The 72,089-nt window shown below is 41.3% G+C and overlaps 3 protein-coding genes across 4 annotated transcripts in view; 1 reads left to right on the top strand and 2 right to left on the bottom strand.

Annotated features, from left to right (window-relative positions):
- LOC131721976 (zinc finger protein 583-like) overlaps positions 1-5,931 on the bottom strand; it is a 7,507-nt gene extending 1,576 nt beyond the window's left edge. Inside the window, exons 1-2 of the mRNA XM_059015428.1 lie at positions 5,844-5,931; positions 1-156 (exon numbers count right to left, since the gene is read on the bottom strand). The exon at positions 1-156 is cut by the window's left edge and continues 1,576 nt beyond it. Coding sequence (XP_058871411.1) covers positions 1-121 — 121 coding nt within the window. The 5' untranslated portion in view covers positions 122-156; positions 5,844-5,931. The remainder of the gene's footprint in view (positions 157-5,843) is intronic.
- A 10,575-nt stretch (positions 5,932-16,506) lies between these two features.
- On the top strand, positions 16,507-23,987 carry LOC117965880 (L-asparaginase-like). 2 transcript variants are annotated; one of them, XM_059015437.1, is made up of 7 exons: positions 16,507-16,563; positions 18,531-18,641; positions 20,407-20,502; positions 20,677-20,837; positions 22,138-22,221; positions 22,511-22,673; positions 23,317-23,987. In XM_059015437.1, exons 2-7 carry the CDS (start codon positions 18,537-18,539, stop codon positions 23,470-23,472), a joined length of 765 nt encoding a protein of 254 aa, XP_058871420.1. In that variant the 5' UTR covers positions 16,507-16,563; positions 18,531-18,536; the 3' UTR covers positions 23,473-23,987. The 2 variants fall into 2 exon arrangements, with proteins under 2 accessions (XP_058871420.1, XP_058871421.1); XM_059015438.1 differs by lacking the exon at positions 16,507-16,563 and adding an exon at positions 18,053-18,106 and having other exon boundaries at positions 23,317-23,833.
- A 7,631-nt stretch (positions 23,988-31,618) lies between these two features.
- Positions 31,619-52,373, bottom strand: LOC117404693 (zinc finger protein 624-like). Its single transcript, XM_059015433.1, has 3 exons — positions 52,325-52,373; positions 48,804-48,927; positions 31,619-40,478 (listed from the first exon to the last, which is right to left on the bottom strand). Exon 3 carries the CDS (start codon positions 40,441-40,443, stop codon positions 39,538-39,540), a length of 906 nt encoding a protein of 301 aa, XP_058871416.1. The 5' UTR covers positions 40,444-40,478; positions 48,804-48,927; positions 52,325-52,373; the 3' UTR covers positions 31,619-39,537.
- Positions 52,374-72,089: the final 19,716 nt, after the last annotated feature.

Below are 72,089 nucleotides of genomic sequence, written 5' to 3'. Positions count from 1 at the left end.
AGACAGGCTTCAGTTCAGTCTCTTCTTTAATGTGGACAAGCTCCAGTTCAGTCTGTTCTTCTTTAATGTGGACAGGCTCCAGTTCAGGCTTCTCTTCCTGTTTAATGTAAACAGAATCCATCTTTGTTCCTTGGCTTTCACAAAGATAAGGCAGTCCTGAAAACAGAAAATGAAATGAAGTATTACGATCTGTTCTCTATTGGTGTGTTTACACTTACAACTCAGACCTGAACTGGCTTAGGTTTGATCAGATTCAAAGATTCTTACCATTTGAGCCCCCGTTTACACTTGAGTACAGTCCTAGGCTGGCTTTGACCCTGTATGCGCACGCATACCCCCTGAACTGCAGTGCATGCCTAATGATGTCATATTAACACCCCTTGTGAGAAGACATTTCCCCCCCCCCCCAACAACACAGAGGCGGAAGTCTTTAAATCAACAACAAGCCTGTCATTTGTGTCACATGTGTGTTTCTACTTCAAGGTGGTCGTTTCGTGCCAATTAAGATTTAATTCCGTCATCAGAAATGGAGCGGAGCATATGGGACATTTAAAGAAGCAGGTGTTGTTGTCTACATTTACACATCTGACAACTCTTCTCAGGGTGTGGAGTTCATATTGCCTGGTTTTATGTTATATTTTGACAGTTGGACAAATCTTTTTTTTTTCCTCAATTTAGCTCTGGTGATCAAAAATTATTATTATTATTATTATTATTTATTTCTTAGCAGACGCCCTTATCCAGGGTGACTTACAATCGTAAGCAAATACATTTCAAGTGTTACAATACAAGTAATACAATAAGAGCAAGAAATACAATAACTTTTGTTCAAGCAAAGTATAAGTGTGACAAACCACAAGTGTGACAAAAAACACATGTTATGAATCAGATACTTTTTAAATAAGTTGCATATTGACGTACGGTCATTTTACTAACTTTTTCCTCTGTGTCTGTTACATGCAGGGTGCAGTGCTGTCCGTGTTACATGCAGGGTGTAGAGCTGTCCGTGTTACATGCAGGGTGTAGAGCTGTCTGTGTTACATGCAGGGTGTAGAGCTGTCTGTGTTACATGCAGGGTGTAGAGCTGTCTGTGTTACATGCAGGGTGTAGAGCTGTCTGTGTTACATGCAGGGTGTAGAGCTGTCTGTGTTACATGCAGGGTGTAGAGCTGTCTGCTACATGCAGGGTGTAGTGCTGCTTGTGTTTGATGGTTATAGAGATGGCAATGTTACGGAAGTCACTTACATTTAAGGCTGTGTCTGAAGGTTCGAAGGTTCGTTCGCTAGCCAGGGATTCGAAGATTGTTTTAAACCTTCGAAGGTTCATCAGACGGGTTCACGCACTGTACGTTTTTTTTTTCTTCCTATTAACAGCTGTTTGACAATGTGTGACTACTATAAATCACACATTAAATGTCACTCACATGCAAAATTCTATCTTTTGATTTGTATAATGCATATTACGTAAACAAAAGTATTAAAATCCGCTACCACATCGTTATACATTCCGTACAACTGGAGCAGGGTATAGTATCCAGAGCAGTGGGCTTGTACCTCTAGTGGCTGTAGTGCTTCAATAAAATATGTACTGAATGTCTAGTGTACAAGACAGTGCAAAAAAGTGCTGTGCTAGAATATATGTTTGAAACATACAAAATATACGATAACACAAATCATTTTAACTTCGAAAACTGAGCACCATCCGCCCCTCCCCGCTCCAGCTCGTGTTATCCAGAGCCAAACCTTTAATTTCTTCATTCACCATCTTGACAGCAAAGCGTTGTACAACGTAAGCTGTATTTAAAGAAATGTCTTGAAACCCCTCTGCTGTTTGGGGTTTTTTTGTTAAATGCCCAGACAGCCAAAAAAATAGTTCAATGCAAACTGTGCAAGCGACTCATATCATGGCGGTATAACCAATCTCTGGGGTCACTTGACAAGCGTAAGTTCATATTATTAGTAGTATTATTAACATTTTTAACTAAAGTAAAATTTGACTGTTAAATAAAGCTTTGTCCGCTGCAGTTGGTGCTGGTGCAATGCAAGCTTACTGTATAGATCGCAAGCAGGCTCAATTACGTGTAAATAAACACTGTATTTTTATTTAAATTATAAAAACATGATTACTGTTCTATATAACATATTTTTAAACTACATGTGAATGTTTTATTCCATTTATATGGATTACCTGTAAAATAATCCTATTTTTGACTATCTACTCTCCTCCCTCCCCTCTGTGACAGGATGCCTTCAGTGATGACGTCAGACCAGAAACACAGACCCAGGAAGTAGCGGGTGAGAGCTGAAACGCTATGGTGTTCAGCTTCTTTTATTAAATAATAAACAAAAACAAAAGATTTGAACAAAACAAACACCACAAACAAGGGGCACGTTGGCCAAACAAATAAACATTTGTTTTTAAATAACTCTCCTTGCTCGCTCTCCCGTACTCTCCTCTGTACACTCTCCACTTTAGCATGGACAGCTGGAGGCTTTTATATTCTGGCCGAGGGGTTAACAAGCAGCTCTGCTCACTCCACTGAAACCGCCCTCCTGTCTGTCACTAACTCACTAAACTCTGCTCAAGCTGCCTCTCTCTCCTCTGTCCTAATTCTCCTCGACCTCTCTGCTGCCTATGACACTGCGAACACTATTCTACTATCCTCTCTCGCTGACCTGGGAATCTCTGGCACTACTCTGGCCTGGTTCTCCTCCTACCTCTCCAACCGCACTTACCAGGTAACCTGGCGTGAAGCAACCTCCACACCTCGCCCTCTCTCAACAGGAGTCCCCCAAGGGTCAGTCTTGGGTACTCTCCTGTTCTCTCTCTACACCCACTCCCTGGGCCCCCTCATCGCATCCTATGGTTTCTCATACCATTTCTATGCTGATGATGCTCAGATTTTCCTCTCCTTCCCAACCTCTGACCACCATCCCCTCCCGTATCTCTACCTGTCTGTCTGCTATCTCCTCCTGGATGCATTCGCATCACCTCAAACTCAACCTCTCTAAATCTGACCTCCTTTTCTTTTCCTCCTCCTTCTCCTCCCCCTCCTCTGATCTCTCTATCGCCATTCCTCTGGAATCTACCACACTCTCTCCCTCCTCCTCAGCTAAGAACCTCAGAGTCACCCTGGACCCCTGCCTCTCTTATTCCCAGCACATCTCCACTCTGGCACGCACTTGCCGATTCTTTCTGAGCAACATATGAAGAATCCGACCCTTCCTCACCAACTACGCCACCCAGCTCCTGATCCAGGCACTGGTATTCTCCCACCTAGACTACTGCAACTCCCTCTTGGCTGGCCTCCCTGCGTCCGCCACCTGTCTGCTCCAGCTCATCCAGACCTCTGCTGCCCGCCTGGTGTTCTCTCTGCCTCGCTTCGCCCACGCAACTCCACTACTCCGCTCACTCCACTGGCTCCCGATCACCACTCGCATCCAGTTCAAGACTCTTGTACTAGCCTACAGATGCCTTGACCAGACTGCACCCAGCTACCTCCAGACCCTCATCTCTCCCTACACCCCCACTCGACCTCTCCGCTCCGCCTGCACTAGAAGACTGGCTCTACCTCCTCAACGCTCCCCTGCCTCCAGAGCCCGCTCCTTCTCCACCCTCGCCCGCAGTGGTGGAATGACCTTCCTACAGATGTCAAGACTGCCCAGTCCCTGACCACCTTCTGGCGCCTCCTCAAGACTCACATCTTCAGACAGCACCTGTAGAACTCCTCTTTTCCCTCTGGACACTTCATCACTCTTCCTTAATGCACTTTACTTGCTCTTATCTGCTCCCTATTTTACTGCATTTAATCCTGTACTTTAGAGTACTGTAATCTGTCACAAGTGTTATTTAATCTGTAGTATTTTGTATTTAATTATATCCTGATGTAACTATCACTGACACTTATCTGCTCTGTTATTGAATTGTATTTTGTCATATACTTGTAATTGCTAGAACCAAAGTCATTGTATTTTTTATCTTGCTCTTAATTGTATTATTACTTGTACTGTGATTCTTGAAATGTATTTTTGTTTACGACTGCAAGTCGCCCTGGATAAGGGCATCTGCTAAGAAATAAATAATAATAATAATGATAATAATAAAATATAAACAAGTAGCTATGGTGATGTCACCAATAAATTATGCAAATGAGTACCATCAAAGGTTCAAACCTTCCTTCAGTAATGTGTTCAGAACCTTCGAAGTTCAAAATGTACCCTTCATTGCAGCCCTACTTACATTAGAGTCCAATGGAAATGACACACACCGGATGTTAACCATGGCCCGGCGGCCCGGGGCCAGTAGAGATCGCAGTTTGGCTGGTAGTTATGAAGCACCACAGGCCCAACTAGGCCGGTAACATTTTTTAAGTGTACAGTGTACAGCATAGTGCATATGGCTTCCGTTTTATGAACGCAGGAAAATGGGTCAGTGTGCCAAAAAGCTGAAAAAAACAAATTTACAAACCCATTTTTAAAAACATAGTCACCCCCCTGATAACGGCGTAATCTGGCTTCATGATGACAGTGAAACAAATGTCAGTTTCCCAGACTTGCAGACAAAACAGCAGCTTTTTTGTTGGGAATTCAACATTTAGTTGTCCTCATATCCAGTCTCACAGTAATAGTTTGCAGGATAGCAAGTGTTTGTCTGCTGCTGTGACTGCAGCGAAAAAAGATGCACCGATGAATACCCAGAGACGCGCGTTGAAGCTGGACAACGGGACTGAACTGTCTAACGTTTTGATTTGGGGTACAATGTGTTCAGAAATGCCATTCACAATCTTTACAGGACTCGTCAGCAGTAAGATTGATGCTGACTTGGGAGAGGCTACAAACGACAACGATCTGAGAACAATTATTTTTATTAAGATTATTGTTTGAATAGTTATTATTAGGATCAGTACAAATCTGTTAAGCTTTTAGCGTTGCTGTTACCATGGTAACAGCTTGGTTGTGGGTTTGCTTGTAAAGCGAGTATCATTTGTACACATACAATTTCAAATCTTAAACAGTGTTTTCATTTTCTGACAAGCATGCCAATGTGTGCATGTTAAATGGCTGAAATAATACAACAGCATATATTGAAAGGCTTCGCTTAGCCACTTTTTATTTGAGACGTGGGCTCTCTTTGGTTACCATACACATTACTAAACATACGGAAATGAAAAACCATCATGAAAGAATATGCATGCGAGTTTTTTGTTCCGCTTTCGTTTGTGTTCACAACGCAATTTTCAAGTACACTCGGCTCGTTTATATGGCTGTTTACAATATCCTGCAAGGCATATTGAAAAATGAAAGCTATTGATGTATTGTTCTGGTTTTTACAGCATGTTTTACGCAATGCAGCACGGTTCTCCTGCTGTCGGCATTAAACAAAGTAACTTGAGAAAAGATTGAAAATATTTTACTATTTTGTGAGTTTTTTGTCGAGTTCGGCAAGATTTTGGTGTCTGACCAAAATTTCTGCCAGAACTTTCGCTTTTGATTGTGATTATTAAAACATTTTTAAAAGTATATTTTCACAAGCACTAGTAAAATGTACTTGATTGAGCACAGAAAATGTTTGGGAAAGATATTGTGGGGGGTCGGTGGGAATAAACACATAACTGATTTAATAAATACGAGACGTGGTTAAAAAGAAGCTACTAAATGCTGAACGCTGATATCTCCCTTAACAGGTGCGCATGTTCAAAGAGAGACGCGGACGGCATGAAAAGTAGTAAAGAAACACAAGTCATGTATTAAAACTTTTCGGGTTGTAATTAATATAGTCTAAATTGAGTGTAAAAGTTAGCGTTTGTAATTATTTTTAAGTTCATTGAATTGAAGTGGACTTACCTTAACTTTGGCAAACTTGGTTAAAAGTGTTTAGTTTGCATTGCAGCAGCGCGTCCTGAGCGGCGCCATGTTTGTGAGGGGCAGCAATGCTTAGAGGTCGCCATGTTAGTTGGAGGTACAGTTAAAGCCTTGGTTTTACCGTATTAAGGCTAAACCAAGGCGCAGAAAATTTTCAGATACCATATTCTATGTAATAGGTATTATCTGAGACTTCATCAATGGGAGGGAAGTCTTGTTGATTTTTAAATGAATAATTATATAATTGTAATAAGATTTGGATGGGTAATGTGATTTTTAGCCATTGTTATTTATATTGTTGTTATTTATTATTCATGTGTGAGACTTCAGAATGTCAGATTTTAAGATTTGAAAGTATACTTGAATATAACAGATTAGTCCTGGGCGGGGTTTACCAAGGCTCAGGTATATAAAAGACAGAGCTTGGCTCAGTAGAGGGGGAGAAGTTAACATAGAAGGATGTGTCAAAGCTGTGCTTGCTGTGGAAAGTGAACTGCTGATTGCTGAAGCCAGGTTATTTATTTCAAGCCGGTTTTGGATAAGATTTTGTTTATTGTATTTTATTTCTTTTTGCACAAGTTATTAACTGTTCAAGTGCTGCATTTTATCCACTGTTCTGGGTTAAGTGCAATAGTAATAAAGACATTTCCACTTTCATTTGTCTCTGAGTTCCTGCAAATTTACCATCAAACCCCGAGTCATCCTAACATGCATCCTAAATTGTTATAATAACGCGATGCAAAATGGAAAGTGAAATGCAAGTGCTTTGAATGAAGTGATTGAACTAACACAACGTCACTTCAGTTTAAAGGTACGTGTATTTGGGGGATCTTAAATAAATCAATGAAAATTATACAACATTTAAAAGTAACCCTTGCGTGTAGTATACACGTGCTTTCAGCACATTGCCACTAACACAGTCATTTTAATTAAATAAATGAGCAACACGATTATTTGGTCTTGTGATCTGTTTATATGGTCTCATGACAATGTGTTATGGTGCCCTTTAGTGATTCCAATTAATATTTAGCTTGTGCATGATAAGATATGGGATTACTTTGCAATCTCATCAAGCTTGCTACCAGTCACGTCCAGAATGGTCACATCCATGACGCTAATCTAGGCACTTACTATTAAGAAAGGGTCAACATTTTTATTCCATAACATACATTTTAAAAAGTTACCTTTTGCAGGGAAAGTTTGAACTAAAACTCTGGTGTTTTCAGTTTGGTCTACTGCCAAGGCTGCTGTGGCCACTGACTGTGTACGAGGTTTCTTCGATAAAAGCAGAGAAGCTGGAAACTTTTATCAGTTCATACATCAGGAAATGGTTCGGAGTTCCACGCTGCCTCAACAGAGTGGGACTTTATGGTAAAGGAATACTGCAGCTACCAGTCTCCGCTCTAACCGAGGAGTTTAAGTGCGCCAAGGTCCGACTGGAAATGACATTAGTAGAGACACGCGACAAATGCGTAAGGGAGGCAGCACCTGTGTTGAAAACTGGAAGAAAGTGGGTGGCAAAGAAAGCCATGGAAGATGCAAAGGCTGCCCTTTGAATCGGTGATATCATGGGGCAAGTTCAGCATGGAAGAGGGGGTCTTGGTCTCAGTTCAGCTCCTCCTATATGGCACAAGGCAGCCCCAGCTCAACGGAGGAAGCTGGTAGTCAACGAGGTGCAAAAGCAGGAGGAGAGGATGAGGTGCGCAAAGGCTGTTTCCCAGGCCAAGCAGGGAGAATGGATGAGATAGGAAAGTGTGGAACAGCGCAAGATCGGCTGGCAAGACCTATGGACAATGGGACAGAGCAGGATCAGTTTCCTCATCAGGTCAACATATGATGTTCTCCCATCACCACAGAACCTAAACCTCTGGGTAGGAGAGGATCCCTCATGTCCTTTGTGTTCATCACCTGCAACATTAACCCTTTGCGGTCCTATGTCGGACCTGGTCCGACATCGCAATTTTCCCTTTCCGGTCCAATGTCGGACCATGTCCGACATCATCAAAAAGATGGGTTTCTAGTCGTTTCTCCAGGAAAAGCCGAGAAAACCATTCAATGGCCGAGTGGGAGCGACAGGAGCCGAGACAAGCCGAAAAAAAAGGACGTATCTCATGAATAGTCATACTTGCCCCTGGCATCAGATAACGGCGGCCATAAGGAAACAAGCTGGCTGCTACTGCTTCAGCGCTCAGAGAATATCACGGACATTTGCAGAGCTTTTTTCAGATGTTATAGTAATAAAATAATGACTTGGATCGCATTATTGAGGCGTTTGGTGATAAAACGAGTGATCAGGAGATGATTTATCAGTATGTACGACTATTATTATTATTATTATTTATTTCTTAGCATATGTGAAAGCTATAGCGAATGAATGGGTGGGGCGGGGCTGGAGATGCCTAGTGAGTGCTTTGTTGATATGCAGGGCCTTTTAAACCCGTTTGACTGTGGAAAAAAATACTTTTAAACAGCGCGTCTAAAATTAACTGCGCGTGTGAAAATAAATTGGACCTGACGCGCCTGACACGCACTTAATAAATGGACTGCAAAAGGTTAAGGAACATTTTGACAGGATGTAAGGTGGCTCTTAGCCAAGGACGGTTTACTTGGCGCCATGACCAGGTGCTGCGATGTTTGGCCTTAGCATTGGAAGACAAGCGTAACATGACCAATAAGTTGCCACCAGTTCCATCAAAACATTACACAGACAAAAGACAACATTCCTCCACCCAGGAGAGCAACCACCAAGAAAAGGTGTTAAAACCAATCCTCGCCCAGGACAACTGGAAGCTGCTAGAGACTGGAAAATACTGGCAGATGTTGATCAACGGCTTATTTTTCCATCTGAGATTGACACCATTAACCTTTGACCAGATATTGTCTTGTGGTCTGGATCAGCACGCCTTGTTCACCTGGTGGAATTAACAGTGCCATGGGAGGATGCTGTAGATGAGGCGGATGAGAGGAAGAAACTGCGGTATGCTCAACTAGCCACTGAAGCGGAACAGCGAGGATGGAGATTCCAGGTTTACCCAGTGGAGGTGGGTTGTCGAGGATTTGTGGCACACTCTACAACCCGGTTTCTCAGAGACGTCGGATTCAGTGGCCAAGAGTTGCGTCGCACAGTGAAGACCTTATTTGAAGCAGCAGAGAGGAGCAGCAACTGGCTGTGGTTGAGACGGAAAGATTCTGGCTGGGGATCTCAAGCACAATAAAGAAAGAAACGCTGATGTACGGGTAAGTAAGCTGGGCTGAATTGAGTGGGAGACGGAGGGGGGTGATGCTGGGACACCAGAATCACCGTCGTGCCCTCTTGAGGTGTCATGGGCTAGTCGATGAAACACAGAGGATAGAAGGTGCCCACTTGAAGACCCCAGGGATGTACCCTACTTAGCTCAATCCAGACGGTTGTCATGCTGATGCACTGGGGAGACCACACTGTGGTTGATCCCCGGAGCCAGCATCGCAGTCGTTGTGTGTGCTGATGTGCCAGGGAGGAAAAATAAGCTGATCCCTGGAGCCAGCATTACACTTCAGCCATCAACACCAGGCAGAAGGATATCTACATCTTCATATGGAAGGAAACACAAATGGATGGAGACACAGATGGGTCACATTAGTTTACTGTAAAGCTACGTCTTAGTTGGTGCTTATCTTGTCGAGAGCCGAGTTCAAATCAGCATGAAGTTTTAACATTAACTCTCATGTAATGGAAATCATGAAAAAAAATATATAGTGTAGTATACAACTTTCATAAAAACTTTACCAAGAAAATGTTATGGATGTGACATTTGGTTTTATTTAAACACCATTATTTTGAATCACTGTAAAATATTTTCCAACTTGATATTACAATCCCAAATATGTCAAAATGTGACATATTTACAAATGTGTGACTAAAACATGTATCCTACCATTGATACCTAAAATGTATGGAAGGCAGACTTCTGAACATGTTGCTTTTAACAGTAACTTTAAATGCCTGTAAAGTAAAGAAAAGGCACAAACAGAACAATAATAATAATACAACCTACATTGATACACACCCTTTAGTACAAACACAGGAACATATGTTTGTGATAAATGCAACTTTTCTTTTTCATGGCCATGCCCCAATACTATTTTCACTTATTAAAAATAAGGTTAACTGTTTAGAATGTTACTATCATTATTGATTTGAGGCACCTCTGTGTGCAGAGCAATAACTTGCATAGTATTGATTTGAGGCACCTCTGTGTGCAGAGCAATAACTTGCATAGTATTGATTTGAGGCACCTCTGTGTGCAGAGCAATAACTTGCATAGTATTGATTTGAGGCACCTCTGTGTGCAGAGCAATAACTTGCATAGTATTGATTTGAGGACACCTCTGTGTGTAGAGCAATAACTTGCATAGTATTGATTTGAGGCACCTCTGTGTGTAGAGCAATAACTTGCACAGTATTGATTTGAGACACCTCTGTGTGCAGAGTAATAACTTGCATAGTATTGATTTGAGGCACCTCTGTGTGTACAGCAATAACTTGCATAGTATTGATTTGAGGCACCTCTGTGTGTAGAGCAATAACTTGCATAGTATTGATTTGAGGCACCTCTGTGTGCAGAGCAATAACTTGCATAGTATTGATTTGAGGCACCTCTGTGTGCAGAGCAATAACTTGCATAGTATTGATTTGAGACACCTCTGTGTGCAGAGCAATAACTTGCATAGTATTGTTGATTTAATTAACAATTGCAAATGAGTCATGGAAAAGAGATCTACTGAAAAATGAATTTAAAGCAAGTGAACAGCCCATTTTAATATGAGAAAATAATGGAGATTAATTGTATTGTAACGCGCATTCTTGTGCTAAAAAAGCTGAATGAAAAATGAAAACGAAATGTATACCCAGTCCACACCATGCCTTTAAACCGGTTTCTTTCGCGAAGCAATATTTAAAAAAAAAAAAAGTTCCACAGCACGGGTTGAAACCGAGGTCTCCCTCAGTGTTTTAAAATTATACCAGCAGAATAAAACTAGTAAAGGCAACAAAGATACACTTTATTTAAAGTATATTTAAAAATGATTTCAAAACACATTAAAAAGGAAAGACAGACAGTTTAAGGTAAGTGTAAAACAATGGGATCTGCACAGTATTCACGTTTTGGAAAGAGCATCTGTTACAATCATTACGGTACACTTCAACGCACTCTGCACTCACTGAAATTATAATAACTTGATACTGAAAATATATTTTATCTTGTTCTTAAAAAATTCGCGATTGCTAGACTCTAACTTCCACTCTGTCTCAGGAATAGAAAAAAAAACAAAACATGCACGACAAAAATAGCCAGACCGGCAAATGCAGCATTTACCCGCTAAATGCTTTCAAAACAACAACCTCAATTTGGCAGGAAGACCGCCAATCTGTCAGCGCTGAGCCCGCGGCACGGAGACTGCAATTGGGAGATGTGAATAAAAACAAACGAGCTGACACAGCCACGCCGCTTCACAAATACAACACACACACACACAAAAACAACGCGCTCCTACCACACTACAACCCGGACCTTTCAAAATAATACAATATAACAGCGCTCTGTAGTTTATAAACACATTGTAGAGCTCCATGCAGACTCTCTCACCTCCTCTCTGCTCTCCCTCAGTGTCTGAACGGATAAAACAACGCGCTCCTACCACACTACAACCCGGACCTTTCAAAGAAATACAATACAATAGTTTTCTGTTGTTTTAAAACATATTCTACAACTCAATAAAGAATCGCTTACCTCCTATCGGCTCTCCCTCAGTGTCTGAACGGATCTGTCTCCCACAGAACGAGGAATATACCAATCACAAAATACAAACTGTTCAGTGCGGGTTGGCAATTTATCAAATATGGACCGCAAATGGAATTGTAATATCTGAGATATTTTAACTAAAAATAAATAAGACGTTCAACTTTAACATCGTAAACGAGCTGTTTTTCGTTTTTCAGTGAATACAATTTTAATTCAGGTAGTCCCCTCCCCATGCCGGAGTTGGTATATCCCTTATCAACCGGGACGCTGTAACCCATTGTCTCCTATTCTTTATACAGGACAGTATTCCTCCCTGCTGTCCAGCGGCACAGATTTAGAATCTTCCTCAGACTGCGCTGCGAACTAAACCAGGCAACAGAGCCGCGTCCACAGCAGCAGAAGAGTCATCAGCAATGAGACACGCCAAGGAGTGCGCTGCTCTGTGAGACTCGAGGGGACGCGTTATCAAAGCGCTTCCTCCAGGCTTTAATTAACTTCTATTGATTTAAAAAAGGACTAAACATCATGTTAATGTTACAACATGAAAAACTAAACACACTGAGAGTGCTGAAGAGGGCTTGAAATACAGTGTATTACTCAGCTGTGTGGTTCTAGTTTTGTAAAATGAACAGGTGGGTTACCTCTTTCAAAAAATAGGAGTTAATTTAAGACTGGCATAATAGGGCTCTTGAGTGGTGCATCCAGTAAAGGCGCTCCACGCGGAGTGCAGGATGCGCCCTATAGCCTGGAGATCGCAGGTTCGAATCCAGGCTATGTCACAGCTGACCGTGACCGGGAGTTCCTAGGGGGCGGCGCACAATTGGCTGAGAGCTGCCCGGGTAGGTAGGGAGGGCTTAGGTCGTCAGGGGAATGCTTTTTATTATATGAATATCTACCCAGTGGAGTGACAGAGCAGGTTAATAAACTAAATGTATTGAATGAATGAATAAATAATGAATAATATATGTCAGAGAGTGAGAGGTTTGTATTAAACAGTCCAATTACAGTATTTTTAGAAACTTAAGAAATAATTTAGATTAGCTGACAAGGATGACAGAAAACAAAAGAAGGGCTGATTTCTTAAAAGGTTTCACCAATAAAAACCTTGTTCATACATAATACTAAATGAAAGCAGTGAAACAGCACAGTAGATCTGCACGCTGGGTAGAAGGGAATCACTGGTATTCAGAGCAGAGAAAGACCAGCAAAAACAACAGGACCAGCTTGCATTGTAGATATTTCAGATGAATAAGGCCCGTTGCTAAGGGTGAAGGTTCAAACATTACCCCCCATGGCATCCTGAATAGAAGGATGCACTTTTTGTCATGTGTCTCTCATTCAGTATCATTTTACAAGGTAGTTACACTTGAATTTGGTGTTATGTTTGCATCCTATGGTTCCATAATATATATATATATATATATTTATTCTTTAATTTTGTTTATTTCCAGACTAGCGGATACTAAAACATTCCTCATTTTGAATTCATCAATAAAAACACCCTGAACTGCAGTAGCACCCCTAACATGTTGTGACTGTGGAGCTCAACAAAAGTTTTTATAAGGGAAGATGGCCAAGAAACACTGTCTAGTTATATCACTGCTTTCTAGCTATTTTAGTGGGAAGATGAAGCAGTGATGTGAGTAACTAGACAGGGTTTATTGGCCATCTTCCCTAATACAAACTTGTAATAGCCATCTTCCCAGTAAAAATAGATAGAAAGCAGTGATTTGAGTAATGTGACAGAAAGACAATGATTCTTGGTGGTAAATCTCCCTCCCGACCTGTGAGGGCGCTAAGTAACGGAACCAGAGTACTCTGGACTACTTGGCCTGACACTTCGTTCCGAGGGTTAAAAGGAAGTCGGTCATTTAGAAAAGGAGTGGAGCTTCTGTACACTAACTCATTGACCCGGAAGGGAAATGATGTGGCAGCTGCGGATTGGAGGAGCGGCTGCAATCGAGTGGCTGCAAACAAGGATCAGTATTAGGACCTCTGCTATTCCTAATCTACATTAATGATTTAGATTCTGGTAGAGTAAGCAAACTTGTCATTCAAAGGTCATTCAAAATAATCTAGACAGCATTCAGAACTGGGCAGACACATGGCAAATTACATTTAATAGAGAAAAGTGTAAAGTACTGCACGCAGGCAATAAAAATGTGCATTATAAATATCATATGTGAGATACTGAAATTGAAGAAGGAATCTATGAAAAAAACCTAGGAGTTTATGTTGACTCAGAAATGTCTTCATCTAGACAATGTGGGGAAGCTATAAAAAAGGCCAACAAGATGCTCGGATATATTGTGAGAAGGGTTGAATTTAAATCAAGGGAAGTAATGTTAAAACTTTACAATGCATTAGTAAGACCTCACCTAGAATATTGTGTTCAGTTCTGGTCACCCTGTTACCAAATGGATATTGCTGCTCTAGAAATAGTGCAAAGAAGAGCAACCAGAATTATCCTGGGTTTAAAAGGCATGTTGTATGCAGACAGGCTAAAATAATTGAATCTATTCAGTCTTGAACAAAGAAAACTATGTGGGGATCTGATTGAAGCATTCAAAGTCCTAAATCTATAGACAATGTCGACCAAGGGGACCTTTTTGACCTGAAAAAAGAAACAAGGACAAGGGGTCACAAATGGAGATTAGATAAAGGGGCATTCAGAACAGAAAATAGGAGGCACTTTTTTACACAGAGAATTGTGGGGGTCTGGAACCAACTCCCCAGTAATGTTGTTGAAGCTGACACCCTGGGATCCTTCAAGAAGCTGCTTGATGAGATTTTGGGATCAATAAGCTACTAACAACCAAACAAGCAAGATGGGCTGAATGGCCTCCTCGTTTGTAAACTTTCTTATGATCTTATGATCTTGCTTAGCGGTTTGTAAATAACTTCTTTCATTTCTTTGAGTACTATTGGGAGGATCTCATCCAGCTCCTTGTCCCTTTAACACGTCTGCCTCTGTTATGCTAAAGTTATTTAAAACTGGATAGGAACAGGTCGACATGTGGGGCATGTTGTCCATGTCCTCCTTTGTGCTGGTTAATATATTTGATATTTTTTTTCTTCGTCTATGATTTTGCCATTTCTATATCTCTTAGACATTTTACCTCCTCTTTAAATGTTCTCTTGCTGTTATAATATTGGAAAAAAAAACTTTTTGGAATTGGTTTTAGCCCCCTTATCAATCACTCTCTTGACCTTTCTAGCATCCTTTTTGACTTGTGTTCGCAGCTCCAAGTTTTTTTTCTCTGAATATTTTTTTTATATTTTTTTTAAATGAATCTATTAAACCATTTGGGCCATTTTGTTTTAGATTTAGATTTGTCTACTTTTGGGATGTAATTATTAAAAAAGCATCAATTTTTCCATGGATGTTTTCTCTACTTTACTCCAATCTACTTCTGTCATTCCTTCATAGTTTGCCTTCCTAAAATTGTAAACCTTCAGTCATTACTTTTGGGGTTTTAAAAAACACTTCAAATGAGACCATGTTGCAGTCTAAATTTGCCAATGGCTCTCTGACCTCTGTTTTAGTTATTCTGTCTTCGTTATTTGGAAAGACTAAATCAAGACATGCCTCCCCTCTAGTCGGTGTCTTGACAAATTGCGTTAGGAAGCAGTCATTTCTCATTTCCACCATTTTAATTTCATCTGTCGTGCTCCCCATTGGGTTTTCCCATTTTATATGGGGGAATTTGAAATCCCCCATTAATATGGCTTTTCCTTTGCTGCACGCATTTCTAATGTCATTGTATAACAGATTATTTTGCTCGGTGTCTGAATTTGGCGGTCTATAGTATGCTCCTATTATTATGCCCTTTGAGTTCTTGTCCATTATTCTGACCCATATTGATTCTGCGTTGTTTTTTTCTTCCAGATTTAATACCTGGGCTTCAACACTATTTTTGATGTATAGCGCTACCCCTAACCTCTTTTGTCCTGCCTGTCTTTCCTATACAGTGTTGTGACAGAGATCGATTGATTCTTGGTGTTAGATCTCCCCCCTGACCTGAGTAAAGGGAACAGAGTACCTTGGACTAGTTGGCCTGACAATTTATTCCCATGTGTAACAGGGCAAGGAGCCCTGTACAGTTATGATTTGTTTATTTTTTAGAACGCCTCTGCCCCTGTGTTATTTTATAATTTGTGTTTTGTGATTTATTATTGTATTTATATTTGTCAGCGAAGTGCCGTATGTTTTGTTATTGGTTATTTGTATTTATGTATTGACGGAGTAGCCGAGTGTGTGTTATTGTTTTTTATTTTAAAACGTGTTTAAAAAAAAAAAAAAAAAAAACCTCATGCAGAAAGTGGCCATCTCCCGAATTAATTGATTTATTTGTTGCATGGTCACCTGCATAGAAGCCTGCAGCTCTCTGCACTCAGTGTGGGTAAGGAGCAAGGAGCGAGAGAGAAAATGAAACTTAAAAATTGAACATATAGGATCAGTGAAGGCTACTGCCCAGCCTGACCTGTATTGTTTGGTATTTTTGTGTTTGTGATTATTTTCGTTTATTTTCGCTCTGTGAGCAAGTCTTTTTGTAAAAACCTTTTATTTTATTTTTGTATTTAAATAAACGGCGCTGCAGAATCTTTTTGTCTTTGAACTGCAGTACTGCCTGGGGTCAGTTTTGTTTGGTTCCTGCATCTGGCCTGACGTCACTACTCAGCCATCCTGTCACACCAGGGTTCAGTGGAAGTCGGCCATCTAGAAAGGGGGCAGAGCTACGGTACACTAAACCATTGACCCAGAAGGTTAACGGTGTGGCATCCGCGGATTGGAGGAGCAGATGTGCTCGTTTACCAAGGGGTCACGGTTGACGGTATAAATAGGGGACGTACTAATCTGATCTGTTCCTTATTATGGTTACGCTAAAACCGAAAGGATCTGTGTATTAATAGAGAGAACCGTGAGTGTTTTGTTTGTTTTGTCTGTCTAATCGTTGTTCATTGTTATTTGTTCATGTAGACTAGACGGCTAACACGATCCGGAGCTGTTGCCCACGGCCAGCACTAAAACCCGGACAACATTTCACCACGTGTTCACCAGTAATAGCATGTATTGTCTTGTACTTCACCACATGCACTGAGAGCCCTCACTTTAGTGATCGTGTGTGTGTCTATTTGTGTGTTTAGTACTGTGCTTATTATTTACGGGACTGCAACCCTTTTTCATTACCTTATTTGTATATTGCAAACTTCTTATTTGTATATTACAGCTATGTGAATTGCAAACTCCTTGTTATTCTCTGCTTGGTCAACAGACCATTGGATTACAAAATAAAACAAACCATTTCACCCTTACTTTGTTGTCTGTTTGTTACTGGATTCCTGCACCTGCACTTCACCTGCTCTACTCATTACCACTTTGCCACACGTGTGTACCCACTAATATTGTATTTGTCTCCATCACTCTCGGATAACCACGTTTCTGTAACACCTATCACATTGCAGTTACTTGTTAGTGCAGTAGCTTCAAGTTCTAACATTTTGTTTCTGAGACTTCTAGCATTTAGATAAATACATTTAACGGCTGTGTGTGGCAAAGTGGTAAACAGAGTGCAGGTGATCAGTGAACAGACAGACAATTATAATCCAGGTGCAAAGTTGTTTTATGATATTTATGTCCAGACCCTGACGGCAAAACAAACTGTAAACAATAAATGATGTTAGTAATACAGCGGCGTGTATTACTTAAATTGTAATTCCCGGGTTTGTCCCGAAATAATAGTCCAGTTTATTATACACCCACACAAAACACATACACAAGTCTGTTTAGTGCTTGTTGTGGTGAAAATACAGTTTCTTTGTGATACCAGTGCAGTGCTGTTCCGAGTTTGTGCTGGCCTTTGGCGACAGCTCCGGAACGTGTTAGCCATCTAATAATAACAAGACACAATTAGACAAACACTCACGATACGTATACACAAATCCTCAGGTTCTTCCGGGTTCTTTTTCAATAACCAAAACAAAGGAACAGATTACGTTATTTTGTGTATCAGCCTCCACACAAAGCCGAGCGCAGTGCGGTATACTGTAATGATGCTCCAGTCAGTCTGCCCGGACTGCACCTGAACCATCTTAAAAACAAGAAGCTTCCAATAAGCTCATTTGTAAAAGTTAGTAAAGAATGGCGCTATATAATCTAAGGAAGCTGAATGTGAACTCCTAGCTGGAGCAACGAGAGAGGGAGAGAGGGGGCGGGGCAGAGAAGGAGGCGGAGACGCTGCTAGGCAACCGGCTCCTGAACATTCCACTCCGCTGAGCAGAGACCGTTAGGATTTAAAAATGCCAAAGTTCCGAGCGCCGTTACGCGCTTCGTTTAATTAACACACCGTTGCTGACATTTTATTTTTGAAGAAAATCGTATTTTAAATACTCAGATAGCACTGTATTAAAAAAAAAAAAAAAAGAAAAACTTCATTTCCAGAGTTTTCCAACAAATAAAAGAAGGTGCGTATATAGAATAAGAATATTTGTTATGATATTAAGACTAAACGAATCTGATACAGTTTGGTGTATAATTTATTTATTTATAAAATGTTGTAGTATTTCTTTTTTTAATATTTTATTGTTTTCACAAAATTACATCCATACATTATCCGTTCACCTGCTAATGTAATCAAATCTCAATATTACTCGTCTGTAATTCACATAGACACGCTGTGGTAACTTCAAGAAGTTAAAATGGAAGGCTCGATTACGGTTTAACCAAATAAATAAGTACAGTAATAACGATATGAAACAAATACATTTTGGTAGCTCATAAGTATTTAAGCTGACAATCTTACTGATGATATTTTGTGAAAACTAAACGTTAATACTGTATTACAAAAAATGACTCGCCGTGTTGTAACTTGTGCGGGTGATGTCATAGGTTGTCATGGCAGCGCCGATCATCACGGGAGTGGTTATCCGGGACAAACGCTTCCTTCGCTGGGTCGGAGAAACGCTGGAGTTCCGCTGGCTTCGCAATAAGGATTCCGAGGTATCCAACCTGAATATCTAAATCAATACAGTGACAACAAAGGAATGTGACATCTAAACCTAATGACTACATTAATTAAGCAGTAATACACGACAGGGTGTGTGTTATCATGAGGTAATATCACCACGCCTTGTGTCCATTGTGAGGCACTAGAGCGTGGCTTCTCAAACTGGGTTCTGGCGACCCCCTGTGGCTGCTGGTTTTCATTCCAACCCAGCTCTCAATTACTTAACTAGACCCTTCATTGAACTAATAATTTGCTTAATTAGACCTTTTTACTTGTTTTCAGCTCTTGAACAGTTGAATATTTCAAGTTAGCTATAACATTTTATAGGTAACTTGAGCTGCAACTGTTTAAGAGCTGAAAATTAAGCAAATGATCAGTTCAATTAAGGTTCTAGTTTGAGAAGCCCTGCTCTAGATGAAGTGGAGTCCTTCAACCACCCAGGAAGTGGTGATATATCTCCTGATAACACACAGACCCTGGAGTATATTATTGCTTAAATGGGTCTGTGAGTGTGTTGTTATTGGTAAATGAAGAAAACTTTAATCATTATTTTAATAATTTATTTGTGTCACCTTCCACTGAGAGAAGTAGTTCCACAGTAATTAAGATGGTTAGATTAACAATTAAACATTTGATTTTAAACCGCTTTGTATAATATTTTCTTTTTCAGGGCTTCGATAATAGTTTCTTGTTTAGGCTTTGTAGATACTGAACTGGATCACTGTTTCAACGTGTATGTCTGGGTTTTGTCAAGTAGATGGCGCTGCTGCTGCTGTTGTGACGTTTTGTTTAAATCAATCTCAATGTTCTTTTTCAGTTAGCCAGTCATGGAAAACTTTCATAGCCCATTATGTCTGGCGCTTTGTGTTTCATCTGCTTCATTTACCTCCAGTAGGGCGAGATGCTGACATTTTCTTTTATAGTTAATCTCGGGGATTGCTGTCATACTGACTGCTAATTTCAGTACACTCCTGGGTGTATAATTTGTGGCTATTTAGTTTAAGCCAATATTATAACAGCAAGAGAACATTCAAAGAGGAGTTTACATGTCTAAGAGATACAAATGGAAAAATCATAGACTAAGAAAAAAAAATAGCAAATATATTGAATGATTACTATGAAAAAGACCTAGGAGATTAATGTTGATTATGTTTCAGAGTGATTTCAACTAAGAGCAGTTAAACTTACAAATATTTGGTTATAAGAGTAGTCAGTACAATAAATAGATAAGAACAATTTCAAAGAAGATTAATTACAAAAGAGTACCTTTAAGAGTAAAATCAAGTAAGAGATACAGCAAATATAATTACAATTGAGAGCAGTAGTAGAATATGGCAATGTATGGAGCAGCTCATTGCAAGTACAAGCTGATGCAAGTACTGGTACAGTTGGGTGCTGTCTAGTCCAGCATAGTGGAGAGTTGTGAGGTTTACAGATGCTGTCTGAACAGGTGTGTGTCTTGAGGAGGTGCTGGAAGCTGGCCAGGAAACTGACAGCTTTCTTTAACCTGTTGTTAAAATACTTTTGAAACGGCACATCTGAGAGCTGACAAGCGAATGCAAGTGGAGGGCAGTAAGATTAACACAAGCATACCATAATAGCCGATACTATTATAATATCAAGTGGAAGCCGTTCTGAATTCAGTAGTTTTAATTTGTATTAAATACCTGTTCTTGTCCACACATTGTACTGTTGATATAAGCAGAATGCTCACAGAGCGTTCCTGGAGGGCTTTCATTGTTATCTCTGTCTGTGCAGGAGAGGAAAGGACTGCTGGAAGACTTGCTGCCATCTCTAGCCTGCGGAGCTGTCACAGGGAATGACTTCCTGTCTCTACAGGAAATACTAAGCCGGGTACGTATGAGTTTTGTATCCGTGAAAGACTTCTAGTGGAAACATTTGCCATTGAATTTACACTGAAGACACTGAGGAAGATTTCTATTGGAAACGTTTGTCATTGAATTTACACGAAGACACTGAGAGACTGTTAAGTGTGTGCCTCCTCACTCTCCTCTATCTCCCGTGCAGGTTGATGTAAACTGTGGTGACTATGACGGCACCACCCCCTTGCACATGGCAGCCATCTGTGGCAACACCGACATGGTCAAATTCCTGCTGGCCAGGGGGGCAGAGCCCACAGTGAGAGACCGGTTTGGAGGTACACCCCTGTACCTCGCTATCAAATACAGGTACCCCTGAAACACCAACCCCTAATCCAGACCCTAACCTCTCTGCACATCAAAATCTAGATCGCTCTCACATTTGAACATCACAAATTGTAAGAGATATTTTCTGAAAGGGGTTTCAAGGTTTATGCTTACTATACATTATAAAGGTTATTAGTGTATGTTTCTGTATCGGGTGTGTCTCCCTCTATTCACTCTCTTGCACTCTTTGTAGGACAGACACTCCCTCCTCCCTCTCCTCTCCCCTCCCTCTCCCCTCTCCCTGTACCACAGTTTTATATCAGCTAATTTGTGGTGTGTCCGGCGTCTCTTATAATATGTTTGAGTGTCGGGTGCGTCTCCCTCTGATTGTGTTGAGAGTGCGTTTCATTCTCTTGAAGGTTCAAAGTGGAGGTTCATTGCCATTAATTGATACTCTATTGTAAAGGTGAGGGAAGGGCAGCTTTTCTTGTTTTGAAATCAATCCATTAATAAATAGGCATGCTTTGATTGATTTAACCCTTTGCGGTCCATTGTCGGACTGGGTCCGACATTGCAATTATTCCTCTCAGGTCCTTTGTCGGACTGGGTCAGACATCATTATAGCAACGCAAAAAACGGGTTTCTAGTCGTTTTTTCTCCGGAAAAAGCCGAGAAAACCATTCAATTGCCGAGTGGTAGCGACAGGAGCCGAGACAAGTCGAAAAAAAAAAAAGACGTATCTCATGAATAGTCATACATGGCCCTGGTATCAGATAACGGGGCGGTCATAGTAAACTAGCTGGCTGAGTGCGTCAGCGCACTGAGACTATCATGGACATTTGCAGAGCTTTTTTGAGATGTTATAGTAATAAAATAATGACTTTGATCGCAATATTGAGGAGTTTGGTGATAAAATGAGTGATCCGGAGATGATTGATCGGTATGTACGACTATTATTTTTATTATTATTTATTTCTTGCATAGGTGAAAGCGATAGTGAACGAAAGGGTGGGGCAGGGCTGGAGATGCCTAGTGAGTGCTTTGTTGATATGCAGGGCCATTTAAACCCGTTTGACTGTGGAAAAAAATACTTTTAAACAGCGTGTCTAAAATTAACTGCACGTGTGAAAATAAATTAGACCTGACGTGCCTGACACGCACTTAATAAATGGACTGCAATGGGTTAATGCCTGCTCACAAATACCTCATAAAGGCCATTACAATTACTCTGAAAATAGGAATATCGACACCCCTAGCATTGATAGAGACCTGTCTTTATTAGCACATTAGGAGAGATAGGTAATACAAATAATTGCTTTTGTCTTTCTAACTCCTTGCACAGAAACTACGATATTATAAAGATCCTTCGAGCTAAGGGGGCCTCGTTAGCTCTCCCTCCTGTTAGAGTCGGCCTAGAGATCTGCAAGTGAGTATGCACTGTGAAAACAATACCAACCCCTGTGTTAACAGCTGCTACAGTCAGCAATCCCAAACGTTGTGCTCTAGTCTAGCTGCTACAGTCAGCAATCAAACACTGTGCTCTAGTCTAGCTGCTATAGTTAGCAATCAAACACTGTGCTCTAGTCTAGCTGCTATAGTTAGCAATCTCCAGACACTGTGCTCTAGTCTAGCTGCTATAGTTAGCAATCTCCACACACTGTGTTCTAGTCTAAGTGCCCTCAGTTTGACCGTGTTCTGGCCACGCCCCCCTCCAGTGCAGTAGCCACGAAGGACTTCCAGCTGCTGCACGGGTGGTTCCTGTCGGGAACAAACCTCGAAGAGGCCGACTACGACACGAGGACTCCGATGCATGTAGCCGTGTCGGCCAACGATCCAGAGATGGTGGAGAAACTGCTGTACTACGGATCCACACCACTGGTGAGAGAGGGAGGGGGAGGGGGAGGGGGAGGGGGAGGGGGAGGGGGAGTAGACACATGGAGCTGCAGCAAGGTTAATGAGGCTCCGTAGCAAACGCCACCCCTTTCTTCCTCCCTCCAAGCTCCCTGCCTCTCCATTATTCCTCTCTCTCTCTCCTTACCCCCTGCCTCTCACCTTCCTCTCCGTCACCCTGCCTCCTACTTTCTCTCTCTTGCTGCCTCTCTCCCTTTCACCCCCTACTCTCTCCCCTGCTCCCGCTCCCCTCTCCCTGTCTCTCCCTTTCACCCCCTACTCTCTCCCCCGCTCCCTCTCCCTTTCACCCCCTATTCCCTCTCTACCTCTCCCTGTCTCTCTTCCTTTCACCCCCTACTCTCTCCCCCACTCCCTCTTTCTCTCCCCCTCTCCCTGTTTCTCTCCCTTTCACCCCCTACTCTCTCCCCTGCTCCCGCTCCCCTCTCCCTGTCTCTCCCTTTCACCCCCTACTCTCTCCCCCGCTCCCTCTCCCTTCACCCCCTATTCCCTCTCTCCCTCTCCCTGTCTCTCTCCCTTTCACCCCCTACTCTCTCCCCCACTCCCTCTCTCTCTCCCGTTCCCCTCTCCCTGTTTCTCTCCCTTTCACGCCCTACTCTCTCCCTTTCTGCAGGTGAGGGATAATTGGGGTCGCACAGCGGTTGACGATGCTCGCAGGGGAGAGTTGCAGGAAATCCTCAAGATCTTCCACCCCAAGTACACAGAGCAGTTCCCCACCATGGAGGCATACCAGAAATTCAAGAGCGAGCACAGCAGCGGCGAGATCTGAGATCTCAGTGTGCATCCCCAGCCACTGCCAGTCTGCCTGCACAGACGCACACAGCCTGACAAATAAATAAATGGCAATGGCAAACGTTTCCATTAGAAGTCTTTCTCCGCGTTTTTAGTGTAAATTCAATGGCAAACATTTCCACTAGAAGTCTTTCTCATCGTCTTCAGTTTGTCATTTAAGTTTTTTTAGCATTTCTAAGCTTGCGTGTTTAACAGTAATGGATGATATCTGTACTTCGTTTGAAACTTAAAGTGGGGATCTGAGCAGGATTGCAGGCCCTGTACACACTCCAATTAGTTTACATATCCCCGTCCCCCTCAAAGCAGTCTGATTTCGAAATACTAAAAGAAACAAAATACGTTGAATTCAGATGTATTTAAATTGTCATTTTTATTCAGCATACTAAAAATATAAACCATTTGTGCCTGTTGTTTTTTATTCTATTTTATTTTAGTTTCTATGATGAGGGTTACACAGACCACTGAAACCAATTTCAGTTCTTATTAAAATAATTCCCTCAATGTTACCGGTCCATCACTTCCATTTGCTACACAGCTGTCACATGTGCAGTTTTTGAAAAATGTTGCAGCAAAATACGGATTTTCATTTGAACACCTCTGGTACTACCCTGGGGTGATCTCTGTTTGCACAAGCCTGGCTTTCAAAAGCTTACTGGAATGTAAACTTTTCATTTTATAGCGTGATATGTGCTACAGTGCTACACCCGGTTTAATGAAATCTCTGTTTGCAAGCCATGGTTTCAGTTAGTGTTGCACTTCCTTGATCACTTGGAGGGTAAAGTTGTCCCCACCCCTTCGCTGGCTTCTTTCCTGTCATTAATCAATCAGCTGCTGCTCCCCCTGTTGACTGGCATGCTGTGAGCCAATATCATGACCCAGAAGACACTGCAGAGGTGATGTGACCGGGGGGGGCAGCAGCCTTCCCACGTGCGAGGCACAGAAACAGAACGTCCTTTAATCCAGTTATCATGTCAAATCCAGGTTTGCAAGAACATCTTTCAAAAACTGGACATCTGAGAGCTAATGCAACTTCCAACCAGGTCATATTTATGAAAATATTTTGTTAAGCTATAATCACTTAAAGAAAAAAGAAAAATCATCAATTTCCACACACTATTTTTTTTTTATTTAAAGCTCCACATGACTTCAAATGCTCTGGAAGAAAGGCAGACGTCTTCACATTCTATTATATTTGTAAAAAGCGTCTTTTGGAATGTAAAATTCTGACTGGTGCAAAATCAGTGGCTCAGTGTGTGAGGTTTACTGTGCTACGCTAACACAGTGGAAACCCCTAATTTGTAAACAAGTGTTTATTTTTGTGATGTGTTTTTTTGTCCATGACTTGTTTTGTACCGGTGTCAGAGAATATTTGTTCCCCTAGGAACAAATATTAACTCCCCCTAGGAACCAATATTTCCCCTTTGCGAATATTTGTTCCCCTCTTATTTTTTTTTTGTCATCTTTCTTTGCATACAAATCTCTATCCCTGCACTTTCAACTAACCCAAACCCTAAACTTGTACCACCCAGTCTCCTCCAACAGGTCCAGTCTCACCTGCAATAATACATGAGAACAGCCTGCAAACATTACTCACATTCACGAGCATTATACATGCAGAATTCACATAGAAATAGGACACATCACACACATGCATGTGGGGTGGAGGAAGGGACACAGATATTTCAAGGGAACCAATATTCATTTACACCGGTACTTGTTTCCCTTCACTCACATTCTACAGTATAAATGCACACAATTGTTGCACCAACTCCATCAACAACAGCATTCTCTTTACTTTCCTATTTAACGGTGAGCCGTGATTGGAGCTCCACTGGATTATTCAGTTTTAAAATGAGGCAGGTGTGTATATATCTTCAGTGGGTTAAATAAAAGTGCTTAGTAGCATCACTACTGCAACGTCTGGCTGATTTTCTACCATTTTCCCTAATCGCTCGAGCCTCACCTTGACACACAGAGAGAGAGAGAGACACACAAAGAAAGATACACTAAGAGATAGACAGACAGACACACACAAGTTAAATTCAACAGTAATGTACAAAACTGACTGAAGACAGCTCCAATGGCATTACAGCCAATCATCCAAATGTATGCATTTAACCAGGACAGAGCCCTTGAGAGAGACATATCATTCACAAGGGGGTCCCTGGCAAGAAACAACATTATAAAAATCACCAGCCAGAGAGAGAGCAATCATGGAAACAGGACAAAAACACTTCAAAACAAAATAACCAAGAAGTCAGACCATTCCAATGTTCATGATGTTGGTCACAGTCAGTATTTACAGGGTCTGCAGCCCTGCTCAGATTTAGAACACATCCGTGTGAAAGATTTAAAAAGGGATTGTGAAGAGGCTGTTTTTATGTTTGAAGGCAAGGAGGAGATGCTCGATATGCAAAACAGCATCTTGGCTCATATTGGAGCTCAATTTAAGGATATTGTCTCCTTTTTTAAAAAAAAAAATAAGACCGGCACTTTTTGAATGCCCCTCCGTACCTTGGCTCTTTCAGTGAAGACCACTTGCACAGCCTGGAGGTTTCCTGGCTTGCCTGCCCAGGCGGAGAGCGTGGAGGCCTGGGCAGGCAAGTCTACCAGGCTGTCCCGTAGCAGAAGGTGATCTTCCAGGGCTTGGGCAGGGGGCACTGGTTAATGGCGTTGGGATTGAGAGAGGCATCCTCCTCGATTTGACCCCTGGAGAGGAAGCAAATACCTGGGAGGGAGAGATGATGAGACTTAATAATTACATTTTTAAAAATACTATTAAATCCTGTATTTGCCAGTTCAGCATTTGTATTGAGTGTTTAATATGCTTTACCACACCTCTGTGCTTTACAATGCTGCCCTATGCTTTACCAGACCTCTCTGTGCTTTACAATGCTTCCCTATGCTTTACCAGACCTCTCTGTGCTTTACAATGCTTCCCTATGCTTCACCATACCTCTCTGTGCTTTACAATGCTTCCCTATGCTTTACCATACCTCTCTGTGCTTTACAATGCTTCCCTGTGCTTTATTACACTTGGCTGTGTTTTGACTGTGGGAAACTTTCATAAGGTTTAGTTTACCAAACGGAGTTCTGTACCCCAGTACTGGGTGCAGCAACAGCAGAGCTAGTTTGAGTTTGTAACCTTGCTCAAACTCCTGGCTCCTGATCATTTCAATATTAATAATAGACTTAATTGAGGGGTGTTTTGAACACCAGGACTGGGTGCAGCAGCAGCATCAAGGCTAGAGTGAATTTCTAACACTACTCAAACTCCTGTCTCCTGATCATTTCAATAATAATAATAATAATAATAATAATAATAATAATAATAATAGATTGTAGCGGGTGCTACTGATTTTATTATATTCAGTGAACATTAGGGCTTGATTTGCTAAAATACCCTGATTTAGATGTTTAATTAGCATAGCTGATCAACACCATCAACAGGTGCTGTGAATTGGGAGATTACGAAATGATTATCTTACCTTTAAAAGTGCCATAGCATTTGTCATGTCAGAGTAGCACACATTTTACACGGAGATGTTTTCCCGGGTGTCTGTCTGATGTTTGTTTGACGAGTAGAGTTCTGGTATTTGTAGGGCGGGCCATGATAGATGTTTGAATCCAGACTCGCCTGAGGTAATGTGATCGATTGTTTAGGGTACGTGTAGGGTGGGTTTATGTACCGTGTAGGTTACAGCCCGCCTGATGTATTTTGATCTTATAAACATTTCTATTGTACAATGGTAGTAGCGTGCTTTTGGGGAGATGCTAACTTTTTATACAGGGGACAGAGGGAGAGGGGAGAGAGAGGTTATACAGGGGACAGAGGGAGGAGAGAGAGAGAGGTTATACAGGGGACAGAGAGGTTATACAGGGGACAGAGAGGCAGAGAATCAGGGAGAATCTGGCTCCACGACAAGAACCGACCCGTTCTGAAAGAGAGGGGGGTGGAGGGAGTGACGGGGACTGAGCGAGGAGGTGGAGGTCAGAGGGAGTTACTCTGGGGAATGAGAGAAGTGGAGGGGAGAGACAGGGAGACAGACACACACACACACTCTCACCTGTTGGCAGATGCTGGCATATCTAGCGAGCACGTTGGCGTTCTCCGCGATGGCCAGAGAGGAGGGGCAGCGGTCCAAAATCTTCAGCACACACCTACACTTAGCAAAATCAGCACCAACATGCAGCTATAGCAAAAACATGAATTTTAAAACATGATACCACACTAACCCACATATATATTATATATATATATATGTATGTATATATATATATATATATATATATATATATATATATATATATATATATATATATATATATATATATTATTACTATTATTATTATTATTATTTATTTCTTAGCAGACGCCCTTATCCAGGGCGACTTACAATCGTAAGCAAATACATTTCAAGTGTTACAATACAAGTAATACAATAACCTTTGTTCAAGTAAAGTATAAGTGTGACAAACCACAATTCAATAATACATCAGATAATAGTGATAGTTACATCAGGATATGATTAAATACAAAGTACTACAGGTTAAACACTTGGCAGATTACAGTATTCTGAAGTACAGGATTAAATGCAGTAAAATAGGGGGCAGATAAGAGCAAAATAAAGCACATTTACATGAAGGGTGATAGTGTCCCAGGATACAAACAGAGGAGTTCTACAGGTGCTCCTTGAAGAGGTGAGTCTTGAGGAGGCGCCGGAATGTGGTCAGGGACTGGGCAGTCCTGACATCTGTAGGAAGGTCATTCCACCACTGCGGAGCAAGGGTGGAGAAGGAGCGGGCTCTGGAGGCAGGGGAGCGTAGCGGAGGTAGAGCTAGTCTTCTAGTGCAGGCGGAGCGGAGAGGTCGAGTGGGGGTGTAGGGAGAGATGAGGGTCTGGAGGTAGCTGGGTGCAGTCTGGTCAAGGCATCTGTAGGCTAGTACAAGAGTCTTGAACTGGATGCGAGCGGTGATCGGGAGCCAGTGGAGCGAGCGGAGTAGTGGAGTAGCGTGGGCGAAGCGAGGCACAGAGAACACCAGGCGGGCAGCAGAGTTCTGGATGAGCTGGAGCAGACGGGTGGCGGACGCAGGGAGGCCAGCCAGGAGGGAGTTGCAGTAGTCTAGGCGGAAGAGTACCAGGGCCTGGACCAGGAGCTGGGTAGCATAGTTGGTGAGGAAGGGTCGGATTCTTCGGATGTTGCTCAGGAAGAATTGGCAAGTGCGTGCCAGAGTGGAGATGTGCTGGGAATAAGAGGAGGGGGAGGAGGAGGGAAAGAAAAGGAGGTCAGATTTAGAGAGGTTGAGTTTGAGGTGATGCGAGTGCATCCAGGAGGAAATACAAGACAGACAGGTAGAGATACGGGAGGAGATGGTGGAGTCAGAGGTGGGGAAGGAGAGGAAAATCTGAGCATCATCAGCATAGAAATGGTATGAGAAACCATAGGATGCGATGAGGGGGCCCAGGGAGCGGGTGTAGAGAGAGAACAGGAGAGGACCCAAGACTGACCCTTGGGGGACTCCAGTTAAGAGACGGTGAGGTGTGGAGGTTGCTCCACGCCAGGTTACCTGGTAAGTGCGTTTGGAGAGGTAGGAGGAGAACCAGGCCAGAGCTGTGCCAGAGATCCCCAGGTCAGCAAGAGATGATAGTAGAATAGAGTGATCAACAGTGTCAAAGGCGGCAGAGAGGTCGAGGAGAATTAGGACAGAGGAGAGAGAGGCAGCTCGGGCACACTTAAGTGAGTTGGTGACAGACAGGAGGGCGGTTTCAGTGGAGTGAGCAGAGCGGAAGCCAGATTGGAGAGGGTCAAGCAGAGAGTGGCTGGACAGGAAAGCAGAGAGCTGGCGGTGTACAGTCCGCTTGAGGGTTTTGGAGAGGAAGGGTAGGAGGGAGACAGGACGGTAGCTCTGGAGGGAGGTGGGGTCGAGGGTAGGTTTTTTGAGGAGGGGAGTGATAGAGGCTTTTTTGAAGGCAGAGGGAAAGATATATATATATATATATATATATATATATATATATATATATATATATATATATATATATATAGGCATTATTTATGATATAACCTAATTTAACAAAATAAATAAGATCATGGTAATAATGATTAATACACAAATTTATTTTGTTTTATATTTGTTTTTTTTAACAAAATCTAAATCACTTTTAATGTTAGTACACATATAACACATGCAAATAACGGTTATTGTATTTATGCCTACTTAGCAGAAATTAAATAACTAAATCTAAATTGAATAAAAATATGTAGGGACCAAATTTTAAATAAAGATCCTCCGAGAGTTGATCCGAAGCAGCAGTTTTATTAAGCAGAATTCTGGAGAGACAACACATCACAGGCAGTCTGCTAATGCTTCTCTGACACGTAGTTACAAGGTACAGCTTTTTATAGTAACGCACAAACAAGACAAAAATAGTGTGTGCGTGCAGCAGAACGTATATTCATCTTAAAAGGAAACAAAGTCTCACAGGATGTTCTCGGTACATGCAAGATGTTCTCAGCACACAGCCAAAGTGTGATGTCCTTGTAAAGTGCTGACTTACCTATCCATATTTCAATATGGCTTACACAGACATACTCAAGCATTTTCATACTACTTGTTTAACTAATATTTATTTTCACCCTTCAAATAAAACTTTTGAAAAAATGATATGTGTTTTTAGACATCTTCATCGTCTTCCTCGTCGGTCGGGAGTCCAGCATCTCAGACGAGCTTTAAGGAGGTGTATGTGAAGGCGTATGTGAAGGTGTATGCGTATGCTGTTTTATTAAAGCTATACCAATAAATACGTGTTTTCCTGTTTGCTTGCATGTATACAAAACTTAAATATGTAAATATTATATTATTACACTCTATTTGGACATATAGCGTGTGTTTGCTGACAATTCAAACACAATATCGATGTTCTGTGATCATTTAAAAGCTAAATCCACCTCTGCAGTAGATCACAGTAATCCTGGTATTTTGAATCAAAATAATCCCGAGCTCCTCTTTAAATTCTGAAAAAAACCAATTGCAACATTTAATCGTGAAAAGTGCGATCGGACTACCGAAACGAAATCCGGATCACAGTAATCCCGATTGCATTTAGATGTTTTGAAAAACCAAATTGCACAATATAATACAGCTCAAACGCGGAAATCCGATTACCAGAGTTTTAAAAATCCGGCCCCTGGTGATCAAGGAAGTGCGCCTCTATGTGAAGGCGTGGATTGTGCAAAGATAACTAGTTCTTCAAGCCAGCGTGGTGCCAGCTGTCCTGTTTCAAATGAAATGTTTTGCTGTAACCACGTGATTTTTTCCAAACTGCACATCTGAGAGCCGTGTAGAGAATGGAAGCAGATACAAGGTGTGTGCAAAAAGCTCATTACTCTTACTCCTGAATCGCCCTCAACCAGAATCGACCAGAAGGAATTAAATAAAAACAATTCTTTAGCATGTTGATTTCAAAGCAAGAAAGGCTGTCCTTCCCTCACCTTTGCAACAGAGCACGAATCAATGGCGACTAACGTCCGCGCGGAGCGTTTTAAAAGCCGATTGGACACGAATGCTCCCCTCACATCAGGGGCGCGATCATTTTTACTGGAGTACCACAGCACAGAGAGATTTCACCATTTATTGGAGTTTGAATATTTAAATATATTAATTGCCAGATGGATAGAGAGATAGAGAGAGATATAGATAGGACAGATAGAGACACAGACAGACAGATCTCTTTATTTATGTATTTGAATGTGTCTCACCTTGATGGATGGAGAGATATAGATAGATACAAACAGACAGATCTCTATTTATTTATTTCAATGCATCTCACCTTGGTGGATATATATATATATAGAGAGAGAGAGAGAGAGAGAGAGAGACACAGACAGACAGATCTAAGAACATAAGAAAGTTTACAAACGAGAGGAGGTCATTCATCCCATCTTGCTCGTTTGGTTGTTAGTAGCTTATTGATCCCAGAATCTCATCAAGCAGCTTCTTGAAGGATCCCAGGGTGTCAGCTTCAACAACATCACTGGGGAGTTGGTTCCAGACCCTCACAATTCTCTGTGTAAAAAAGTGCCTCCTATTTTCTGTTCTGAATGCCCCTTTATCTAATCTGCATTTGTGACCCCTGGTCCTTGTTCCTTTTTTCAGGTCAAAAAAGGCACCTGGGTCAACATTGTCTAGACCTTTTAGGATTGTGAATGCTTGAATCAGATCCCCGTGCAGTTTTCATTGTTCAAGACCGAATAGATTCAATTCTTTTAGCCTGTCTGCATACGACATGCCTTTTAAACCAGGGATAATTCTGGTTGTTCTTCTTTGCACTCTTTCTAGAGCAGCAATATCCTTTTTGTAATGAGGTGCCCAGAACTGAACACAAAATTCTAGGTGAGGTCTTACTAGTGCATTGTAAAGTTTTAACATTACTTTCCTTGATTTAAATTAAACACTTCTCACAATATATCTGAGCATCTTGTTAGCCTTTTTTTATAGCTTCCCCACATTGTCTAGATGAAGACATTTCTGAGTCAACATAAACTCCTAAGTATTTTTCATAGATTCCTTCTTCAATTTCAGTATCTCCCATATGATATTTATAATGCACATTTTTATTGCCTGCGTGCAATACTTTACACTTTTCTCTATTAAATGTCATTTGCCGTGTGTCTGCCTAGTTCTGAATGCTGTCTAGATCATTTTGAACGACCTTTGCCACTCCTCCTAGTTTTGTGTCATCTGCAAATTTAACAAGTTTGCTTACTCTACCAGAATCTAAAGTATAAATGTAGATTAGGAATAGCAGAGTACCTAATACTGATCCCTGTGGTACACCACTGGTTACCTCGCTCCATTTTGAGGTTTCTCCTCTAATCAGTACTTTCTGTTTTCTACATGTTAACCACTCCCTACTCCATGTGCATGCATTTCCTTGAATCCCTACTGCATTCAGTTTGAGAATTAATCTTTTATGCGGGACTTTGTCAAAAGCTTTCTGGAAATCTAAGTAAACCATGTTGTATACTTTGCAATTAACCATTTTCGATGTTGCATCCTCAAAAAAATTAAGGAGGTTAGTTAGACACAATCTCCCTTTCCTAAAACCATGCTGTCTCCCAGGATATTGTTACCATATAGGAAATTTTCCATTTTAGATCTTATTATAGTTTCCATAAGTTTACATATAATAGAAGTCAGGCTTATTGGTCTGTAGTTACCTGGTTCGGTTTTGTCTCCCTTTTTGTGGTTCGGTATTACGTTTGCAATTTTCCAGTCTGTCGGTACAACCCGTGTCAAGGATCTCATCCGGCCCAGGGGATTTGTTTATTTTAAGAGCTCCTAGTCCCTTTAACACTTCTGCCTCTGTTATGCTAAAGTTATTTAAAACTGGACAGGAACACGTCAACATGTCTGTGTCCTCCTTTGTAAAAACCTGTGAAAAGTAATCATTTAATATATTTGCTATTTTTTTTTCTTCATCTATGTTTTTTGCCATTTGTGTCTCTTAGACATTTAAACTCCTCTTTGAATGTTCTCTTGCTGTTATAATATTGGAAAAACATTTTGGAACTGGTTTTAGCCCACTAGCAATACTTATTTCTATCTCTGTCTTGGCCTTTCTAACTTCCTTTTTGACTTGTGTTTGCAGTTCCCAGTACTCTTTCTGTGTACTTTGTTTTTGGTCCCTTTTAAACGCTTTGAAAAGTGCCTTTTTTCGCTGAATATTTTTTTAATCGATCTATTAAACCATTTTGGCCATTTTGTTTTAGATTTAGATTTGTCTACTTTTGGGATGTAATTGTTTTGCACCTCTAGTACTACATTTTTAAAAAAACAGCCATCCTTTTTCTGTGGATGATCCCCGGAACCAGCATCGCAGCCATTGTGTGCGCTGATGTGCTAGGGAGGCAATAAGCTGATCCCTGGAGCCAGCATTACACCTCAGTCATCAACACCAGACAGAAGGATATCTACATCATCATCAAATGGAAGGAAGCGCAAATGGATGGAGACACAGATGGATCACATTAGTTTACTGTAAAGCTACATCTTAGTTGGTGCTTATCTTGGCGAGAGCCGAGTTCAAATCAGCATGAAGTTTTAACATCTACTCTCGTGTAATGGAAATCATGAAGATCTGGATACGTCCAGTGACTGCTGTGAATAGTGCAGCTGGCAACAAGGGAAAGACCTTGTGACAGCCTGGAGAGACAGCTGACAGGAGGAAAGAGACCCCATTGGGGCTGGTAAGGGTTAGCTACCCTTGTCGGCAGTATCCAGCTCTGTGTTTATAGGATGCTGGAGACACCCGCCCAAGGCTTCTAAGAAATTAAAGAGAAAAATACCCCTAGAGACTGCGAGAGCGGGGGCGGAAGATGACTCAACGTTGGACAACACGGTTAGGAATGGAAACGGATATGAGTATGGAGAGTATTTCACAGAAGACTAGTCCAAGATCTGCAGTTAGTAAAGACATGGAACTCCAGGTTTGTGTCTGCGGCTGGAGCAAGGCAACAACGGTCAGGGTTTTGAAGATTCATCAAGGGAGAATTAAATGCTTGAGGGAGAAGAGACAAGAGCCTCGCATTGATCGGTACTTCTTACGAAGTCAGTCAAGTCAGTCAAATGAAATCCAGCGACAGGAAGCAAACCACAGTTCGCAGGATATCAGCACCCTTGTCATAGACGTGAGGAGGACTTGCATGGACACAGTTAGTGATGAACCTAATGATCCTTGTGAACCCGGTAAGACAAACCAGCATAAGAGAGAAAATAACCTCGACGGGCACAGGCCTAGAGCTTGTGAGAAAACTGCATGGGACACAGTAAACACACATCTCTGCTTTGCGTTGGAAAGGTTAAGTGGAACAGTTGAAAAGAAGCTGGATAAATTTGAGGACATCATCTATGCATATGGAAGCGAGAGGTTTGGAGTTGAAAAAAGGAAGGACAAAGTACAAACTATTCCTGGAAAGTCTAGACGGCAGCAGGAGATTGAATGTTTAGTTAGAGAAAGGAGACAGCTGAGGAAGCAATGGAGAAGAGCAAAACAAAGTCACAAGGAGGGACTCAATCTCTTACAAAGGGTCATAAAAGATAAGCTTGCAACATTGTGCAGAGCTGTGTGCCCTCGGAAACACTACAAAAAGACCCATTCAAATTTGTAAAGAAGTTATTCACCAGTGCGAAGAATGGCACACTAAAAGCATCTAAGTTTGAGCTGGAGAGGTATTTGGAGGAAACACATACAGATTCAAAAAGGCAGGAGCCTATGTCAATTCCTTCAGACATCCCACCTATCAATCCACCAGAATACCAAATGGAGGACTGTGCACCTAAGTGGAAAGAAATAGAGCAAGCTGTGAAAAAAGCAAGGGCTTCATCATCTCCAGGGCCTAATGGAGTTCCGTACAGAGTGTACAAGAGTGCTTCAGGAGTTCTACGAATTCTGTGAAAATTGATGAAAGTGGCATGGGAAAAACAGGTTGTACCAAGAGCATGGCACCGAGCAGGTGGAGTCTTTATACCTAAAGAAAAAGATTCTACAAGCATCAGTCAGTTTCACCCTATGTCTCTATTAAACATAGAAGGCAAGATTTTATTCAGCATTATTGCTCAGAGATTGTCAACTTACCTATTAAAGAACTGCTTCGTTGACACTTCAATACAAAAAGTGGGCATTCCAGGTTTCCCAGGATGCTTAGAACACATCAATGTGATCTGGCAACAAATTCAATCAGCTAAAAAGGAGAGGAAGGAGCTCCATGTGACGTTCCTGGATTTGGCTAATGCATATGGTTCAGTGCCACATGAACTTCTTTGGGCAGCATTTGATTTTTTCAGTGTACCGATGACAATAACAAATTTAGTGAAAGCCTACTTTGGAGATTTGCAATTTAGTTTTTCAATTTCAGAATTCAGCACTACATGGCAATGCTTAGAAGCTGGAATAATGGCAGGATGCACCTTTTCTCCACTGGCTTTTACCATGGCAATGGGAGTAATCATTAGGGCATCAAAATGGGTAGTAGGAGGAGAGCGCTTGGCTTCTGGAATGCGACTACCACCAATTCGAGCATACATGGATAACATGACAACCATGACTACAACAGTAGCCTGCACTAATCGATTATTGGGCAAATTAACCAATAACATTTACCAATTAAACAATAAGATTTAATCAGTTCATACATCAGGAAATGGTTAGGAGTTCCACCCTGCCTCAGCAGAGTGGGACTTTATGGTAAAGGAATATTGCAGCTACCAGTCTCCGCTCTAACCGAGGAGTTTAAGTGTGCCAAGGTCAGACTGGAAATGACATTAGTAGTCACGTGACAAATGCATAAGGGAGGTAGCACCTGTGTTGAAAACTGGAAGTGGGCGGCAAAGAAAACTGTGGAGGATGCAAAGGCTGCCCTTCGAATTGGTGATATCATGGGGCAAGTTCAGCATGGAAGAGGGGGTCTTGGTCTCAGTTCAGCTCCTCCTACATGGAACAAGGCAGCCCCAGCTCAACGGAGGAAGCTGGTAGTCAACGAGGTGCAAAAGCAGGAGGAGAGGATGAGTTGGGAAAGTGTGGAACAACGCAAGATTGGCTGGCAAGACCTATGGTCAATGGAACAGAGGAGGATCAGTTTCCTCATCAGGTTAACATATGATGTTTTCCCATCACCACAGAACCTAAACCTCTGGGTAGGAGAGGATCACTCATGTCCTTTGTGTTCATTGCATGCAACATTAATGCACATTTTGACAGGATGTAAAGTGGCTCTTAGCCAAGGACGGTTTACTTGGCGCCATGACCAGGTGCTGCGATGTTTGGCCTTAGCATTGGAAGACAAGCGTAACATGACCAATAAGTTGCCACCTGTTCCATCAAAACATTACACACAAAAGACAACATTCCTCCAACCAGGAGAGCAACCACCAAGAAAATGTGTTAAAACCAATCCTCGCCCAGGACAACTGGAAGCTGCTAGAAACTGGAAAATGCTGGCAGGTCAACAGCTTATTTTCCCACCTGAGATTGCCACCACTAACCTTCAGCCAGATATTGTCTTGTGGTCTGGATCAGCACGCCTTGTTCACCTGGTGGAGTTAACAGTGCCATGGGAGGATGCTGTAGATGAGGCGTATGAGAGGAAGAAACTGTGGTACGCTCAACTAGCCACTGAAGCGGAACAGCGAGGATAGAGAGTCCGGGTTTACCCAGTGGAGGTGGGTTGTCGAGGATTTGTGGCACACTCTACAACCCGGTTTCTCAGAGACGTCAGATTCAGTGGCCAAGAGTTGCGTCGCACAGTGAATAACTTATCTGAAGCAGCAGAGAGGAGCAGCAACTGGCTGTGGTTGAGACGGAAAGATTTTGGCTGGGGATCTTAAGCACAATAGATAGAAAGAAACGCTGATGTACAGGTAAGTAAGCTGGGTTGAGTGGGGGACGGAGGGGGGTGATGCTGGGACGCCAGAATCACTGTCGAGCCCTCTTGAGGTGTGGTGGGCTAGTCGATGAAACACCGAGGATGGAAGGTGCCCACTTGAAGACCCCAGAGATGTACCTTACTTAGCTCAATCCAGACGGTTGTCATTCTGATGCGCTGGGGAGACCGCACTGTGGTTGATCCCCGGAGCCAGCATCGCAGCCGTTTTGTGTACTGATACACTAGGGAGGCAATAATCTGATCCCTGGAGCCAGCATTACACTTCAGCCATCAACAGAAGGATATCTACATCATCATATGGAAGGAAGCGCAAATGGATGGAGACACAGATGGATCACATTAGTTTACTGTAAAGCTACGTCTTAGTTGGTGCTTATCTTGGCGAGAGCCGAGTTCAAATCAGTATGAAGTTTTAACATTTACTCTCGTGTAATAGAAATATCTATTTTACCATTTTGGCCATTTTGTTTTAGATTTAGATTTGTCTACTTTTGGAATATAATTGTTTTGCATCTTTAGTACTACATTTTTAAAAAACAGCCATCCTTTTTCTTTGGATGTTTTCTCTATTTTACTCCAATCTACTTCTGTTAGTCTCTGTTTCATACCTTCATAGTTTGCTTTTCTAAAATTGTAAACCTTAGCTTTAGTCATTACTTTTGGGGTTTTAAAAAACACTTCAAATGAGACCATGTTGTGGTCAGAGTTTGCCAATGGCTCTCTGACCTCTGTTTTAGTTATTCTGTCTTTGTTATTTGAAAAGACTAAATCAAGGCATGCCTCCCGTCTAGTCGGTGCCTTGACAAATTGCGTTAGGAAGCAGTCATTTGTCGTTTATACCATTTCAAATGTCGTCCGTCATGCTCCCCACCGGGTTCTCCCATTTTATACGGGGGAAGTTGAAATCCCCCATTAGTATGGCTTCTCCTTTTCTATACGCATTTCTAATGTCACTGTATAACAGATCATTTTGCTCAGCGTTTGAAATTGGTGGTCTATAGCATGCTCCTATTATTATGCCCTTTGAATTTGCGTCCATTATTCTGACCCATATTGATTCAGCGTTGTTTTCTTTGTCCAGATTTAACACCTGGGCTTCAAGACTATTTTTTATGTATAGCGCTACCCCTCTGCCTCTTCTGTCCTGCCTGCCCTATAAAGTGTGTTCCCACTAATATTATATAAAAATCCTAAAAGGTATAGACAATGTCGACCCAGGGGACTTTTCTGACCTGAAAAAAGAAACAAGGACCAGGGGTCACAAATGGAGATTAGATAAAGGGGCATTTAGAACAGAAAATAGGAGGCACTTTTTACACAGAGAATTGTGAGGGTATGGAACCAATTCCCCAGTAATATTGTTGAAGCTGACACCCTGGGGTCCTTCAAGAAGCTGCTTGATGAGATTCTGGGATCAATAAGCTACTAACAACCAAACGAGCAAGATGGGCTGAATGGCCTCCTCTCGTTTGTAAACTTTATGTTCTTATGTATTCTGCCGATTTAAAATACAATTATTATTATTAATTGGCACTGTGCTTGAGGGAGGAAAGACTCCAGCACGTTAGCCTAGAATTCTTGTCCTTCATTTGATCCAGCCATCTCAGAGGGTTATGGTCAGTCTGAACTATACATTTTCGTATACATACGTCAACTGTCCTTTCAGCCTAATCCAGTCCAGATGCCACCTAGCCCTGGTCACGTAGTTCAGTGGTCATACAGTTCAGTATGTCTGCCAGGAAAGGGGCCCTTTTTCTTCAAGACACAGAGATTCATTAATTTGTCCAGTTATATTCACTTACAAAATTACAGCCCTTATATACAGAGACTCCACCCCATCATCAGCGCAACTCAGCACATCTGATCACAGTAATCTTGTCCTCTAATATGGTAATTCCGCCCAGCACTAAGATGGCTGACTTACGTTTCTGTCCCCCTCTCCAAGCCGGCTAGTCTCAGTAGAGGTGTGCAAGTACCTCTGCTTAGCGCCCTCTTGGGTTGGGAGGGAGATTTGCAGCTCTGATCCTGTCGCTCCTTGTCACATGTACTCACTGACACTGGTACACAGTAATGCCATTTATAGCTAAAATATCATAGATGTTATTGGCAGCTTTGTTTAATGTGTTTGGTTCGTATCACACATCTAAGTGTTCAGTGAAAAAGCTAAGTAGAATGACCTTGTAACTCTGTCCTAAATCCTCACAGCATGATGAGTGAGAGTCATTTCCAGTTCAGGGGCAGGAGTGGAGCTGAATCCCAGTGCTCTCCAGTTCATTCTGAAAGAATAGGTCTGTCTCCTTCAGTTTGACGCGCTCCGCTTCTCAATGTCATGAGAACATAAGAAAGTTTACAAACGAGAAGAGGCCATTCGGCCCATCTTGCTCGTTTGGTTGTTAGTAGCTTATTGATCCCATAATCTATTAAATGTAATTTGCCATGTGTCTGCCCAGTTCTGAATGCTGTCTAGATAATTTTGAATGACCTTTGCTGCTACAACAGTGTTTGCCACTCCTCCTATTTTTGTGTCGTCTGCAAATTGAACAAGTTTGCTTACTATACCAGTGTCTCCGGCTCTCACTTGTGCGGACCCCCTTCCTTTACTGCAGGGTGAGAGAGAGACAAGGAATCAGACAGCTCTCCACACACACAAACAAGCAAGGTGGAGAGGCGAGGGACTGGGAGGATGGGAGGCTGGCTCTAGTGTGAATTCGCCTGTGTATATGTAGCCTTGCTAACCGACTGAAGCTTTCCCCACATTCAGTACAGTGATATGGCTTCTCTCCAGTGTGAATTCGCTGGTGTCTTTTTAGGTCTCCTAACTGACTGAAGCGCTTACCACATTCAGTACAGTGGTGCGGCTTCTCTCCAGTGTGAATTCGCTGATGTGTTTTTAGGTGTCCTAATCGACTGAAGCTCTTCCCACATTCAGTACACTGATGTGATATGTGTGGCCGGCACATGCTTTCTGAATACTTAAACAAGTCAACAGACTCTTCAATGTAGAAAGGCTGCAATTCAGTCTCCTCTTCTTTAATGTGGATAGGCTCCAGTTCAGTCTCTTCTTTCATGTGGACAGGCTTCAGTTCAGTCTCTTCTTCAATGTGGACAGGCTTCAGTTCAGTCTCTTCTTTAATGTGGACAGGCGTCAGTTCAGTATTTTCCACTTTAATGTGGACAGGCTTCAGTTCAGTCCCATCTTCTTCAATGTGGACAGGCTTCAGTTCAGTCTCTTCTTTAATGTGGACAGGCGTCAGTTCAGTATTTTCCACTTTAATGTGGACAGGCTTCAGTTCAGTCCCATCTTCTTCAATGTGGACAGGCTTCAGTTCAGTCTCTTCTTTAATGTGGACAGGCGTCAGTTCAGTATTTTCCACTTTAATGTGGACAGGCTTCAGTTCAGTCCCTTCTTTAATGTGGAATGGATCCAGTTCAGACATCTCCTGTTTAATGCAGATAGGTAGCAAGTCCAGAACCTCCTCCTGCTTAATATAAACAGACTCCATCTTTGTTCCTTGGCTTTCACCAAGATAAGGCAGTCCTGAAAACAGAAAATAAAATTAAGTATTATGCGCTGTTGTTCTCTATTGGTGTGTTTACACTTACAAGTCAGACCTGAACTAGCTTAGGTTCAATCAGATTCAAAGATTCTTATCATTTGAGCCCCCGTTTACACTTGAGCACAGACCTAGGCTGGCTTTGACCCCGTATGCGCACGCATACCCCCTGAACTGGAGTACGTGCCCGATGATGTTATATCAACCACCCCTTGCATGAAGACATTTCCCCTCCCAAAACACAAAGGAGGAAAGATTTAAATCAACAAGCCTGTCATTTGTGTCACTTGTGTGTTTCTACTCAAAGGTGGTCGTCCCATGCCTGTTTACTGTCTAAACACAAGTACCATAATAATATTAATAATCAGGGGTCAATAACAGAAAACTGCTGCTGATGTTGAAGAGCACATTGGGGGTTAATTCAAAATAAAACACCTGGTCCTTACCATAATCGTGGAATAAAGCGGGTCTCATACTACCCGTTTATGTCCACTGCAGAACGTCAAAATATGTATTCAAAAAATCTTAACATCTTTGACATTGCGGTCTATTTATTCCTTTGCGGTCTATTTATTCAGCGCGTCTGAGGCGCGTCAGTTCCAATTTATTTTCACACGCACAGTTTAGATACACCTTTTAAAAGTATTTTTTTTTCACAGGACACTCAGTACTGCATCTCCAGCCTCACCCCACCTCTTGTTCACTGTATTTTTCACATACCTCTTCATAGTCTTGCATACTGATAAATCACCTCCTGATCACTCGTTTTATTACCTCAATAATGTGATCCAAGTCATTATTTTATTACTAGAGCATCTCAAAAGGCTCTGAAAATGTCTGTGATATTCTTTGAGCACTGGATGCAGAAGCAGCTATCTTGTTTGTTTATGTCTGGGTTATCTCTGTGGTGCTGGGGCTATCTGTATTTCTCAGATACGCCCCTTTTTTTCAATTTCTCTTGGTCCTATCGGTCTCACTCAGCCATTGAATGGTTTTCTCGGCTTTTTCGAGAGAAAAAACTGACTTGTTTTTTTACGTCTTTTTGATGATGTCGGACAGGGTCCGACATTGGACCGGAAAGGAAAAATAACAATGTCGGACCAGGTCCTACATAGGACCACAAAGGGTTAATAGGCTTGTCTGCCTAGTACTCCTTCTGTCTCATCCTATATATTCCATGTGAAAACAGTGCTCTGTGACAATAGTCCTGATTCGAATATGGTTCGCCGTTGCTGTGTCAGGTGTTGTTTTGAATAAAAAAAAGAAGATGGGGTGAATTTGTTCACATTCCCGTCAACTGAAGAAATCAGGCTACAATGGAAAACATTTGTGCAAGTGCAGGATCCCGATTTGCAGTGATCATTTTGAACAAAGCACATACGATTATTGTTCTGTCACTAGAAGCAGTCCATGGTCTCTAAATATATGTCTATCTGTCTAAATGTTATTTGCTGCTACTGTAATAGACTAATATCAGCCATGTAACCTGTAATAACTTCTATAATAAGCCTTGTCTGTAAATTTCCAAAACCAGGAGACGCTTAAAGGGAAAGTCCATTCCAACAATCCAGCCATCTGGTAAAAAACGAAAAATCAATGATCATAACTATTGCGTGACCGGGGTATTAAACAAATTACATTTAAACGTATATCTACATCAAATACAGGCGGGTGGTACTTTGCAAATTAACCACTTCAGCACAATGACGTACGCACGTGCGTCAAATGAAAACCCACTTACAGTACATCAAGTATCCCATTCTATTCTATGATCGGTTTCTCACTCGAGCATTTCAGGTTTCATTCTCTAAGGCCGTGCTAGTACTGTGGAATGTGCAATGAAAGTCGGGGGAGGGTCAGGTAACATTTGTATCCAATTGCGTGTCACGTAGCAATTCAGTCAATGAAAACCCATGAATAACATTGTATCAAAAGTTGAGCTTTAGCATTCAAAACACAAACACATTTTTTTTACATGTCCACACATTAACATGGGGTCCCAGCTAAGACCTAAATGTCTTATTTTCCTTGTGACTTTCTGTTTATTTTACTGAACACTTTTAGAATGTCACATATTTTTATAGCTAATCCTAACATTAGTTCACACCCATTATCTTTAAATCAGGCTAATATTACCACATTAGCCTGATTAAATATAATAATATTGATTTAATTTGTTATTCCATCATAAAAATCTCAGTGGAAATCAACCAATTCAATAAATTAAAAACAGTTTTTGGGCAGATAATTCTTGGTATATAGAAACATAAAATATCATCAGATAGTCTGGACTGACCCCATCTTACGTATACTGCAGTTCAGATTTAGATTTCCCAAGGAGCTCTTTGCATAAGCAAATAGTATGAACCACTTCAACCCTCCTGTCATTTATTGAAGATTCTTACACAATCTCTTTCCATTACAGGGAAACCCTCAGCTACTACAATGGTGCACATTCAGGAGCATTCTGAGAACTTCAACAAAGCCACCCCTGGACTGGGATTCCAAATGCTTTGGGTCCTGCGTTTTACACAACCTGGTTTTTCAATTGTAAACCCTAGATGTCCCTGCAGCCACTCCAGTTATAGTAATCGAATTCACAATTAAGAAAAAGAAAAGCTGATTATGATGAGTATAAATGGCAATTGAATAAATTGATGCGTTAAAAGAGAAATTGAGAGACCTAAACATGGAGTCAAAGACATCGCAATCAAAAAGCATTTCATTGAGCGAACACTCGCAACACTATCCACCTGGTGGGTATCATTTATTTTGCACAACTTACAATTTATCTTTGGACCACACTCGAAAGTCAACAATAGACCAACATTTATTATCAGAAAAACACAGAAAACGAAAGGCTGAGATTGACAGCTGTGAGACGGCGTCCTCCAGTAAAAAACGCAAGGGGAATGAAAATTATGAACGCCGACGAGATGTTATTTTCGATTTGACAGAGGCATCTGTTTGTGCTAATATTCCCCTGGAAAAAATTGATAATCCCAAACTACGTGCATTTATGAACAAACATGTAATAAATGCGGGAGCAATTCCTACAGCAGGTCAACTCAGAAGGGAATATCTACCCCAAATTGCTGAGTTGCACAAGATGGAAATTGTACAACTGGTAAAGCTGTCTGAGTGTGTATCTACAAATCTACAAATACAAAATACGAGTCTACAAATGCAAAAGATCAGTATGTTTTGCACATTTTATTTGTTCTCCAAGGACTATCGAATACCTTCGAACTGAAAGTAATATTAGCCGATACAGTTAATATGCACTCTGTGAATTACTCATCGGTGGCACAGGGCGTTGTGAAATGTTTAAACATATTTGAAGTTAATTTTAATAATGTGTCTGGATTTGTCTCCAATAATGCCAGTTACATGATCAAGGCATACAATGACATTCTTTGAGGTTTACTGCCAAATTCAGTATATTTGACTTGTACTGCCCACATAATAGCCCTTGCCAGCAGTATCTGGCAAATAATTTTCGAAAAGACGACAAAGCTGGTTGCAACTGTTAAAAAAATTGTTTAAACATTGCCCAAGCAGAAAACTACGTTTTAAAGACCACCTGACAGATGCAATCCAACAAGAAGGCTGTACTTTACCCATAAAGTTGCCACCTGAGCCATGCAAAACACGATGGGGCACATGGTATTCTTCTGCTGAATATCATTCCAAATACTTCCCTTTTTATGCAGGCTTACAAGGGACTGGTGGATCTGATTCAGTGGTTTGAAAGCCGTGAAGTGAGAGTCCATCAAACATATAATAAAGTTGCAGAATTAATAAATACATACCGAGCAATGACACAAGAGGTACACAGCACAGATGCCGCAATAAACAAACTATGGGCAGCAGTGTGGAGTAGTGGTTAGTGCTCTGGACTCTTGACCGGAGGGTCGTGGGTTCAGTCCCAGGTGGGGGACACTGCTGCTGTACCCTTGAGCAAGGTACTTTACCTAGATTGCTCCAGTAAAAACCCAACTGTATAAATGGGTAGTTGTATGTAAAAATAATGTGATTATCTTGTAACAACTGTAAGTCAACTTGGATAAGGGCATCTGCTAATAAATAAATAATAATAATAATTCCAATCTACCTGTGGGCGTTTAGAAGGCCGAGATATATTGTGGGAAGCCATTCAACAAGTGTATATATATATAGTGTGTGTTTTAAATTATTATTTTTTGTTTTATTATTAGTTTTACTTGTTTAGTTGTAGTTTATATAGTTTTTAGCGAAAGCTAAACATGGCAACAGGACTGAAGTTGGATTCGGAGGATACCACTGACAGTAATGCTGACATCACTCAGCGATGATGATGATGATGAAGAGGATGTGGAGCCAAGAACAGTACAAACTGTACAAACAGAAGAGCATGCAGCTACTTTACAGGTAAGCCAGCTGCAAATGGGAAGCCGTTTGGTTTGAAATGGCAGTGCTGTGACGAAATACTATCAAAACACAGCACTGGGTACAAGGCAATAAAGCAGACATCTGCGGCAGCCAGATCCATCACAATGCCTGCGCAAAGTAGCTGTGTACACGCACTTGTGACCATCCCTCCAACACAAGGGAAGCATAGACCACAAAAAGGTGCAGGATCTCTGCTCCAAAAACGAAAAGAAAAGAAAGGACACACGAAAAATGTGCAGTGTTTGCGAAGGCAACCCCGGGTTCTGTTGTATTGAACATTTCAATAAATGGCACAGAGCAAGTCGATAATGGCACACGTTTTGATGTTGTTTGATTTTTATTTGATAATTACTGTTTACTGATTATTATTGTTATTAGCAGCATTTTTTGTTTTCATTGTTTTAAAAAAAATAAAAAAAATGTTCTCTATATTGAACATGGGTATGTAGTACACAGGAGCACAAAGGGTTAATGACAAACACAGTTTAGGTCATTTATTTGTGTTTTATTCAACATATGTTAACATTTTATAGCAATTACAGGTTTGAAAACATTATTCTTATTATTTTCAACATCTGGTAGCTGGGAAGGGGTTTCATTTTCACATCTGGTAGCTGGGAAGGGGTTTCATTTTCACATCTGGAGTTGAAGTGGTTAACGGTAGACTAACTGCTCCAGCACCTCTCTGCTCTTCCTTTGCGAGGCCGGAGAAAGTCCAGGCGATTGAGCAACACGTCTCAAGATTCGGGTTAGAATATCAGCAAAATTTACAAGGCAATGACGAACGCTGTATTAAAATGATTTCAGAAAAGTAGGACGGGTTTATGACATTCTGAGCCTGGCAGCTTTGTGCCTAAAAGTGTTTAGTGTGTATTCTGTTAACAAAATAGCAAATTCTTATCACTCCAGACTCAATAACTTCATATCAGTATTAACAATGGTCTGATAACTGTGTGTCGGTTGTTGAAGTTCCATTTTCCTTCTGTTGCCCCCCCGCCCCCTCCAGAAAGGCATTGTTATGTGCTTACAATAAGAATGTAACGGACGTTGTTGTAGTTCACATTGCGGAGGCTACATTTCTTTACTGCTGTACAGTATAGGTACAAGTTCTAATACACAATGTTTGACAGCAAGTGGCTATACAAGTTAATGTCACATTGTGTATTGTTTTCTACAGAAGTGTTCTTACTAGTACAAATGATAAGTATTATTTTTGTGTGATTATGTTGTAAAGCAAATGTATAAATTGCTGTCCAGCACACAACATAATACTGTTATTCGTTGTATTTATTTTCTGAAGTGAAAGCAACAAGTAAACAATACCTGTTTATTTTTGTCAAATACAACAAGTAAGGCCAAATAAAAAACAATGTGTGGTTCTTGTTGTATTTTTTATTTTTTCCTGAATAAGCAGTGAGCTGGTAAAAGTGGCCAGTGCTGGTTTCCAGTGCATTGTTAATAACACTGTTGTACTTTCATTAGTTGCACTGTCATCTTGCTTCATTCTCCCCTTCACCTCACAGCTGGCTCAGTCTCATTTTGAGGGTGCATCTTCATTAATAAACTTTCCGCCTGCCTTGTTTTATGCTGTAGGCAGGCAGCTGTAAGGAGTGAAATATAGCAGCAGCATTACTGTGGCACTTCTTTTCTACACTGAATTTGTTGCCATAAAACGTCTGCTGTAAATGGTCATTTTTGTAGTAGAGGGGTGAAAAAAGAGAAAAGATGACAGTCTCCAATTAAATAACACATCTACAATAATTGTAATCATGGTGGAATGCAGAAAATAACTATAAGCAGGTGTGGCAATGAATTAAAGTGAAATAAATCAGAGTTTTAGCTTTAAAGCTCCTACATAAGTTGAGGTTTTGTTGTGCATTTCAAATTAACATATTAAACTGCATGAATTTCACTTTGCATGTCAGGCTTAAAGGACTCATTGGACTATAATCAAAGTTTAATGAAAATAACACATCTCGAGGTAGATCTTCACGTTCTGAATGCATGCTTCTTGATTACAGCAAAAAAAAAAAATCTCATTTAGAGATATTAAAAAATGTACTAATTCATGACGTCGTCACATTTTAATCTCAAATCCCCTCACGTACTGGACATTAGTCCAGTCTAATGGAAGACCACGTGATCATTGTACAGCAGCATTTGTGCTCCAGAATACTGCAAGCTGTGTTACCAATACCTGACAGTAGATGGTAGCAACGATATCTTGCAAGCACATAACACTTACAAATGCAGCACAACTTCAACTGTTCACTTCAAAAACAAAAAGATGTCAAAAATATCTGCTTATAAAATTCAGTCAGACTTGAATTAGTTACTAAACAACACGGCACAGTAATCGATTCCTGCTTCAGAATGCCACCGAAAACACCCGCAAGCAATGCAGAGTAAGCAAGATAAACCAGAATTACAAAAGGTCTTTTTGAAGTACATTGTGTAATAATAATAATAATAATAATAATAATTTAAATCATCAATGTTACTTAGGATTCAACCTATTTTTTTTTTTTTTTTTTAAAGCATCAGAATAATATTCAACTCGCAGTTCATCGTTGGATTTAATGCAGCATCAAGTCTGTTCTGCTGCACACAACTCGCTATCCTATTGTTGCCTTCAAATATTTAAAACAAAATCCAAAACACGGTTCTTTTGAGACTTATTTACTGCAGGATGATCACACGTTACACAGCACTGGGAAACAGAGTGTCCGTATTGTGATCCGTATGGTCTCATGACAATGTGCTCTGGTGCCCTTTAGTGATTCCAATTAATATTTAGCTTGTGCATGATAAGACATGGGATTACTTGCTTGTGCATGATACGACATGGGATTACTTGCTTGTGCATGATAAGACATGGGATTACTTGCTTGTGCATGATAAGACATGGGATTACTTTGCAATCTCATCAAGTTTACTACCAGTCACATCCATAACACTTGATACCTAAAATGTATGGAAGTTGGACTTCTGAAAATGTTGCTTTTTTTAACAGTAACTTTAAATGTCTGTAAAGAAAAGGCACAAACAGAACAATAATAATAATACAGCCTGCATTGATATACACCCTTCAGTACAAAACACAGGAAGATATGTTTGTGATAAATGCAGCTTTTTTTTTTATCGTGGCCATGGTCACTTTTTCATGGAATTGCCCCGATACTATTTTTACTTATTAAAAACAAGGTTAACTGTTTAGAATGTTACCAGTATTGATTTGAGGCACCTCTGTGTGCAGAGCAATAACTTGCATAGTATTGATTTGAGGCACCTCTGTGTGCAGAGCAATAACTTGCAAAGTATTGATTTGAGGCACCTCTGTGTGCAGAGCAATAACTTGCATAGTATTGATTTGAGGCACCTCTGTGTGCAGAGCAATAACTTGCATAGTATTCATTTGAGACACCTCTGTGTGCAGAGCAATAACTTGCAAAGTATTGATTTGAGGCACCTCTGTGTGCAGAGCAATAACTTGCATAGTATTCATTTGAGACACCTCTGTGTGCAGAGCAATAGCTTGCATAGTATTATTGATTTAATTAACAATTGCAAAGAGTCATGGAAAATAGATCTACTGAAAAATGAATTGAAAGCAAGCGAACAGCCCTTTTTAATCTGTGACAATAACAGAGATTAATTGTACTGTAACGTGCATTCTTGTGCTAAACTCTTAGCCTTTCAGATACGTTTCCTTCTGCAATATTACGCAGAAATCTAATAACAATAAACAAGCATTGCACACAATTGCAATCCTGTCAAGTAACACATTAACTGTCCTGACACACTCAGTTACAATATGACAATATAAGCCCAGTATGAAACTGATTTAAAGTGGAATGAATAGAGAGAGAGAAGCTTACTTCAGATGTTGTCAGTGGGATGTGTAGCACGGCTCTAGTGCTCTAGTCACTCGCTCTGACCGTCTCCTCAGTGAACGTGTCCTTTCTTCTCTTCAGGTGAGAGCCGTTAGCAGCGACTCCACATCTGAAAATGTGTTAGTTTAGTTTAAGGAGAACAGAGATTTATTTTATAATTAATATATTATTTGCTTTGGTTCACTTAAACAGATGTATACAGAACTATGAGATTACAAGAATATAGGGATGTGATTTTGGTACATTTTTATGAACGTTTAAACTCTTTGCAATGTCAGCGTTTAAACCATATCTACATACACACACACACTCTATATTACATTGATACTGACAGCCCTGGTTAGTATTTTCTAAGCAAATAAACCCTAAATAAGCAAATAATGTTTTAACATCACAAAGACATAACTACAAAGTAAACAAAAAAACACACATACACATCACAGTATATATTGAACTGTTTATATTTATGGTTGTAATTAAAGTTGCTAGTGAAGGTATAACTATATACTATATACATACTGAACACATTTTCGGATAGTATAATGTTTTTAGAATAGTGCGTTTCTTAAAGTTTGTTTAACAACAAAAAAACAGGAATGTATTACGTTTTTTGTTGTAGTTTTTTTTTTTTTTTTAAAAGTAACTTTGCCCAAAAGTATATGATTTAAAAAATATATATAAAAAAACATAAGAAGAAAATGAGAACATAAGAAAGTTTACAAACGAGAGAAGGCCATTCAGCCCATCTTGCTCGTTTGGTTGTTAGTTGCTTATTGATCCCAGAATCTCATCAAGCAGCTTCTTGAAGGATCCCAGGGTGTCAGCTTCAACAACATTACTGGGGAGCAGGTTCCAGACCCTTTTCTCTGTGTAAAAAAGTGCCTCCTATTTTCTGTTCTGAATGCCCCTTTATCTAATCTCCATTTGTGACCCCTGGTCCTTGTTTCTTTTTTCAGGTCAAAAAAGTCCCCTGGGTCGACATTGTCTGTACCTTTTAGGATTTTGAATGTTTGAATCAGATCGCCGCATAGTCTTCTTTGTTCAAGACTGAATAGATTCAATTCTTTTAGCCTGTCTGCATACGACATGCCTTTTAAATCCAGGATAATTCTGGTTGCTCTTCTTTGCACTCTTTCTAGAGCAGCAATATCCATTTTATAACGAGGTGACCAGAACTGAACACAATATTCTAGATGATGTCTTACTAATGCATTGTAAAGTTTAAACATTACTTCCCTTGATTTAAATTCAACACTTCTCACAATATATCTGAGCATCTTGTTGGCCTTTTTTATAGCTTCCCCACATTGTCTAGATGAAGACATTTCTGAGTCAACATAAACTCCTAGGTCTTTTTCATAGATTCCTTCTTCAATTTCAGGATCTCCCATATGATATTTATAATGCACATTTGTACACTTTACACTTTTCTCTATTAAATGTCATTTGCCATGTGTCTGCCCAGTTCTGAATGCTGTCTAGATCATTTTGAAAGACCTTTGTTGCTGCAACAGTGTTTGCCACTCCTCCTATTTTTGTGTTGTCTGCAAATTTAACAAGTTTGCTTACTATACCAGAATCTAAATCATTAATGTAGATTAGGAATAGCAGAGGACCTAAAACTGATCCCTGTGGTACACCACTGATTACCTCGCTCCATTTTGAGGTTTCTCCTCTAATCAGAATTTTTTGTTTCCTACATGTTAACCACTCCCTAATCCATGTGCACGCATTTCCTTGAATCCCTACTGCATTCAGTTTGAGAATTAACCTTTTATGCGGGACTTTGTCAAAAGCTTTCTGGAAATCTAAATAAACCATGTCATATGCTTTGCAATTATCCATTGTCGATGTTGCACCCTCAAAAAAATCAAGCAGGTTAGTTATACACGATCTCCCTTTCCTAAAACCATGCTGACTGTCTCCCAGGATATTGTTACCATATAGGTAATTTTGCATTTTAGATGTTATTATAGTTTCCATAAGTTTACATATAATAGAAGTCAGGCTTATTGGTCTGTAGTTACCTGGTTTGGTTTTGTCTCCCTTTTTGTGGATTGGTATTACGTTTGCAATTTTCCAGTCTGTCGGTACAACCCCTGTGTCAAGAGACTGTTGCATGATCTTGGTTAGCGGTTTGTAAATAACTTCTTTCATTTCTTTGAGTACTATTGGGAGGATCTCATCCGGCCCAGGGGATTTGTTTATTTTAAGAACTCCTAGTCCCTTTAACACTTCTGCCTCTGTTATGCTAAAGTTATTTAAAACTGGATAGGAACAGGTCGACATGTCGGGAATGTTGTCCATGTCCTCCTTTGTAAAAACCTGTGAAAAGTAATCATTTAATATATTTGCTATTTTTTTTGTTCTTCATCTATGATTTTGCCATTTGTGTCTCTTAGACATTTAACCTCCTCTTTGAACGGTCTCTTGCTGTTATAATATTGGAAAAACATTTTGGAATTGGTTTTAGCCCCCTTAGCAATATTGATTTCTATCTCTCTCTTGGGCTTTCTAACTTCCTTTTTGACTTGTGTTTGCAGTTCCAAGTACTCTTTCTGTGTACTTTGTTTCTGGTCCCTTTTAAATGCTCTGTAAAGTGCCTTTTTTCACTGAATATTTTTTTTAATTGATCAATTAAACCATTTTGGCCATTTTGTTTTAGATTTAGATTTGTCTGCTTTTGGGATGTAATTGCTTTGCACCTCTAGTACTACATTTAAAAAAAAAACAGCCATCCTTTTTCTGTGGATGTTTTCTCTATTTTACTCCAATCTACTTCTGTTAGTCTCTGTTTCATACCTTCATAGTTTGCTTTTCTAAAATTGTAAACCTTAGCTTTAGTCATTACTTTTGGGGTTTTAAAAAACACTTCAAATGACATATGTTGTGGTTGGAGTTTGCCAATGGCTCTCTGACCTCTGTTTTAGTTATTCTGTCTTCGTTATTTGAAAAGACTAAATCAAGACATGCCTCCCGTATAGTCAGTGCCTTGACAAATTGCGTTAGGAAGCAGTCATTTGTCATTTCCACCATTTCAATTTCGTCCGTCGTGCTCCCCACCGGGTTTTCCCATTGTATATGGGGAAGTTGAAATACCCCAAGTATGGCTTCTCCTTTTCTACACGCATTTCGAATGTCATTGTATAACAGATTATTTTGCTCAGCGTCTGAATTTGGCGGTCTATAACATGCTCCTATTATTATGCCCTTGGAATTTTTGTCCATTATTCTGACCCATATTGATTCGGCGTTGTTTTCTTTGTCCAGATTTAACACCTGGGCTTCAAGACTATTTCTTATGTATAGTGCTACCCCTCCGCCTCTTCTGTCCTGCCTGTCTTTCCTATACAGTGTGTACCCACTAATATTATATTCGTCTCCATCACTCTGACAACCAAGTTTCTGTAACACCTATCACATCGTAGTTACTTGTTAGTGCAGTAGCTTCAAGTTCTAACATTTTGTTTCTGAGACTAGATAAATACATTTAATAGTTGTCTTACCTGAGTTGTTGTCCTTGTTTTGATTTGTGGTCTCCCTTCTGTTTTTTTTTTTTTTTTCTCTCTCTCTCTCTCTCTCTCTATATATATATATATATATATATATATATATATATATAATGTTCAGCAGTTGTTTGTGGTTGATGAATGAGAAAGTGCAGTGTTTTCTCTGCTATATTAAAAAAAAAAAAAAAAATTACAAGAGAGAGACGAACGTCACCACTGTACAGTGCTAATGCAAAATGGCTACAAGAAAGCAAAAGCGAGTTGTGCTTACAATTGAAAAAAAGTTGGAAATACTTTCACTTCTGGAAAAGGTAATTCCCAGGGATAAAATAGCACAATAGTTTGGACCTATAAAGAGCACTGTGACTAAAAGTTTGCGGTCTTTGATAGTAGAGGTGGGATTTTTGAGATCTATTGTTGCTCGAGACGAGTACTTGAGCATTACAATTGCCGAGTACTGGAATCAAATGCCATCAAATCAAATTAATATAATGTTTGCCTTCTTGTGCAGTTAATTGTATATGGTCAAGTACCAAATAACGTAAAGTATTCAAATTCACGTAGCCACACAACTTTACATTAAATTGTAAAAAGACGTTCCTGGCCTACCTGTTTGAACTGTGTCTCAGGTGCCCTTAACTTTAGTGCAGTAGTTCCAACATACAAATAAAAACTACTAAACAAACAGCTGTTCGATCTAAAAGCTTACAGAACAATTTCAAGTGAAAGAAGCCTTCCAACTATGGGAAGATTGGGGAATGGGGTCCACAAGTCTGTGGTAATTGCAACTTTTACTTCCTTTGAAAGTTTTGTATGAACAGCTGCAGCACGATTTTCTTTAAGCTTTTCCAGCCTCGCTGTTATTTTTTTGTGGGTCGGCACAGTATCGATTTCAAAACTGCTCCATTCATGATTCACACACACTGTCCTCATAGGGGATAACGTGATCACACCCTGTTCTGCCAAATCTATAGCACATGTTGTTATGGATGTTTGCTTTTTATTGCCATCAGTAGCTCCATCCACAATAATTCTGAGTGTTTTCATTTCAAACTGTGAAGCATTGAACTTGTGTTTTTGTGGTACAGCAATTTTTGTTCGGCATACTTATATACATACCATGGTTTTCTCGTTTGGTTCCTCAAAATACTTCCAAATGTGTCTTACTTTGTTTAAATATAGAACAAACTCAGAAAAAAACACTTGTCATTAACGTTATATCCCCGCTGTGGAATTGATACCATACCACACCTACTACACAGTGCACCAATGAAGCGCCAGATTGACCGAGAATAAAACCCGCCCCAGTGTCAATCTTTCTGTTGCACCAATTAGAAAAGCTACTTGGAGGCAATTGTCAAACCCCTTCCTTTTTATAATATCCGCCCTTACTGTGGCACCACAGCAGTCTCATACGTGATCGACTACTGATGATAAATTACTAAAATGAATGCATAAAAAAATACGGGTTTGATGACATCTGTCACATGACCGGTTATACCTCTAGCATATTATTAAACGTTTAAACACTTCTTTAGAGTTTATACGTTTCAAAGTCCCATCCCTACAAGAATACAGAGAATTGTGAGGGTCTGGAACCAACTCCCCAGTAATGTTGTTGAAGCGGACACCCTGGGATCCTTCAAGAAGCTGCTTGATGAGATTCTGGGATCAATAAGCTACTAACAACCAAACGAGCAAGATGGGCTGAATGGCCTCCTCTCGTTTGTAAACTTCCTTATGTTGTTATGAAAGAAGCAAGGGCAATTTCACCCCCCAGGTGACCAAGGAAGTGCAACACTATCTGAAAGAAAGTCTTGTAAACTGATATTTATTTTAACTTTGTGTAGTAACAGATTTCCTTTATCAAAATACAAATACTGTACATTCTTACTATAAAAACACATTTCACGTAGCAATATTTTTAAAAAATGTGTGATGTTCCACAGCACGAGTTTGGAATTGAGGTCTCCCTCAGTGTTTTAAAATTACACCAGCAGAATAAAACTAGTAAAGGAAACAAAGTATATTTCAAAATAGTTTCAAACACATTAAAAGGATAGAAAGCCAGTTTACCGTGCGTGTTCAGGCAAGAGAATCCATGGGATATGCACAGTATTAACATTTTAGAAAGCACTCCTATTACCATCATTACGGTAAACTTCAACACACTCTACACCCAATCAAATAATAGTGATTTGATTGAACATATACATTTATATCGTTTTTTAAAATTCTCAATCTTCGCTTATGAATTCCGATGCCCGATTGTTAGGTTCTAACGTCCATGCTGTCTCAGGAACAGTTAAAAAAAAAAAAAAAAAATCCACGACAAAATAGTCTGACCACCTAAGACAATATTTACCCGCTAGATGCTTTCAAAACAAGCTCAGTTTGTCAGCGCTGAGCCCGAGGCACGAGACTGCAACTGGGGGACGTGAATACAAACAAACGAGCTGACACAACCACGCCGCTTCACAAATACAACACGCACATAAAAACAACGCGCTGCTACCACACTACAACCCGGACCTTTCAAAATAATACAATATAACAGCGCTCTGTAGTTTAAAAACACATTGTAGAGCTCCATGCAGACTCTCTCACCTCCTCTCTGCTCTCCCTCAGTGTCTGAACGGATAAAACAACGCGCTCCTACCACACTACAACCCGGACCTTTCAAAATAATACAATATAACAGCGCTCTGTAGTTTATAAACACATTGTAGAGCTCCATGCAGACTCTCTCACCTCCTCTCTGCTCTCCCTCAGTGTCTGAACGGATAAAACAACGCGCTCCTACCACACTACAACCCGGACCTTTCAAAATAATACAATATAACAGCGCTCTGTAGTTTATAAACACATTGTAGAGCTCCATGCAGACTCTCTCACCTCCTCTCTGCTCTCCCTCAGTGTCTGAACGGATAAAACAACGCGCTCCTACCACACTACAACCCGGACCTTTCAAAATAATACAATATAACAGCGCTCTGTAGTTTATAAACACATTGTAGAGCTCCATGCAGACTCTCTCACCTCCTCTCTGCTCTCCCTCAGTGTCTGAACGGATAAAACAACGCGCTCCTACCACACTACAACCCGGACCTTTCAAAATAATACAATATAACAGCGCTCTGTAGTTTATAAACACATTGTAGAGCTCCATGCAGACTCTCTCACCTCCTCTCTGCTCTCCCTCAGTGTCTGAACGGGTCTGCCTCCCACAGGACGAGGAATATACCAATCACAAAATACAAACCGATCAGCGCGGTTTAACAATTCATCTAATATGGACCGCAAATGGAATCGTGATATCGGAGACCTTTCAATTAAAAATAAACATCATTTTCAATTGTAACACCGTAAACGAGCTGTTTCTAGCTCTAGGTTTTCCAGTGAATACAATTTTAATTCAGATAACACCCTCCCCCATGCCAGAGTTGGTATCGACCTATATTATCGACCATGACGCTGAGACTGAAGACAGGATTGGTTTTCGCTGATATATATATATATATATACTACTCTGTGTTTTGTGCACGGATATTGATATTTGTATTCCTTTTCTTCAGAACGAGATGTTCAAACACAAACGCTATTTCTACCCCATGCTTTTATTTAGTTTCTCTTAAACTGTATTCTTGTCTCCTATTCTTTATCCAGGACAGTATTCCTCCCTGCTGTCCAGCGGCACAGATTTAGGCCCTGTCCACACTTTGCCTTTAAACCGTATTGGTTGCATTTAAGCCGGCTTAAAAGTGCTAAATACGGTTTGCGTCCACACTACCCAGCATTTAATACCGTACTCGACTCTAATTAGATCGCATCAGGTAGTGCGGTTTATCACAAGTGTGGACGCTGTAATACCGAACTACATTTTTTGTGTATCCTCCAATATCCCAAAATGCTTTGTGGTATGTTTGGTGAAATCCTCTGAGCAGGCGCCCGAAGGAGTTGCTATCACTGTGCACTCCGCACTAGGTATTCATTTTTATGTTTCAAAAATCTTCCAGGACATCTCTGTTAAACTAGTGGGGAAAATCGTATTTTTCTTGAATCGTACTTGTACTTGCTAGAACCAAAGTCATTGTATTTATCCTGCTCTTAACTGTATTATTACTTGTACTGTGATCCTTGAAATGTATTTTTGTTTACGACTGTAAGTCGCCCTGGATAAGGGCGTCTGCTAAGAAATAAATAAATAATAATAATAATAATAATAATAATAATAATAATAATAATAATAATTAATAATTAATAAATAAATAAATAACAAAAACACAGCGTTAAATTAGGCGACTGCAAAAATGAAATGCGAGTTAAAAGTAGGATCGGGGATGAACAAATTACGTAATTTGTCAGCTCTGTTTGAAATAAAATTAAGAGGACCAGAATTAGGCACAGGCAAGATATGAAGGTAAAAACAATGATTGTTTTGTAATTAACAGCTTTTTCTGAGTTTAAATATAAAACAGAATCAGCTCGATTTATTTAAAGGGACTTCACCTGATTAAAAATAAAACCTGAAAACTTCAAGCCCTACTTGTGTGTGTTCGGATTTACTTTTTCCCACAATACTTGTTATATTTCATTTATGCAATATGGACCTCTGTTAATATGGGGGCATAACACATTATTTTAAAATAAAATACAGTGCGTGGTGGGATACTGTCGTATTAATTTCCACGGTTTGTTGTGCTGCTGGGAATTGTAACTGAACTATTTTAATGGTGTGTGGACGCATTAAGCCTGACTAAACGTGAAACGGTACTTCAGTGTGGACGCTTTGAGCTGAATTAAGTAGAGCGGTTTCGAGTACGGTTCTCGAGATCGTTTATTTAGTGTGGACAGGGCCTTAGAATCTTCCTCAGACTGCGCTGCGAACTAAACCAGGCAACAGAGCCGCGTCCACAGCAGCAGAAGAGTCACCAGCAATGAGACACGCCAAGGAGTGCGCTGCTCTGTGAGACTCGAGGGGCCGCATTATCAAAGCGCTTCCTCCAGGCTTTAATTAACTGCTATTGATTTTAAAAAAGACAAAACATCATGTTAATGTTACAACATGAAAAACTAAACACACTGAGAGCGCTGAAGAGGGCTTGAAATACAGTGTATTCCTCAGCTGTTTGGTTCTAGTTTTGTAAAATGAACAGGTGGTTTACCTCTTTAAAATAAATAGGAGTTAATTAAAAATTAAAAAGCTTTGAAAAGATGTCCTGAGGTGTCTTATTGTGATTAAAAAGCGTCCCATTCCACAAGAAAACCCTGAGAGGCGTTAGAAAACTAAAGCTCTTTGAATGAAATGCTTTAGATATTGATAAAGATATAGAATGAATAATGAAATGAAATAATGTCAGAGAGTGAGAGGTTTGTATTAAACAGTCCAATGACAGTGTTTTTTTTAAGTTTTAGAACGTTTAACCTAAGAAATCACGTAAATTAAGGGTGAAGTTACATGTTTTTTTGTTGTATAAAGTCACTATTTTTATTGTTTGTTCATACACACTGAATGAAAGCAGTGAAGCAGCACAGTAGATCTGCACGCTGGGTAGAAGGGAATCACTGGTATTCAGAGCAGAGAAAGACCAGCAAAAGCAACAGGGCCAGCTTGCATTGTAGATATTTAATAATAATTATTCATTGTATTGAAGAAGACTGGCCCCTCCCCTTGCCCAGTGCAGCTATTTTAAATGCGGTTATCTGTTTATGAGACAGCGCCATGGCAACAGACATTCTGCTGTTCATGTTCAGCACTGACATGTGGGTGACATCCTAAAGGAAAGTGATGTCATAATGTCTCTGGCAGTGAATTTTAATTTGAATCTTCATTGCAGCGATTTACTCTTGAGAGGTAAGTTCACAGAGTTGCTATTGTCTATTTATCTATTTATTTATTTATTTATTTATTTATTTATTTATTTATAGTGATTAAAGCACGATCAATATATATGCATTGTAATTACTATGTATATTAAAAAGACAATGTAATACATATATATATATATATATATTTAGAGCTAATAACGTGGTAAGTCACTATTATATTGGCATGTGGTTTGTGTATGTTTTTATTATATTTGTGGATTAGTATCCCTGCTCTATCAAGCTGCACATCTTTGCATTGTATTCTATTATATTCATTATTATTCATTAAGGGGGGGGGCGGGGTTTGCATCCTATGGTTCATAATATATCTTTTATTTATTCTTTAACCTTGTTTATTTACAGATTGCCGGATAGTAAAACATTCCTCCTGCAGTTACTGAACATGATACCAATCACAAGGACTGTGATTTCCAGTGTTGGGTCCGTATGGCCAGTCTTCAGGGAGAATGTGTCATGTGCTTAGTGTGCATGGAGGCTGTGTGGCCCAGTGGTTGAAGAAAAGGGCTTGTAACCAGGAGGTCCCCGTTTCAAATCCCACCTCAACCACTGACTCATTGTGTGACCCTGAGCAAGTCACTTCACCTCCTTGTGCTCCGTCTTTCGGGTGAGATGTAATTGTAAGTGACTCTGCAGCTGATGCATAGTTCACACACCCTAGTCTCTGTAAGTCGCCTTGGATAAAGGCGTCTGCTAAATAAACTAATTATAATAATAGTGATGTCATTGGTGATGTCATATGGGATGTCAAGTGTGACAGGAAACACACACATACGGGTGCAGAGTTAAGGTTGCATGGTTACCTGAACTTGCAATTTCCTAAACTTTTGAACTTTTGCAACCAAACCTTCACGTTACTTTAACACTTTGTTTGCCATTGAATTAGGTTTTGTCTTTTTATATTTCATTTTTTCAGTTTAATATGTATTAATCACTTTTTCTTACAATCTAATCTAATCTCATACACATGAATTATCTTTATTATGTATTAGATATGTACTACCTGTTTCTCATATTATTGTATATTTTAAGTTGGATTTTTACTTAACTGATCCCGTCCTCATTTCATTGTGCAATGAATTCACATCCTCAGCAGTTTCAATTCTATACACGTTATAATTTAATCTTCCACATTCTTTTTCTTTCTTCTTTGAAATCCACACTTTAAAATTTAAAATTATGATTTCATTTTTTTTTAAAATTGTCTGTCTTACCTATCTTACCTGAATCCGCTAAATTCAGATTTTAATTCATCCTTTTTCAAAATATGTTTTTATTAGAGAGTATTATTTATTTATTATGTGTTGTCAGTGCAGGGCAAGGAACCAAATAAGATCTTCATCTCTTCAGTTTCTTTACCCATGAATGATATGATTTGATATATAATGTATTCCTTCAAACTAACCAAAACATTTTTTAAGAAAATCTACGTGATCTCTACTCCCTGTTATGCTGTTTGACCAATAAAAAAAATAAGACATAAAAGCCTGGTTATTGATTTAAATGCAACAAGAAACAACACTGCTGTGTTTAATTTATGCACAAAATGAAAACCGAGTCGTGAGGAAAATTAAAACCAAATGCGATGCTGACAAGCGGTTGCAGAACCTAGCTCTTGCTGTCCTTATCCAATGCTGCCATTGTTTGGCCATTTAGTACAACTGTTGGTTCTAATAAAACGAACATTTTCTTTTGCATGTGAACACAGCTCAGTGACAAGCTGTTGCTGGTGCCCTCTGCTGTTTACAATGGGTAGTACAGGTAGTGAAATTCAGCAATGGCTTTATTATTATTTATTAATTAATTAATTTTTTAGCAGACGCTCTTATCCAGGGTGACTTACAGATGTTACAAGTTATCACAGTAGAAAGTATCACATTATATATATATATATATATATATATATATATATATATTGTAGCGTGCACGGGGGGAAGGCAGCAGTAGGGCTGGTAGGTGACAAAGACATTAGCCCAATATACGCTCCTTGCAAAGAAGCCGGCTCTTTTGTACAGCAGTATCGGCACTATGTTTTAGTGCGAGAGGTCCCGGGTTCGCGCCCGCCCTCCGCCTGTGTGTGGATTGCCTCTCCTTGTGTGATGCGCCTGCCTGCGGGAACCGAGATCGCTACATTGGTGGGATGTGGAGACCAGTCAAGAAGGAACCTGGAGAGGAGTCGGAGCTGCCCCCAGTGGAAGGATGGGGACCGCTGGCCGAACAGGCAGAGGGCAGTAAGCCATCAGACCCGGGAGCGCATCCGAAGAGGGACCGGCGGTGGCGATCCCGGAACCGCATTGTGGCAGCAGCCGACAGCCAAGGCTGCTGCGAAACGAGCTCGGGGGAAGGACTCAGAAGCAGGGCCAGACCCTCTGTGAGCTAGCCGCGACAATAGAGGTCTTGACATGCCGCACCTTTACCCACATGCCTCCCACGGTGCAGGAAGAGCTGGCCAGGGACCAGATTGTGGAGGCCATCGGGACCAGAGAACTGCGGGCGCAGGTGCGACTCCTCCAGCCCCACAACCTGCGGGAAGCAGTGGAACTGGCATACGAGAGGGAGGTGGTCTGGGCCATGGAGCAGTGGGAACCCGCGGGACGGGGTCCACCACGAGTCCGGACAGCGCAGCTAGAGATAGAGGAGGCTGTGCCATGTGAGGGGCCGCCTGACTGGCTCCCCGAGGTCATCGCTCTACTCAGGGCGGGAGCGACCCAGAGCTCGGGAGTCAGTCTGCGACCACCCCTCTTGTGCTGGAGATGTGGACAGCCTGGCCATCGGCGCGCTGAGCGTCCGGAGAGTTGCCGTGCTGTGAACACCAGCAGCCCTCGGCCAGCTTCAGGAAACACCACGGCATGGTCTCTGTGGAGGGAGTGACCTGCACCACCTTGGTGGATACCGGTTCGACAGTAACCATCGTGCGGCCAGACGTCTTGAAAAGGCGTCAAGGGAGACCATGGCTGATGGAGGGAAGCACTGCCTGGGTACGGACTGTGACGGGGGAACTAGTGCCGATGGAGGAAAAGAGAACAGTGATGATCCGCATTGGAGGGCAGTTGCTAAAGTACGTCGTGTGGATTGCCCCAGTCCAGGACGCTGCATTCTTGGACTGGATTTCCTCAGTCGCATTGGGGCCCAGGTGGACTTACAGGCAGGGGTGTTGCGTATTTGTGGAGGTCCAGCCCTTACCCTGGCTGGACCTAGAACATTGGGTCCGTCGGCCGAAGGAGCGCAGCCACGTTGGTATTCGGCCGGCCACCTGACACAGAGGTACTTCCCCCTGGACCCAAGGACGCCCGGAGGCTCCAGGACCAGCTGGTCACTGCCCACGACTTTGTCCGAGTGCAACTCCAAGCGGCAGGCTGCCGCCAGAAACGGAACTATGACACTCGGGTGAAGGGGAGGCTGTTTCGGGCAGGGGAGCTAGTTTGGGTATTCCAGCCCCAACGTAGGCACGGCCATTGCCCAAAACTGGACAGCGCCTGGATGGGGCCCTGTCGGGTGTTGGAGCCTCTGGGAGAGGTAATCTACTGGGTCCAGATTCTCCGCGGTGGCCGGAGGGTGGTGCTCCATCGCGACCGGCTTGCTCCCTACGGTGGACCGGCCAGCGATGTGCAGGGGACCATGGACGCACCTGCTGGTCAACCCTGCGGCCTGCCTGCCGGAGCCACCCCACTGGCGGAGGCCACAGAGGGTGAGAACCAGACCCTGCTGTTTTAGAGATTGAGGAGCCTCTCAGGACGACGAGGACTAGAGGGGGGGAGCTGTGTAAGGCGGGCGCCGCCCACTTCTCCTAGCAGGGACTTTCCAGGATCCCTTGGCTGGGGAGTTTCCCCACAGCTGCCAGGTAGGGACTTTCCAGGATCCCTGGGCTGGGGCGTATCCCATCACCATCTGCCTGTACTTTCCCTCTCCAACTGTCAGACAGGGTATTTCCAGCCATGTGCGGATTGGCTGGGGCGGGAGCTGCCTCCCTCCAGCTCCCCTATAAAAGGGGCTGTGAGCAGGACATCGGGGTTAGCCTGGAGAAAGAGGAACTGTTACAAGAAACTGGATTGTTTAAACTGGTTATTTTGTTCGATTTATTTGTGTGAGAATAAACCAAGTGTTTACTTTAAGCAACTCTGTTTAGGTTACTTCTTGACATCGTCATTATATATATATATATATATAATTGTAACCAGAAGGTCACCGGTTCAAATCCCACCACTGACTGACTCACTGTGATCCATCCTGCGGATGACATGTTAAATCAATGTCCTATTGTAAGTTACTCTGCATATAATGCACAGTTCACAGCCTACCTCTGTAAAGCTCTTTGTGATGGTGGTCCACTATGAAAGGTGCTGTATAAAAATAAAGATAATATTATTCAATATATATATATATATATAGAGAGAGAGAACAAAAACAATGTTAAAAACAAGTTAGAAAAACACAACAGCCGTTTAAAGGGGTGATATCAAACACAAAAGCCCAAGTTAGGAGAAGCAATTGGGGCAACCTTGTCAAGCATCAAGCAAATAGGCAAGCTTGGAAAGGTGCTGGGGCCCAAGATTCACACAATTGTTGCTTCTAACTTGGTTTCCCAAAGCATAAGTTGGACTGCAATCATTCTTCCTGCTGACTGAATAAGTTCACGTTTCATGATTGAACTTTTGTATTGCCTCCATTTATCAACAATCTATGATCAGCTTGCTTGGTGGCTCCGAGTCGGAAACAGTTAAGGAGGTTACCAAAAGTTGTGTCCTGTTTCTGGCGCATATTAAGTGTGAGTTCATCATACGCAAACAAATTCCACAGATCCACAGATCCCATGGAGCCAGTCAGTTTGTGATTTTCCACATAAGGTGGATTCTCATGCACAGGTGGAAGCTGTAGCAAATCCCCCAGAAGTAAGATGTTGAATTTTCCAAACCAGCCATCATCTAGCAGTCTGGAAAATCTCACACAGACGAAGATGGATGTACAATAAGATGACATTAGAAATCATGGACACCTCATCAATAATGAGGAGGGTCACATCTCGCATGTCTGTACGAAGGCATTGCAGTACCTCATCAGAGAGGTTATGATACACCGGTGTTTTTCCATGCTCTACTGGAAGCATTAGTAGTCTATGAATGGTCATCCCATTGATATTGTAAGCTGCAACTCCAGTGGGTGCTGTGATTGCCAGTATTCTGGATTATTCCGTTTCGGCGGATGATGATCTGTTTGCCGTTTCGGCGGAGCCGAGATCCACGCAACCAGTTCAACCAGCCCTTCCCAGGCCAACTCCACGACAACTTCGGTCGGCGGTATTACCACTCCAAACTTCTCTGCCCAGATGTCTGCTTCTCCTGTCTGCCGTGGCTTCTGCCTGGCCACTCGTTCCTCCGCAACTCCTGGCATCAGAGACCGGACGATCTCCCCACTCCAGCTTTATCTTCGTAGCAATAACATCCCATTCAAATCTACAGCCCCCAGTGTTGCCAAGTGTCACGACAAAACAAGCCCAACCCATGTCAGTATGGGTGTTTTCTACAAATTCCAACCCGCAACTCTCAAGAAACAAGCCCAATTTCCACTTATTATAAGCGGACTTGAAACACCTCGCTCCGCACCGACTGCATCTCCACGAAGCGCGCCTACATCCAGAAAACTCTGAAGGCGGGACCACCGCACCTGTCAATCAAAGGCTCATTCAGCAGTTCCAGGCTCCAACTATAACCTTTCAGGTTACCTCCCCTCACTGCAGGCGTCCAACAGGCCCCTGCAGTGACCTCTTTGGCCACTATGGGCGTCCAGCAGGCCCTCATAGTGATCCTTTCTCTGTGAAATGCTTTTCTTTCTGCTTATCTGCAGTTTTGAGCATTTGTATCCAGAGATTGTTTTTTCAGTTAGGAGTGGCTGCTCCCACGATCCATCCTGGGGTTTCGACACCCACCACTGTTGTCTAACATGCAACTGTAACCTTTCTGGTTACACCCCCTCATCACTGCAGGCGTCCAGCAGGCCCCTGCAGTGACCTCGCTGGCCACTATGGGTGTCCAGCAGGCCCCCATAGTGCTCCCTTCTCTGTCAAATGGTTTTCTTCCAGCTGCGGGCTTCAACAGGGCCCCGCAGCCCCCTTCTATTCCTTACCTCAAACGGTTGCCCAGCAGGGCCCCGCTTTTCCGTTCACTCTTCCGCCCTTCCCAGCGGTATTCCAAACGTAACCTTTTAGGTTACCCTCCCTCATTGCAGGCGTCCAGCAGGCCCCTGCAGTGACCTCCCTGGCAACTATGGGTGTCCAGCAGGCCCCCATAGTGGTCTCTTCTCTGTGAGATACTTTTCTTCTTTCAGCTCATCGGCAGTTTAGTCAAACCCTTTCAAAACAGTTCCCATTTCTTTGAATACCAGTCAGGGCCACAATACTGCATACTCTGGCGGCCGCCAGATTTGTAATAACTTCACTGAAGGAACCTGTGCTATTCCGCCTGTAACTCCCTTCATTTCCGCTCACCATAACTCCACCACACCCAGCATCAATAGTGTAATCCCTCACGAAGATTTCTCCCTGCAATATGCACACCGACCATGTCATATTCTTAATCAAAATTGCTGGGAAAAACACATGGCTGGCTAAAGCCAATATATCAAACACATTTAAAATCATGCCCATTGAGCCTGCCCTCAGGGGATTGTATTGTTTCTATTTCCACTTTTCTGTCCGGTCCCCATCCTACCAAATGCAATCTTCTCTCCCTCCTAGGCCATTTAAACCACATGGGAGCATGGGAGGGTTTGCAAACAAGAGGAGGCCATTCGGCCCATCTTGCTCGTTTGGTTGTTAGTAGCCTATTGATCTCAGAATATCATCAAGCATAGGGTTACCATGTGGCTCCAGATTAACCGGACGCTGTGAGACAGAACGGGACTTCAAACTTGCCCCTAAATTGAAATAAATGAAGGTGTAAATGACCATCCTTAGCTACAATTAAGAATGGTAATTAAATACCCGCATGCGCGTCAACTAATTGTATTATACCAAGAATGAATTGCAACCAGTCGCTAATTTTTTCTGTTTGTTAAAATTCAATCACCCATATTATTCTGCAAATACAATCGCATCATCATCTCGTTGTTCTATCGATAGATTAGCTATTCGTTCATTAAGATCTGATCAGAAGCAGCTGATCAGTGTGAATTGTTTGCTGCGCCCAAGCAATTCCACCACAGCAGGATTAATCTCAGCAAAGGTGGAGCTCATTTATAGGTGAATTACTTTCAATTTAGGGGGAATTTTGAAATCCCGGTCTGTCTCAAAGCGTCCGGTTAATCTGGAGCCATATGGTAACCCTAATCAAGCAGCTTCTTGAGGGATCCCAGGGTGTCAGCTTCAACAACATTACTGGGGAGTTGGTTCCAGACCCTCACAATTCTCTGTGTAAAAAAGTGCCTCCTATTTTCTATTCTGAATGCCCCTTTATCTAATTTTCATTTGTGACTCCTGGTCCTGGTTTCTTTTCCAAAAAGTCCCCTGGGTCGACATTGTCAATACCTTTTGGGATTTTGAATGCTTGAATCAGATCACCGCGTAGTCTTCTTTGTTCAAGACTGAATAGCTTCATTTCTTTTAGCCTGCCTGCATACGACATGCCTTTTAAATCCGGGATAATTTCATGTCGCTGTTCTTTGCACTCTTTCTAGAGCAGCAATATCCTTTTTGTAACGAGGTGACCAGAACTGAGCATAATATTCTAGGTGAGGTCTTACTAATGCATTGTAAAGTTTAACATTGCTTCCCTTGATTTAAATTCAACACAATACATCCGAGCATCTTGTTGGCCTTTTTTATAGCTTCCACACATTGTCTAGATGAAGACATTTCTGAGTCAACTTAAACTTCTAGGTCTTTTTTTTAGATTCCTTCTTCAATTTCAGTATCTTTCCATATGATATTTATAATGCACATTTTTATTGCCTGTGTGCAGTACTTTACACTTCTCTATTAAATGTCATTTGCCATGTGTCAGCCCAGTTCTGAAGCTGTCTAGATCATTTTGAATGACCTTTGCTGCTGCAACAGTGTTTGCCACTCCTCCTATTTTTGTGTCGTCTGCAAATTTAACGAGTTTGCTTACTATATCAGAGTCTAAATCATTAATGTAGATTAGGAATAGCAGAGGACCTAATACTGATCCCTGTGGTACACCACTGGTTACCTCACTCCATTTTGAGGTTTCTCCTCTAATCAGTACTTTCTGTTTTCTACATGTTAACCACTCCCTAATCCATGTGCATGCATTTCCTTGAATCCCTACTGCGTTCAGTTTAAGAAATTAAACTTTTATGCGGGACTTTGTCAAAAGCTTTCTGAAAATTGAAATAAACCATGTCATATGCTTTGCACTTTGTACGCAATGAGGATAATTCCTCAAGGCAGAGCTTTCATCTCCTACCTTCTCTTGATTTGATCCCTTCTGTTTATTCCCTCAATGATGTTATAATCATTGGAACTCCGCCCATGGGAGCTCCTACTAAAAGAATGGAACGGCATTGCTTTCTTTTACGATGACTGTCTCCTGCTGCACGAAGACATTCAGCTGTTCACAGATGCAGCTCCTCTCTTGGCTTTGGAGGATACTACAAGGGAAAATGTTTTTCTGCTCCATGGCCCGATGAATTCAGCATCATTCCTATACCCGATCACTCCTCGTCATTTCACAAAATGTATCAGTTTGTTGTAGCCACATTCCTTTTGGGAGTCTTCCTGGGCTCAAAAATCCATTCTTCTCCACTTAGATAATTCAGCTACAGTCCAAATCATTAACAAGGTTGTTCGTCCTCCCACCATATAATGAGAAAATTCAGAAGGATTACCTGTTTATCTGTTACTCGTCAGTTCATTTTCGGAGCTCAACACATTCTCGGCCAGCTGAATATAATTGATTCTCTTTCTCGTTTCCAAACGCAGAGTCAGAGCATTAGCTCCTGAAGTCGACCTCCGGCCAACTCAGATTCCTCCCTTTCCAGACCTGACATTAATGTGAGCCACCCGCTGCATTCCCTGATTCTGCAGGCTCAAGAAACAACTCTTCTCAGCATCACTCCCCACTCACTGCAAACGTACTGGTCAGCCTGGAATTTATTTAAAAAAATCACTTTGTGTTCAACATTCCCTTCATTTTCAATGCCTGTAGTGTCATCCTATATTATGTCCCTTAAGAATAGCGCTATAAGAGTTTCCTCCATCAAAATTTCAATTTCCGGCAACCAGTTTTCCTACAAACTCATTTTCGGCATCCCAGCTCTACACTCAGCAACTCAGAAATTTCACTAATCCTGAAAGGGCTTCAACGATCAGAATCTCATTCTCCCCGTGCTTCCCTATCTATCGCCATCAACGTACTCTCTTGGTGCCTCTCATCTGCTCCAGCTACTCCCTGTTTTAGAAAAACCTTAAAGCCCTTTTCTCTTAGCCTTCTTGGGTTCCTTTGGTGCTCAGAGTCTACATCGCTCTCAAATTCAACCCCCAAATTCACCCCTTCATCTCTGACCTAGCAATCACCTTATCTGATACCTTTTCCTTCCTGCTCAAAAGAAGTTAAACTGACCTGGAAGATTAGGGAACACTTTCCATTTTTCTCCACTCAGTATCCTCCATTTAAACACTTGCCAAATACAGCTACTCATTATAGCCTATATACCAATACGCACCTTCCCGCTAAAACAAATGATTCCTTAAAAACACACAAGACAGTTACAAAAAAATAAACAATTCTCTATAAAATAATTAAATTCCCCTCTTTCCCCTCTTTGGATCTGCTATAAAAACAATAAAACATTCCAAAAAATGCATTTATTTAAAACCAAATTTATACCACCGCTCTGTCGAGTGCTGCCCTGACTCACGGTCCGTCCACCCACGGAGTGCCTCCTGGCAGCAGAGCACACCACTCCCGGTTTCCCCTTCTTCGGCCTAGCCCTGCGAGGATGGGGACGTCTGCTGCTGCTCCTTTCCTTGGGTGGGAGTGTCTCACCCGCATCTTCACGGGTGCTGGGGTGCGTTCTGCAAAACCTCCGCCATCCCATCCAGCACCCTCATGCTCACACTCCCGTCTTGCCCACTTGAGCGTGCAGTCAGGTTCTGCAGAAAGGAGCGGGTCACCGGGGGAATGGTTTCTCGGCTCAGGCATTCTTTCTCCTCTGGCCTCAACCACCCCTCGTTTTCCGTAAGGACCGGTACCCACCCTCAGTCTCACCTTGTCCCTTAGGGTGTCCACATCTTCATGGGCTCCTCTCAGTCCAGTAGAGGGTACTTCTCCTGTGCTCACGCTACCGAAAGCGCACCCCACGGATAATCTAACTAAAAAGGGAGCTCTCAGACAGACGGCAGCAACAAATGATTAAAAACAAAATACATTTAAAAACAGCCCTGGAAACTCTGCTCCTCAGATTTGCCCTAGAATTATTATTTATTATTACACCGTGTAACAATTTTTTTTTTTTTTTGGTTCCTGGGTAGTAAGTGTTATTTCCTAATTGCTTATGCCTCAAAAGTATAGAAAATGGCTATTATTCCCCACAAGCTTTGCTTTTGTGACCAGGACAGTGATATTTTGAAATTTACCTATTTTCCAGAACATTCCAGATAGATTCAGTGCTGAGTAAACTTGGGGTAACATCTAGAACTTTCTAGAACTTTCCAGTAATATAAATAGTAGTATAAATACAGGGGCTAAGCCCACCAGTTCAGTTTAGTTCCAGCTGCCTAAGTGGATACATATCTGCATTTTTCTGAGATGGCATCAAGAGGCTGCAAGCATCCGGCAGACGCATTTTGCTATGTCTGCGGCCAATTTATCAAGACAAGAGCGAAAAAGTACTCCGTGGAAGCATCTGCTAAGATGTGTGAGGCCTACAAGGCATATTTCGGCATGCCTGTCGGGGATCAAGACAAACCCTGGGCACCTCATTTCACCTGCGAGCACTGCAAAAAAAATCTGGAAGGTAAGATGGACAATTGTTGCTCGGAATTTTATGTTATAAAATGTGTTAAAATTTTTAAAATTGTAAAAGTTTTTAATTTTAAAATGTTTTACAATTTTCAATGTTATTGAAAAATATATCATATATGAAAAATGTTGCGAGAATCTCTTACACATTAGTCATGGGTGAAATAAATGTATTTTTGTAGGATGGTACAGAGGGGAAAAGAGAGCCATGAAGTTCGCTATCCCAAGAATTTGGCGGGAACCCACTGATCAAGCAACTGCTACTTCTGCATGGTGGACCCTTCCAAGCGGACCGAGTTCTCTGTGGGGAGGAACAACGTCAAGTGGGAGCCACTGGTGGACCCCCGGAAGGTGCTGATGCCACCACTGCACATCAAATTGGGCCTTATGAAACAATTTGTCAGAGCTCTAGATAAAGAGTCTGCAGCCTTCAAGTACCTTCAAGACTTCTTCCATAAGCTGTCTGAGGCAAAGGTCAAAGCCGGTGTCTTCGTCGGACCACAGATAAAGAAGATCCTGGAGTGCAATGAATTCCCCAAGAAGCTCACTAGTAAGGAGAAAGTGGCTTGGAACAGCTTTGTCGCAGTGGTTCGGGGCTTCCTGGGCAATCACAAGGCCGAAAACTATGTGGAGCTGGTTGAGACTCTGGTGAAGAACTACGGCACAATGGGCTGTAGGATGTCCCTCAAAGTCCATATCCTTGATGCTCATCTTGATAAATTCAAGGAGAACATGGGAGCGTACTCGGAGGAGCAAGGCGAGCGCTTCCACCAGGATATACTGGACTTTGAACTACCAAGGACAGTATAACGAGAACATGATGGGAGACTACATTTGGGGGCTGATTCGTGAAAGTGATTTACACTATAATCGTAAATCTCGAAAAACTACTCACTTCCAAATCTTTTATAGTCATTTTTGTATTACTTTAGTATAAATACATGTTAATTTGGATTCATATGTTGTTTTTTTCTGACTTTATGTGAACGAAAAGACACAAATTCGCCTGTTTTCTCACTGGAAATAAGTAAATTTCAAAATATCACTGTCCTGGTCACAAAAACAAAGTTTGTGGGGAATAATAGCCATTTTCTATACTTTTGAGGCATAAGCAATTAGGAAATAACACTTACTACCCAGGAACAAAAATTGTACTATATATTGTTATTTGTTTATTTAGCAGACACCTTTATCCAAGGCGGCTTACAGAGACTAGGGTGTGTGAACTATGCATCAGCTGCAGAGTCACTTACAACTACGCCTCACCCGAAAGACGGAGCTCAAGGAGATTAAGTGACTTGCTCAGGGTCACACAATGAGTCAGTCGCTGAGGTGGGATTTGAACCGGGGACCTTTTGTTAATAAGCCCTTTTCTTTAACCACTGGACCACACAACCTCCTAGAATTCCGAATCCTGCAGACGCTAATTGTAACACCTGCAAGGTAGCCCTGACTACGCCACCGAGGGAATTGCATCCTCATAATTAAAGTTATTTTTTTCGGAGGGCAAATCAGGGAAGAGAATAACCAGGACACAGTTATTGTCAATTAAAATAATGTTTTATTGCATAGAATTAAGAATTAGCAGCAGGTCATTACAATAGCATGTAAGTGCTTTGTGCAAAAAAACAACTAAACAGGGGTTTTGTTTAAAATCCCAAAATAAAAACAACCGATCTAAAAACAAACACAAAACGTCAGTGAGTGCAGAGGAGGGGACATCGATAAACATTATTGCCAACGACATCATCATCATCACAGCAGCAGCAACAAGTACTAGGTTTACCATTTATTTTAGTTCCATCTCAGGTCCCCTCTCCTACACGCACAAGCAAACAAACAAGGACAGAAAGTGCCCGATCAAAGAAAACGTGCGCAAATCAAAATATACAAATAAAAAATAAAAAGTGCAAAATAAAAATGTGAAATAACGGGTCATTTCGACCCCGTTACATGTAGAGATTTTTTTTTTCTTGTAAAAACATTAATTACAGCTCATCATTTGCAAACTGTATAATTCTCGCCTGTCAGACAGAAAGGTATGGGATCTGTGATGCGGTTGAATCCGGCACAAATGAGCCCTGCTGCTAGCACTGAAGAAAGAGAATCAAGGTGCTTCCTGTGGTAATAGTGCTGAAATGGGGTTTGAATCCCAGCTCCTCTACAGCAAACACTCTGCTGACACTCCAGCTGTTTGAACCCAGCAGAGGTGTAGACACAAGACTGGAGTTGTTTAAAGAATCCATGTCCAATCCAGTCTGATTTGAACCAACACTATGGAAAATGACTGGAAGCTACAATCTGTCAACTTAAGAGACAAACTTATTGTATCTTTGCAGTTTGAACAGGCAGGTTTTGTCATATAGAATGATGGCGATGCAATAACCCATGGAATACAACCCCAGTTCTCACATGTGCAATCCATTGTTTCAGCAGATCAAATGAACAGGGGCTGCTAACACACACCAACAATTGTCCAGTAGTGAATTCTTTGCTGGGAGTGTTGCCCAGTGCATCAACACTGATGTACAGCTAAATCCAATTTAATGCTTTAAAATGGGAGAACTTCACACTCAAATTTTTGTTTTCCATTTATTATCTTTGTAGAATTAGTCATATTTTTAAAATAGTTTGGGCTACAAATATAGAGCACTGCTCCACTAAAAGGGGGAGGGGAGGAAAGAAAAAAGAGAGGACGTATATAATTTGTAGACATAAGTTACTAAACCCCAAACTCAGGTTGTAATAAAATACAACTTGAAATTAGACTTGGTTATGCTAAATGGAAATTCCTAATCAGTAGGTTTCACAAAAACACAAGTTAAGCATGGTGATTTAGATCAAGTTTTAGGTTCAAAATCATCTGGGCAGGAAACAAACATTTAGTTGGAAAGACTTTT

Source organism: Acipenser ruthenus, chromosome 50, assembly GCF_902713425.1.
Source record: "Acipenser ruthenus chromosome 50, fAciRut3.2 maternal haplotype, whole genome shotgun sequence".
NCBI lineage: Eukaryota > Metazoa > Chordata > Actinopteri > Acipenseriformes > Acipenseridae > Acipenser > Acipenser ruthenus.
Note: the sequence above shows the minus strand (reverse complement) of the source record. Positions and strands in the feature narration are given on the sequence as shown.

Coding starts and splice junctions, on each gene's coding strand:
- LOC117965880 (XM_059015437.1), top strand. CDS start 18,537: ATGGCAGCGCCGATCATCACGGGAGTGGTTATCCGGGACAAACGCTTC. Junction 20,838..22,137: donor TACCTCGCTATCAAATACAG/GTACCCCTGAAA, acceptor CTCCTTGCACAG/AAACTACGATATTATAAAGA. Junction 22,222..22,510: donor GTCGGCCTAGAGATCTGCAA/GTGAGTATGCAC, acceptor GCCCCCCTCCAG/TGCAGTAGCCACGAAGGACT.
- LOC117404693 (XM_059015433.1), bottom strand. CDS start 40,443: ATGGAGTCTGTTTATATTAAGCAGGAGGAGGTTCTGGACTTGCTACCT.